At 46.0% G+C, this 70206-nt stretch overlaps 5 protein-coding genes, 1 long non-coding RNA gene and 1 other non-coding gene across 11 annotated transcripts; 5 read left to right on the forward strand and 2 right to left on the reverse strand.

Annotated features, from left to right (window-relative positions):
* Positions 1–1132: 1132 nt before the first annotated feature.
* On the reverse strand, positions 1133–2733 carry LOC135626185 (NAC domain-containing protein 35-like). Its single transcript, XM_065131309.1, has 3 exons — positions 2345–2733; positions 1999–2267; positions 1133–1711 (listed from the first exon to the last, which is right to left on the reverse strand). The coding sequence occupies exons 1-3, from the start codon at positions 2547–2549 to the stop codon at positions 1286–1288; spliced, it is 900 nt and encodes a 299-aa protein (XP_064987381.1). The 5' UTR covers positions 2550–2733; the 3' UTR covers positions 1133–1285.
* A 14525-nt stretch (positions 2734–17258) lies between these two features.
* On the forward strand, positions 17259–19037 carry LOC135626827 (probable methyltransferase At1g29790). The gene has a single exon (XM_065132475.1). The coding sequence runs from the start codon at positions 17564–17566 to the stop codon at positions 18875–18877; it is 1314 nt and encodes a 437-aa protein (XP_064988547.1). The 5' UTR covers positions 17259–17563; the 3' UTR covers positions 18878–19037.
* A 364-nt stretch (positions 19038–19401) lies between these two features.
* LOC135627426 (uncharacterized) lies at positions 19402–20072 on the forward strand. Its single transcript, XR_010492601.1, has 2 exons — positions 19402–19686; positions 19807–20072. It is a non-coding gene; the product is annotated as an uncharacterized LOC135627426 (long non-coding RNA).
* A 9168-nt stretch (positions 20073–29240) lies between these two features.
* TRNAT-AGU (transfer RNA threonine (anticodon AGU)) lies at positions 29241–29314 on the reverse strand. The gene has a single exon. It is a non-coding gene; the product is annotated as a tRNA-Thr (tRNA).
* A 328-nt stretch (positions 29315–29642) lies between these two features.
* LOC135627911 (NAC domain-containing protein 82-like) lies at positions 29643–40130 on the forward strand. Of its 2 annotated transcripts, none has more exons than XM_065134367.1 (6): positions 29643–29803; positions 30672–31177; positions 31423–31700; positions 38588–38923; positions 39014–39430; positions 39538–40130. In XM_065134367.1, exons 2-6 carry the CDS (start codon positions 31021–31023, stop codon positions 39664–39666), a joined length of 1317 nt encoding a protein of 438 aa, XP_064990439.1. In that variant the 5' UTR covers positions 29643–29803; positions 30672–31020; the 3' UTR covers positions 39667–40130. The 2 variants fall into 2 exon arrangements, with proteins under 2 accessions (XP_064990439.1, XP_064990441.1); XM_065134369.1 differs by having other exon boundaries at positions 29650–29789.
* A 75-nt stretch (positions 40131–40205) lies between these two features.
* Positions 40206–42871, forward strand: LOC135627910 (putative clathrin assembly protein At1g03050). 2 transcript variants are annotated; one of them, XM_065134366.1, is made up of 3 exons: positions 40206–40655; positions 40741–41431; positions 41532–42871. In XM_065134366.1, the coding sequence occupies exons 2-3, from the start codon at positions 40780–40782 to the stop codon at positions 42629–42631; spliced, it is 1752 nt and encodes a 583-aa protein (XP_064990438.1). In that variant the 5' UTR covers positions 40206–40655; positions 40741–40779; the 3' UTR covers positions 42632–42871. The 2 variants fall into 2 exon arrangements, with proteins under 2 accessions (XP_064990438.1, XP_064990437.1); XM_065134365.1 differs by having other exon boundaries at positions 40209–40655; positions 40734–41431; positions 41532–42870.
* A 24510-nt stretch (positions 42872–67381) lies between these two features.
* Positions 67382–69471, forward strand: LOC135627118 (bidirectional sugar transporter SWEET1a-like). 3 transcript variants are annotated; one of them, XM_065133085.1, is made up of 6 exons: positions 67383–67517; positions 67601–67637; positions 67794–67889; positions 67974–68253; positions 68363–68467; positions 69008–69418. In XM_065133085.1, the coding sequence occupies exons 1-6, from the start codon at positions 67484–67486 to the stop codon at positions 69188–69190; spliced, it is 735 nt and encodes a 244-aa protein (XP_064989157.1). In that variant the 5' UTR covers positions 67383–67483; the 3' UTR covers positions 69191–69418. The 3 variants fall into 3 exon arrangements, with proteins under 3 accessions (XP_064989155.1, XP_064989157.1, XP_064989156.1); XM_065133084.1 differs by having other exon boundaries at positions 67387–67517; positions 68348–68467; positions 69008–69471; XM_065133083.1 differs by having other exon boundaries at positions 67382–67517; positions 67974–68467; positions 69008–69471.
* Positions 69472–70206: the final 735 nt, after the last annotated feature.

A 70206-nucleotide genomic window follows, 5' to 3' on the forward strand; every position in this document is an offset into this window, starting at 1 on the left:
GGAGAAAAAAATTAATGTAGCCCAGCCCAATTCCCAAATGGGCTCTTGCGAAGGCCCAACCCACTTGAACTCTTATTTGGAGCAGAGAGAGAAAGAAGGCAATGCTTATCCCTGTCTGCAGCCCTGTGTTTAATTTTGCCATATGGAAAGCTAAATCTTCCTTTGCAAAAGAGATCACAATCCATTTTGTTTCACTCAACACCCATTTAAGCAAGACTCCCTGAGAGACAAGAAGAATGCATCTGGCTTATGCTGTACTTTTAGTATTGATTGATCCTTGCATGACCCTCATCCATTCTTACTGTTCTCTGTTCTTTCTAGTACAGGAGTTGTATTGGTGTGACCATGCCAGCCAACGTGAGGAAGAAACAAAGTATGTGCCAGTTAAGTGGATCCAGAAGATGACATCGATGAAAGGACATTGGACCATGCAGGTGATCAATCCATTGGATGACTGCTGCTGCAAGACAGTGGACACCGCAGGGAGAAGCTGGTCCACGGGACTCACTCAGAAGACTGGGAATCTTGGTGAGTCGGACGATGACACCTGGGAATGGAAGAAGACTATGTGTGACCTGGCACCACGTGCGACGTGGGACCTCCTACCTGGACCCACCCTGCTTTGGCAAGAACTTCCCATCCCTTACATTCTCCGACCTTTGTGTCATTCTACCTTCTCTTCCGTTGTGCACAAGTAGAGTTGGCTTCATGTCTTCGAGAACAAAACGATCTCAAGCCTTCGCTGATCATTGATGATCACCGAGATGTAAATTGTGTGGTAGCACTCATGTTCATACTTCATAAAACAGGCTAGTAATGTAGCAGCTTGACATAGAGATGCATGTCCGAAGTGGACCTTATAATGATGTGCGACATGACTTTTAGTTTTAACTACCCTATGGACACATGCAGGGCTCCAAAAGAATGGACCATATAGTCTTCGATTTGTCTCTTGGTTGATATCGTAATGTGGATTCTGTGAAGAGACATTGTTGTAAACTCTCAGACAGATTAGCTATTGAAGTGGATTTTGTGAAAGGATGTATCTGAAGAAAAGACAATGGCGCAGTCACATGCCTGCAGTGGTACTGAGATTCCATGCTCAGCTCCGAGGACAATTATTCTGCGAGTCTTGTAGCAATCATGGCATCATTATTTCATGGGCAGAAGTCAAACCATGGCGAGCTAGATCTGATCAAATGAAGAAGAGGAAGAAGAAGAAGAAGAAGAAGAAGAAGGAAATCCAACACACAGCGGCAGCTGATTCGAGTTACATGCCTAATAGTCACTTGAATCCAGTAGTGGATTCCCTGCCAGTCTCGTGAAGAGAGTTCCACTCCCATAGCTTGTCTGAGACAGCGGGGACTGAGATGGGCAAGGCGGTGAAGGGAAGCAGATGGGGGTTGTAGTTGACGTAGTTCTGGCTGAAACCTACCAACCTGTTGAGTTCATCGATCATCCGAGCTGAAGTGCCGTCTTCGTCGGTCGAGGTTGTAGAGCTCAGTGAATTAGCCGTCGATAGTGCGGCCGCTGACCAAGAAGAGTCTCCTCCTAATTGGAAATCCGGCCGCTGCTGATGCCAACAGCTGTTGTGCCTTCTATCCGTTCCAGTTCCTCGAGAAGACGACCAGGACGGCTTGGAAGCAAGTGGGAGACGGTGGCGGCCTTCAACTCCAGCTCTTTTGTAGACACGGCAAATTGAGATCTCAGCCTGAGAAGGAATAAGATCGGTCGATTCGGTGGCCAAAGAGAGAAATGATTAGGATCAACGATCCAAATACTAGTCTATGCAATCTAACGCTGTGCTGGGTTAGATAATGGAACAGTGCCATGAACAAAACCCTAGCTCGGTGGACTTGACTCATGTCACAAACATCAACTGAAGACTCCAAAGATTTCTTCTCCAACCCAAAATTGATCTCGGGAAATGTATTCGTATTCATGTTCATGTAGCAGGAAGCTCTCGTCCTTTATGGTGTTTGAGTGCCTCAGGATTACCTTCTTGTGCTGGTCGGTGTCGCTCCGCGGCAAGCGGTACTCGTTCATGATCCAACTGGTGCGGATGCCTTTGGGAGCTTTGCCGGAGTAGAACACCAGCGTCTTCTTCAGACCGATCGAACGATTACCCTCGTCTCGGATCAACCGGTCTGCTCCGGTGGCCTTCCAGTATCCCGACGCCGTCACCCGGTTGGGCCGGTCGCCGTTCTTGTACTTCCGATCTCTGGGGACATAGAAGAACCATTCTTTCTCTCCCATCGCGGCGAGTGCTGTCATTTCGTCGAACACCAGCGTAGATAAGCAAGATTCATCGGTACACCTGCACCTAACAAGGGAGATTCCAGACCTGGCAGCTCCCATGGGTCGTAGTTGTAGAGATCGAGGAACGTTATGAGTTCCACGTTGAAGCGTTTCCCCTCGACCTTCCGGCGGAGGTAGAACTCGATGAGCTCCTCCTCGGTTGGATGGAAGCGGAATCCAGGCATGACGACGTCGTGCTCGTGCCCGTCGCCCCCGCCGCCGTCTCCGCTCATGGCTGCTGCGACTGCCATGAAACCAGTCTTCCCGCAGTCGTCACCTGCACTTCATCCCTGTGCTCTATCCTATAAATACTTGGTCTCAAGTGAATCGTACCTTGGATTTCGTGCAAGTGGTAGGAAGACCAAAGTAGAAACCTGACCAAAGTTCGACGGCGGAAGGTGCTGTGAACCGTAAGAACCGATAGCAAGTTACTGTCACTGCTGTCGTTGCCTTCTGGCCTTCAAACCTCTACCGATCATCCACCTCTATCCCTTGAGGATATATATATATATATATATATATATATATATATAGATATATATATATATATATATATATATATATAGATATATATATATATATATATATATATATATATATCCTCAAGAGTTATGTAAAGAGAGAGAGAGAGAGAGATAAGTCTTTGGTCGAATGGAGCTATCAAATTTATTACGGAGGCCATGATAGAGCACAAATGGCTTGTGCTATACTAGCCGATATTGACAAGGTGGTCCTATGTGAAATTGCCATGATAGAGCACAAATGGCAAGAGCACAAATGGCTTGTGCTATACTAGAAACATTTATATGTGTAAAATAAAAAGAGATACTCACGCATCAAATTGAAAGAGATAGACTATATATACTAAATATCATAATAAAAAAACATAAATTTTTAGATTGAATGAGTGTCAAACATGATATATATTAATTCTATATAGCTCATTGACTCGTACACATTATTATTTAAATTTTAACGTGACTTGACTTGACAAGAGGACAAGATGTTACAAAAATCACTTTCAGTCCAACTAGGAAGTAATTATGGAAGTCTTCTACTTCATTTCCATAAGAGAATCAATGTAATAGTATTAGGCAACTTTTTATTTTAAAATGTATAATATATATATATATATATATATATATATATATATATATATATATATATTGATGAGGATAGTAATTATGATAAGACCCGGCTGATGTCAGACGACGCCTCACGCCTCGATCGACGCGACAGCACCCGGTCAAACGGATCGGATCACAGCCGGAGGCGCATTAACGCCCACTCAGGCTCGGCTCTTCACGCCACGCTAAACTAATGTCAAACGCAACCAGCCTGCCCCCTGCAAGCGGGCACCTCAGGAAACAGTAAGCCTCCCTATAAATACCCTCGCACTTTGAATGAGTGGAAGGGGGAGGAGAGAACACACCAGGGAGACAATTGACCCACGCGTGGTACGACGTCTCAGGACTGCAGACGGGGCCCGTGCCCAGCTAAGGAGCCCCCTCCAGCGGAGACGGTTGACCCCATCCCGATCGGACCGCCGTAGCCGACTCCCTCGGTGAGCCCAAGGGCCGCACCGGGAAGATCCCGCCTTCCGCACCCGAACCGAGCCACGTCGGCCCCGAGGCCACAGCTCCCAAGTTGTTTACCACAATATTTTGGCACTAGAAGGAGCGCCTGGAATGTCATGTGATCACCCGAGCGGCTCAGACGAGCCCACGGCTGACAGGTCTCACCCGACTGAAGCCCTAGGGGAACATCCCCGCACGGAGGCCATCGTGACGAACACCCTGCCACGACCTCCGAACGATACTGGCGAATATTCAACGACCCGGGTTTGTCGCTGCCCGACGGCGCTCCCGCTGACTCGACGCCCGTATCACCTGAGGCCTTTCAGGACCTCACCCGTCAAGTCCGAGCTCTGATGGACGTGGTGCAAACCATCAACCCGCTCGTTCCTCATCCGGCGCACCCACCCGTAGTCCAACCACTGCGATAAGGCGAACCGCCCGTTCGGGCCCACACAACACTTCCGGAGCCCCCCACTTCACCTTGGGTCCGACCGACCCCACTCGGGGATCCAGTGATGGCAAACCCGAGCGGTCGCTCGGAACCCGAGACACTCTCTTTGGACTCCCTGCGGGCCCAGTTGCGCTTCGTCAGTCAGCGACTCGACGAGGTGCAGAAAGAGGTTCGTAGGTCCAAGGGAGAGCTCGAGGTGGACGCATACCAAGGGTCTCCCTTCACGCCTGAGATACGGGATCAGACAGTCCCCCCGGACTTCTAGCTCCCCTCTCTGGACGCTTACGATGGCTCCATCGACCCGGCAGACCATGTAGCTGCTTTTTGCGCCCAGATAGCGCTATGCGGAACCTCTGATGTCTTGATGTACAGAGCGTTCCCTACCACTCTGAGAGGGCCGACCCACGCGTGGTATGACGCCTTAAAGACCGGAACGATCGCTTCCTTCAACCAGCTCATCAAGGACTTCGAGCTCCACTTCATGGCCTATGCATGGCCAAAGCCTTCTGCAGCACTGCTCCTCGGACTCAAACAAAGGGAGGACGAGCCCCTCTCCCATTTTGTTGATCGTTTTACCACGCAAATCCGGGGCCTGCCGGACACTCACCCCTCTCTGTTAGTGCAGGCGTTTATGATAGGCCTGCGACCTTCCAAATTCCTCTGATCCCTTGCGGAGCAACCTCCCACCACGGTGCCAGAGATGCTCCAACGCGCTAACTGGTACATCGCCGCGGAGGCCTGGGCGACCGTGAGGAGAAGGAATGGCCCCCGACCGTGGGCTCCATAACAGAGGTCAAGCACCCGCGATGGCTACCCAATGTAGTCCTTATGAAAAGAAATCCAAGCCCCGCCTCAGTCTCTTTCGAGCCAAGGTTCAGTATCTACCTGACCCCCTCTCGGCTCGTGGTTAGCCCCGGCTTGAAGTCTTCTGAGTCGACATGGCTCGGCCATAGACTACCGAGCCCACCTCAGGGCGGCTTACCCACTTGAGTTGCATCTCGCGGCCATAGATTGTCGAGCCCACCTCAGCGCGGCTTGCCTGCCTGAGCCGTGTCCCTCGGCCGTAGCCCGCCTACGCCGAGCTCCTCGGCCATAGACTGCCGAGCCCACCTCAGCGCGGCCTTCTCGCTTGAGTCGCACCCCCTCAGCCATAGACTGTCGAGTCCACCTCAGCGCGGCCCGCCCGCCTGAGCCATAGACAGTTCAAGCTGTTGGGAAATCATGGGGGCGACATCACATGCGCAGCGGAAGAACAAGAAAATAAAATCCCCGATTCCCAAAAAGATGTTCGTCGTCGTGCGAAGATAGGTGCGCAAAAATCCGCAAAACACAAAACTGCGTATAGAGATTGTGTTACCTAGGGAGATCGTATATCCCTGTTTCCTTGCAGATCCTTAGGAGAGGGTGAAGGAGGTCAAGCGTCCTCCTCTCTAGCGGTGATCCACACAGCAGGGTTGCGACGACGCTCCTCAAAACTCCAGGCCTGCTCTAAGGTGGAGAGGGAGAGGAGAATAGGAAAGGCAAGCAAAGACTCTAGCCTATGAGGCTGTGAATCCCTCTTATTTATAGAGATCCCGTGTCAAACCCTAATGGGTCCTTCCCTAGTGGGTATTGGATCTGCATCCAATAAGACAAGGGCTCCGTCGGATATCTCATATCCGAACCTCTACTCATCGCAATGCCTACCATATGTGTGTGACCCTCTAGGCCCAATATCGAGCTGGCCGTGAGTCATACCTGTCAGAACTCCTTCTAACTCAGTGAATTATTATCTCTGTAATAATTCACTCGACTCATCGACTACGGACGTACTAGGCCACTACGCCGTAGTCCCCAGACGATACGGGGGAATCCAATCCATTGGACCTGTTTGTCCTCATTTACCATGTACCTATAGTCCCTCATCCATCTAATATCCCAGAGACCGTATATCGAGCATGGTGCTGTCAGACCCATACGGTTTCTACTCGAGTCTCGTTCTAATCGGATTATCCCGGAGAACTCTTTCTCTCTCAACCCGAATGACCCTGGCCAGGGATTTGTTTGAGCAAGAACACATAGGATATTCCTCTCATGACGCCGAGAGTGGATGATCCTCTATTGACACTCAATAGCCCTCGTAAGGTCGACTACCACTCCCAATGACCAGCTGTACTAGATCTGGGGACAACCAAACCTATAAGTCTGGTATCAAAGAGTGGAGCACTCATACAGGACATCGTTGGTGTCTCAAGTCTAAGGACCAGATACACCACTAGGACTACGGAATCACTGTCTGACAATAAGGCATCATCAACCATCCAGCATTCCGTAAGCGGATCAATTAGTGAACTCATTCTCCAATGAGCACCTGTACTGTATCCCTAGTGTCCCTACACGAGCAGCTATGAGACCAGCTGCATCCATTATATGGACGGGTATACAACACACTAGTCTATCCGGTTATCACGATGTCCCTCTCGAGTAACCTATGACCGGGATTATTTAGGATATGTGTTTAAAGGTGAATCGATCTCATTATCGTGATCTCATCACGATCCGATTCCCATTGCACAAATCCAAGGACATCACAATATATATATATATGCATTTATGCAATAGTTATAAAGTGATATACGCCAAAATATAATAAGCAAAAAGATTCTGTATCAAGTCACACGTGCTATCACTCACGTGATTGGCTTGCTGGGCACCTATGACTAGCAATCTCCCACTTGACCTAAAGCCAATCACCTATGTGTCTGATCCCCATCAGACTCCTGTGACGCTCAAAGACAATCTGAGACAACGGCTTTGTCAGTGGATCTGCAATGTTATCTTCGGATGAAACTCTTTCCACTACTACATCTCCTCGGGTTACGATCTCTCTTATAAGCTGGAACCTCCTCAGAACACTTCTGATGAGACCCGGGTTCCCTTATTTGAGTAATCACCCCATAGTTGTCGCAATATAAGGAAGTCGACTTGTCGCTATCTGTATCGACTCCCAAATCTGTGATGAACTTCTTCACCCAGACTCCCTCCTTTGCTGCATCTAATGCAGCAATGTACTCCGCCTCTGTGGTCGAGTTAGTAGTGGTATTTTGTTTGGAACTCTTCCAGCACACTGCTCCTCCATTCAAGGTGTACACATACCCTAAATTCGACTTGCTATCATCGACATCAGACTGAAAACTTGAGTCAGTGAAGCCTTCAACCTTAAGGCTATTACCTCCATATACTAGCAAAAGATCCTTAGTCCTTCTCAAGTACATAAGGATACACTTTACTGCTTTCCAGTGCTCCAAGCCTGGATCCGCCTGATACCTGCTCGTGACACTCAGAGCATGCGCTATATCAGGCCTAGTACATAGCATGGCATACATGATAGACCCTATTGCTGAGGCATAAGGTATCATATTTATGTTTGCCCTTTGGAATTTTCTATGCCAAACCTTTTGACAATGGTTTCTATGTACCTGGACTGGGACAAGCCAAGCATCCTCTTGGATCTATCTCTATAGATTCTAATCCCCAAGATATAGGATGCTTCCCCTAAGTCCTTTATGGAGAAGTGTCTAGATAACCAAGTCTTTACTGTGGATAGCATTCCTACGTCATTCCTAATGATGAGGATGTCATCCACATATAACACCAAAAAGGTGATAGCACTCCCACTTACCTTCCTGTACACACAAGGCTCATCTTCATTCTTAACGAAGTCATAAGATCTGATTGACTCATCAAATCTTATGTTCCAACTTCGGGAAGCTTGCTTTAGTCCATAAATGGATATAAGCAACCTACACACCTTATCTGGGCAGTTCTTGGACACGAACCCCTCAGGTTGCATCATATACACTTCCTCCTCGAGGTTCCCATTGAGGAATGCAGTTTTCACATCCATCTGCCAGATCTCATAATCATAGTGTGCTGCAATAGCCAATAGAATTCTGATGGATTTTAGCATTGCTACGGGTGAGAAGGTTTCGTCGTAATCAACACATTGCCTTTGACGATACCCTTTAGCCACTAGCCTTGCTTTATAGGTCTCTACCTTTCCATCTACTCCGATCTTTTTCTTAAAGATCCACTTGCAACCGATGGGTACAATACCTTCGGGCGCATCAACTAGGTTCCAAACCTTATTGGAGTACATAGAATCCATCTCAGAATTCATGGCTTCTTGCCACTTCCCGGAGTCTATACTCATAATAGCCTCCTCGTAGGTCTGAGGATCAATATCCTCAGCATCCTCTCCTCTAATATGTCCCACATATCTTTCAGGAGGATGAGATACTCTATCAGACCTGCGTAAAGTTGAAACTTGTGTATTAGATACCTGAACAGACTCGGGCTGTAGAGTGATGCTTGAGCTTGGTTCTCTAACTTCGCTCAACTCTATCATTCTCCCACTGTCTCCGCCAAGAATGTGTTCCTTCTTAAGGAACACTGCTCTCTTAGCTACAAAGACCTTTTTGTCCTCGGGATGATAGAAGTAATACCCACAAGTTTCCTTGGGGTATCCCACAAATATGCATCGCTCTATCCTTGATTCTAACTTATCGGGGTTGTGTCTTTTAACGTGGGCAGGGCAGCCCCAAATCTTAACAACCTTAAGATCAGGCTTCTTCCCTTTCCATATCTCATATGGTGTAGACACTACCGACTTAGTTGGAACTCTGATCAGAAGGTAAGCTGCGGTTTCTAGGGCATATCCCCAGAATGAGATGGGTAGGTCAGCGAAACTCATCATGGACCGTACTATATCTAATAAAGTATGATTTCTCCTTTCAGAGACACCATTGAGCTGAGGTGTGTAAGGAGGTGTCCATTGGGATAATATCCCATGGTCCTTGAGGAACTGAGTAAACTCTGTACTTAAGTACTCACCTCCTCGATCTGATCGAAGAGTTTTGATACTCTTTCCAGTCTGGTTCTCCACCTCATTCTTATACTCTCTGAATTTCTCAAAGGCCTCGGACTTGTACTTCATTAAGTACACATATCCATACCTTGAGAAATCATCAGTAAATGTAATGAAGTAGGAGTAACCTCCAATGGCATGAGTTGACATGGGTCCACATACATCACTATGTATGAGTTCCAACAACTCAATGGCTCTCTCTCCAGTTCCACTAAATGGAGAGTTGGCCAATTTTCCACGAATGCAAGGCTCACAAGTTGCATAAGACATATAGCCGAATGGATCTAGATATCCATCATTTAGTAACTTTTGAATCCTTCTTTCATGGATGTGACCTAGCCTACAATGCCACAGGTATGCACTATTCACTTCATCTCGTTTCCTTTTGGACTCATTTACATTCATGATATGTGGAGTGGTGTCTAACATAAATAAACCATTATGCAATGTTCCTTTCGTGATGATCTTATCATCTAATAATTTTGAACAACCATTGTTCTCAAAAACAAATTTATATCCACTAACTGTTAAACATGAAATGGAGATAATGTTTTTGATAATAGAAGGAACAAAATAACATGCATCTAATGCAATAAAAGCTCCACTAGGCAGATGTAAGGCGACCTCGCCAACAGCTACTACAGCAACTTTTGCTCCATTACCCATCTTGAGGTTCATCTCGTCTCTTTTTAGTCTCCTAGGCCTTGCCAGAACTTGCAACGAATTGCATATATGATAAGCACTACCGGTATCCAATACCCATGTGTTATCATAAGAGTCTGACAAATGGAGACTGATCATGAATGTACCTGAAGCTTCATCAAGCTTTTGTTTCGCCCTTTCTGCAAGGTACTCTTTGCAGTTTCTCTTCTACTGCCCATCTTTATCACAGTGGAAGCACTGGCCTTTGTCCTTTGTTGGGTCTTTCTTAGCAACCTTTGCTTTACCTTGTTTGCCCTTGCCCTTTCCCTTCTTAAGGGACCTTTCTGCTTTCCTTTTCTTTCTGGTCTCACCAGTGTAGAGAACTGGCTTCTCTTTCTTAATAGTACTCTCTGCCTCCCTCAACATATTGAGGAGCTCTGGGAGAGTCACCTCAAGCTTGTTCATATTAAAATTCATTATGAACTATGAAAAGGAATCTGGTAGGGACTGAAGCATAATGTCCACACACAAGTTATCCTCTAGGACCATTCCTAGACCTGTGAGTTTCTCTATCCACTCAATCATCTTTAGGACATGGTTCTGAACCGGTGTCCCCTCAGTCATCCTAGCGCGGAAAAGGCTCTTGGATGTCTCATATCGTTGAGTCCTTCCCTGTTCCTCAAACAATTTGCGGACATGTAGGAGAATGGATCTGGCATCCATCTTTTCATGTTGTCTCTGTAATTCTGGAGTCATAGAGCCCAACATATAGCACTGAGCAAGAGTGGAGTCATCAATGTACTTCACGTAGCGAGCGATCTCATCCTCACTTGCCCCTTCTTCGGGCGTAGGCATCACTATATCAAGGACGTACACGATTTTCTCCGCTGTGAGAACAATTCTCAAGTTACGGAGCCAATCCGTATAATTTGGACCAGTGAGGCGGTTGACATCAAGTATGCCACGTAAGGGATTTGAAAGCGACATTTTCTAAAAATAAAGATGTAGCAGAAATGAATAACATGCAGATTTTGCAAGAAATAAACTATCAAGATATGGACTTCTATCTTAATATGCTCCCACTATTTTACTATCGAGTCACGCGACACCCTCAGCACGTAAAACGGAAGTCTCCGGCAGACTTCTAGTGGGGATCAGGATCCAATCAGCGTCTTAGTGTAACCTCGAGGGACTCGACCAATCACACTAAGCCTAAAAGGTAGGCAACTCTTGCCGATCACAACTCCTTGTGATTCCCGTCCTGTTCGGCCTCCGAATCACCATGGCCTCGAGGGACTCGACCAACCATGATGCTCGGTTAAGTCAACACCTTCGTTACAAGATGAGTCTGATTTGATAATATACCCTCGAGGGACTCGACCAAGCATACCATGCCCTCAGGTCACCGGTGACATCTCTATGTCGTAAGCAAGATAGCGAATCACGATATAGGTGAGTCTCGAGGGACTCGACCAACTCAACCTACACCGAGAATCGGTTCCTACTCATAACGATGGAAGGCCACGTTGGTCAATCTAATTGCCTCACGTTTACCGACTTAATATTATCGAGAGATGTTTCTATAATTTGGTCTCCTAATATGACATGTCACACATATACATATTTAATATATATCTACATCGCATGCAAATATATATACATATCTAGTATGTGTATAAGCAATCACACCAGATGATCATGGACCACAACCTAATATGATTAGGCCCGAGCCAGTAGGCCTAATCACTCACATCAAGATCTATGTGTGCAACGGTGCATCTCCATGCCCTGTGATCGTCCATCTCGTCCTCGTCGGTTTCGTCGACATCTTGATGCATCTCCATGCATCACGATCGTCCGTCTCGTGGGTCCCGCTATCGCATCCACGCTCCCGCTGCGCCTCCTCATGTGATTACAACTTAATCATAGGCACGCAGGCCCGACAATAAATGAGAAATATAATGGAGGTTCGCAGACCTCAATAATAATAATCACAAGTACACACATCACACGGTCCATGATCATCCGTCCACACATCATACATTACATGTATAAATAATCATCATCATGTAGGACTACTAGATAATAATAAAAATAATAATCAACTAAACCTTTTAATTAATTAATATTTTCTGAAATCAGGGACATGTAGGGAATTTCTCAATTCCTAAGGGTATTTTCGTAATTTGGACAAAAGACAGAAACTGGAATTTCTCAAATTCCGAGGGGCAAAACTATCTTTTTTCAGAAAACCCTAATGCCCTCTTACTGCTGCCGCCGCCGCCACCCTGCTGGCGGCGGCCTGTGGGGCGGGGCGAGGGCGCTGCCCTCGCCTGCAAGCGGCACGCCCGCTGGCAGCACTGCCGCTGCAGGTGGGCTCCCCCTTCGGGCGTCGCTGCCTCCGCAGGCGGTGCTGTCCCGCCGGGAGGCCGCCCCTGTGGGGGGGTTTCGCCCGCGGGAGCAGCGGCGGCAAGCGCCGCTGCCCTGCGGCGCCTCTGCCCGTGGGCTGCCAGCCCCGCCAACAGCAAGCCTACTGCAAGCAGACCGCCGGCCGTTTGCTGCAGGCACAGCGCTTGCGCATGCGCCGGCGCTGTGCTACTTGGCTGCGGTTGCCGCTGCCACTGCAGGTGGCTACAGGCATGCAGATCGAGGGCAGCAACAGTTGCTGCCCTTCCTCACTTTTGCGTCAACGAAAAAATCCGCAAAACACAAAACTGCGTATAGAGATTGTGTTACCTAGGGAGATCGTATATCCCTGTTTCCTTGCAGATCCTTAGGAGAGGGTGAAGGAGGTCAAGCGTCCTCCTCTCTAGCGGTGATCCACACAGCAGGGTTGCGACGACGCTCCTCAAAACTCCAGGCCTGCTCTGAGGTGGAGAGGGAGAGGAGAATAGGAAAGGCAAGCAAAGACTCTAGCCTATGAGGCTGTGAATCCCTCATATTTATAGAGATCCCGTGTCAAACCCTAATGGGTCCTTCCCTAGTGGGTATTGGATCTGCATCCAATAAGACAAGGGCTCCGTCGGATATCTCATATCCGAACCTCTACTCATCGCAATGCCTACCATATGTGTGTGACCCTCTAGACCCAATATCGAGCTGGCCGTGAGTCATACCTGTCAGAACTCCTTCTAACTCAGTGAATTATTATCTCTGTAATAATTCACTCGACTCATTGACTACGGACATACTAGGCCACTACGCCGTAGTCCCCAGACGATACAGGGGAATCCAATCCATTGGACCTGTCTGTCCTCAGTTACCATGTACCTATAGTCCATCATCCATCTAATATCCCAGAGACCGTATATCGAGCATGGTGCTGTCAGACCCATACAGTTTCTACTCGAGTCTCGCTCTAATCGGATTATCCCGGAGAACTCTTTCTCTCTCAACCCGAATGACCCTGGCCAGGGATTTGTCTGAGCAAGAACACATAGGATATTCCTCTCATGACGCCGAGAGTGGATGATCCTCTATTGACACTCAATAGCCCTCGTAAGGTCGACTACCACTCCCAATGACCAGCTGTACTAGATCTGGGGACAGCCAAACCTATAAGTCTGGTATCAAAGAGTGGAGCACTCATACAGGACATCCTTGGCGTCTCAAGTCTAAGGACCAGATACACCACTAGGACTACGGAATCACTGTCTGACAATAAGGCATCATCAACCATCCAGCATTCCGTAAGCGGATCAATCAGTGAACTCATTCTCCAATGAGCACCGGTAATGTATCCCTAGTGTCCCTACACGAGCAGCTATGAGACCAGCTGAATCCATCATATGGACGGGTATACAGCACACCAGTCTATCCGGTTATCACGATGTCCCTCTCGAGTAACCTATGACCGGGATTATTTAGGATATGTGTTTAAAGGTGAATCGATCTCATTATCGTGATCTCATCACGATCCGATTCCCATTGCACAAATCCAAGGACATCACAATATATATATATATGCATTTATGCAATAGTTATAAAGTGATATACGCCAAAATATAATAAGCAAAAAAGATTCTGTATCAAGTCACACGTGCCATCACTCACGTGATTGGCTTGCTGGGCACCTATGACTAGCACCTGCGTCGTGCTACTCGGCCGCATGTTGCTCGAGACCACCCCTGCACGACCTGCCCGCCTGCGTCGTGCTACTCGGCCGCATGATGCCCCGAGACCACACCTGCGCGGCCTGGCCGCCTGTGTTGTGCTCCTCGAATCATGCCCCCGAGACACACTTGTGCGGCCAACCCACCTGCGTCGTGCTCCTCGGCTTCATGCTCCCGAGACACACCTGCGCGGCCAGCCCGCTTGCGTCGTGCTCCTCGGATCATGCCCCCGGCTTCATTCCCCCGAGACACACCTGCGTGGCTAGCCCGCCTGCGTCGTGCTCCTCGGATCATCTCCTCAGCTACACGCTCCTCGAGACACACCTGCGTTGCCAGCCCGCCTGCGTCGTGCTCCTCGGATCATGTCCTCGGCTACACGTCCCCCGAGACCGCGCCTGTGTGGCCAGCCCGTCTGAAAGCTGAAGCCATGCCTCGGACTCCCGTTACAATGACCGACGCATAGCTTCTTTCCGGGGGGGAATATGATGAGGATAGTAATTATGATAAGACCCGGCTGACATCAGACGACGTCTCACGCCTCGATCGGCGCGACAGCACCCGGTCAAACGGACCGGATCACAGCCCGAGACGCATTAACGCCCACTCAGGCTCGCCTCTTCACGCCACGCTAAACCAATGTCAGACGCAACCAACCTGCCCTCTGCAAGCGGGCACCTCAGGAAACAGTAAGCCTCCCTATAAATACCCTCGCACTCTGAACGAGTGGAATGGGGAGGAGAGAATACACCAGGGAGACACCTCAAACTCTTCTTCTTTCTACCCCCTCCATCTACCGACTTGATCGTCGGAGGGGTCAGGTCGAGCCTCCCGACCCGACCTGTGTGCAGGACTGCAAACGGGGCGCATGCCCAGCTAAGGAGCCCCCTCCGGCGGAGACGGTTGACCTCGTCCCGATCGGACCGCCGTAGTCGACTCCCTCGGTGAGCTCGAGGGTCGCATTGGGAAGATCCCGCCTTCTGAACCTGAACCGAGCCACGTCGTCCCGGAGGCCATGGCTCCCAGGTTGTTTACCACAACATATATATATATATATATATATATATATATATATATATATCAGTAATTAGATATATCCTAATATAACTTAATAGAGATGATTAATTATGGATCCAATGAGAAGCAATAATACCTGCAGAGTAGTACTTGGAACCGACAACACATGCGGCTTCATTATCCTAACACTCTATTCTTGGTCAGTGATGGACAACCGTTGACTTTAATATGATTTAGACTATTTGTATATAGTCAACTCTGTACAAGAAGTATGAGATCTGATCTAAACTATAGGAGTCAGATTTGGGATTCCAAATCACTTTGCTCATTTATCTAAACAAATTGCAGTTCAAACTACTGTTCTCTGAACAAACATAAAATAGTGATTATTGATCAAACTCATGGTTGTTAAACCATGAGTTTAGTAAAATTATAGGTTTAATAAATAATATTTCCTTCTCTTTCATTTTTACAATAAACAAAGGCTTACATACTCTCAAAATATTTAAATATATTTCATAGTAAAAAGTTCCAGAACTATTGTTCATTTAATTTGAACTGTGAGCAATTGTATAAAGGCATTTTAGTATTTTTAAGATTCTAAGTTCTATTATTCACGTTATTGTATTATATCATTGGCTTAGCTTAAACATTATAAATCTATTTTTTCATCGATCAAATCCAACGATGAATTCTCTTACTAAAAATTATATTTGATAGGAAATATACTATTAGTTAATCATCATTCGTTACATAATCATAACATGAAATCATCATTTATCCACTTATCCGTTTACGTGAACAAGAGTCCAAGATAAGCGATTCGAAATCTCCCCCAATTAAACATATGAATAATAGGTTAAGAGGAGACTTTTAGGGATAGTTAGAGGAAGCTTCCCCATATAATACTCTATGAAATATTTTATCTCTTTGTGTTCATGTATAAAAGTTCATTGTCACTATGTTGAGAATGAGCTTATTTCTTTTGACTATTTACATATACATTTATATATCTCGGATTATTAATTTGGACATTAAAGGAATTGAGTTGAAAAACCTCTTTCGACCTCGATCTTCATCCAGGAGGATATTGGAAGCTCGATATTTTCATTTCAAATACACCTTGAATAACCATGTGTATACAGGTTTGACCCATGTCGAATTGATCAAGATATCAACGATAATTTTTCTTTAAAAAAATTATTTTCATTTAGTTGGAGTCTTAAGGTGGGTTCTTCGTATCCTTTTATTATACTTCATTTTTAATTTCAATGTCTTCACCATTCCATGATGAATCTTCTCCGAGATGAGATGTTATGATGTCTATCTATTTTTGTTAAAGGCTTTCTTTCCCTAAAAGTATATATCATAAATGAGTTCCATTTACCTATTTGCAAGTGTAATCCTCCTTTGGTAAAGCATTCAAGTTTGTTTCCTGTGTTCAAGAATTTGTCCCAATATCATCTTAATACTTTTCCTTGCTAATTTTCTATTTCCCTTGTTTGATCATCTATCACTAATCCTCTTCCTGCTGTCTGTGATTTCTGTGAAACATCGATTCATCACCTACATTGGAGATGTGAAGGTGAGATTTCCATGGATAATACATCATACATCAAATTATTTTCTCTTGTGTAATAATTTCTGGATAGCAGTACTTGATTTGATTCAAACATCATTTTGATGCAACTATGATGTTTATGTTGTTGAGATGCTAATCTTTCGATAATCTATACTCGTATCGATGTTAAAGGTCAAAATTCACGTTGATGCATGTGGTTTGACCATTGAACAATGAACTTAAAATCCAAACTTGTTTTGTATACCTAAGCGTGATCTCGAAATTGGTATAGATTATTTATTTATTTATTCATTGCCAATCTAATCAAAGAATAATTTAATGAGATGTAAATGGACTCAATATATCTAAATACCTAAAAAAACATGTGCAATCGTAAGTATTTATTGTGCATTGACAAATAACACAGTATTTATTGCAATAATGCAACACTGACTAAGATCTATCTACGTCAAATCCATGGCGTCCTGCGTATCTTAGGATCCAGCGTCTCCAAAATGCAGCAAACAGGAAAAGGACGAATTCACGCGATCACACGAAGTCAAGTTGCCTGCTGCCAAATTGTGGGGCCTTGTTTTTGGAGCAAGTGCAAGACAGCATCCCTGTACTGTATCTTGGCTGACTTTATGTAACAATGAAGTGAGCGGTGCCTGCTGTCGCCGCTGCTGTTGCTCACCGATCCGCCTCGGGCGGCCCAACCGCCGGATTGCAGTGCTCGAGGGAGGTGGTAAAGGCGGTGAAAGGGATTCATGCGTCTCCTATACTTATTGAACTCGACGACGTAACCAGGTCCTCGAGGCAACGACTCCTCCCTTAAGATCTCCGTCTTCTCCCTCCTCGTCACCAGCTTTGCCAGCACTTTCTGTCGAACACTTTGCGGCCAGATGCAATAGAAAGTCTCACTCTTTTGAGAAGAATTGATTGTTTATTCCGCCATATAACGCTGTTTAGAGGAGATCATCTTCATTCTTACAGACTAACGAGATGGGCAGCAAAGAGGAGTACTTGCGAAAGCCAAGCCAGAGCCAGAGTCCGATGCGGTTGAAGCTAAAGATCCTCCTGCTATTGCTCTCAACCAATCTCCTCTCCATCTACATCTTCTATGGCTCCGCCGACCACCATAGGTGGCTACCGTCCTCCGTCCACCACTGGGACTTCGCTGGGCTCCTCCGCGAGTTGAACGCCACCCAGAGTAAGCTCTCAGCCAGCCAGGCCCAGGTGGTGCTGCTCAACCAGCGGCTCGCCAGCACCAAGTCCTTGCTCGAGAGGCTCCTCGCCGACGTCGGCCAAGCCCACCGCGACGAGGCGCCGGAGCAAGGCCTGGAAGGGTGGGCGCACCAGCTCGGCGGGGAGCTGAAGCTCGCCGTGGGGCCGCACAAGCTCCCCTTGGGCTACACTCCCAACCTCGGCTCCCACGAGATGTACCCGACGCTTGGCACGGCTTGCCGGCGCTTCCAGGAGGAGTTGGTCCAGTTCATGAGCTACGACGTCGGGGGCGAGTGCCCGTCCGACGAGGTGTTCGCGCAGCGGTTGATGCTCAAGGGTTGCGAGCCTCTTCCCCGGCGCCGGTGCCACCCCAAGTCTCCCGCCGGCTACGTCGAGCCCACGCCGTTCCCGGAGAGCCTCTGGTCGATCCCGCCCGACACCAGCATCGCCTGGGATGCGTACACCTGCAAGAACTACACATGTTTAGTCAACAGGAGCAAGCAGAAGGGGTCCTACGACTGCAAGGACTGCTTCAACCTGGGTGGCCGGGAGAAGAACCGGTGGGTCTACAACGACGGGGAGCTCAACTACGGGATCGACGAGGTCCTGAGCATCAAGCGCGGCGCCATCCGCATCGGGCTAGACATAGGCGGCGGCACCGGCTCGTTCGCGGCGAGGATGAGGGAGCGCAACGTGACCATCGTCACCAGCACCATGAACTTCAACGGACCCTTCAACAACTTCATCGCCTCCCGCGGCCTCGTCCCGCTGCACATCAGCGTCGCTCACCGGCTGCCCTTCTATGACAGCACGCTCGACATCGTCCACTCCATGCATGTGCTCAGCAACTGGATCCCTGACGTCATGCTCGAGTTCGCTCTCTTCGACATCTACCGGGTGCTGCGGCCCGGCGGCCTCTTCTGGCTAGATCACTTCTTCTGCCACGGCAAGCAGCTCAACTCCACGTACGTGCCCATGTTCCAGCGCATCGGGTTCAGGCGGCTCCGGTGGCACGCAGGCCGGAAGCTCGATCGAGGCTTCGAAAAGGACGAGTGGTACGTCTCTGCACTTCTGGGGAAGCCCTTGACATAGCCTAACACCAAAGCAGGTCCATCGAGGAGACATTGAAATTATCAGCCGTAGCATGTGGTGTTATGAGTGTAATTGTTTCGTCTATTGTGACACTACTGATAAAAGAGTGAAGAAAGATCAGCTTCGGACGAACTCTACAGGAATAAACTCAGCAATCTTTTCTGTCCGTAAACAACTTACGATATGTCAAAGAAATCCTCTCTTCGATGAACATAATGCATTTAAATCAAGTTATAAATGCACTTAAAAGATGTGTTGCAGATGCAGATTTAGTTTTGGATCCCACCGACAAAAAAGACGAAGAAATAGGATCGTACACTACGTAGTTCGGCGACCACTTCCCCAAAACGATACCTCTCTTGTTTTTGTGGACCCTCACGCTACTGTGGGGGGTGGGTCCCACGAACATTGGTTGGTTGAGGGGAGTTCATGTGTAGAAGCAGGACAGAGCCGTCATTTCATCAAATATGGAGGTCACGGGTGCAACCCGGTAAACACAACCGTCGTCACCCTGAAATCAAACACGGTGAACCAACCCATCTCATTTCATATAAACACCTCCTCCGCCCACTTTCTCCGTCGCATCGACCTTCCCTCCGCGCGCCTCTTCTTTTCCTCCGCTCCCCGTTGAACCCACTGAAAACCCTAATCTGCATCCGCCGTCGGGGAACTCGACCTGTGTCCCTTTCGTTTGATGCGGTGCGCGCGATGGATGTGGGTGGGGCGCGCATCCACTCGTCGCATAGTCAAGGAGGTTTTCCGAGACTTCAGAGGCAGAAGAGCCGGCTTGAGCATGGCGCTGACAACTGGTCCATCTTCCCTCTCTCTCTCTTCTATTCGATCTGATTTCTTGGAAGTTTCTGCTGGTCTTGGGTTTGTTTTCCTGCTTCCGGATCCCCTTTGTTATGTTCTTGCTGGTGGTGTTGCAGATTTCCAGAGGTTCGACCAGCAGTGCGTTACGGGCGAGTTGAGCCCTCCATTTCTTTGCCTGCTTCTCTTTCATTAGGGTTGCGCGTTTTTGTGCATACCTCTTCGTTTCTATCATGTTCCACATAACACGATACATTAAGATTTCAGGTCGGGTATAAATCTCAACGTGTGTCCTGTGGATAATAGGATTCTGGATTCGATCCTTTTGGATATACGCATGATATATGACAATCAGCTACAATAAGTTAATTCTGTTATGTTTTCATTATGGGCAAAGTATGAGATGATTTTATAGTTGAATGCAAGTCAACATTTCACTGAATAAGCCATGTAAAATTTGTTGGGCTTGCTCATCTCCTTTTAACTTAACCATAATTCATATTAAGAGAGGTATAGTGATTATGAAAATAAGCATAAAAAGGCAACAACGAGGGTAGCAGGTACATCTTGACAGCAACAAAAAAAAAAAGAGAAAAAGACATAAATCTAAGGAGAAAGAAAGAGAAAAAAACAAGGACAATACAGAGAAATTATTCTCAATCATCTAGCAATGTTCTCATCTCGGGTTAGATCAAATCTATAGTAGATTCTTACTGTGATTACTTGGAGAGACTTGGGGAGAATTTAGTGATGTGATCCTTGTATCCTAGTTATTTTCTTATGATTGTTGCTAGGGTTTTGGGCAAGAGATTAATATTTATATATTCATTATTCTTATAGTGGATTATCGTTAGTTTGCCCCGTGGTTTTTACCCTTCACATTAGAGGGGTTTTCCACGTATATCTTGGTGTTATATTTGATTATGATTTTATTTAATTCCGCTGTGTGTTATAACCTGCTAGTATTTGTTCATATGCAAAAGTTTATTTTACTTTATATCCCATAAATTGGTATTAGGGCAAGGTTGTGGTGATTTAATTTTTGTATTTGAACATGAAGGCCAGTAGTGTTTCTCGCATGATTAGTTTGAAGGGAAACAATTGGATGATATGAAAACCAAGAATGAAATATTTCTTGTATTACAAAGATTTATATGGACCTTTGCAAGGGGATAGTGCAAAACCTATAACTAGAGTAGAAGAGGTTAGATCGAAAAACAATTAGGTTTATTTGACAATAGCTTGATGATAGTGTCTTTCACCATGTTTCTATTGAAATTTCTGCATATTCGCTTTGAAAAAAGTTGGAAAGTCTCTATGAAAGAAAAACAGTAGGCAACAAAGCTTTTTTTATCAGAAAACTTGTGAACCTAAAATATAGAGAGGGTGCTTCTATTGCCGACATTTAAATGAAATGTAGAGTATCATTAGTCAATTATCCTCTATGAAAATGTCTCTTGATGTTGAGTTGCATGCATTGTTACTTCTCAGTTCATTACCAGAAAGTTGGGAGACACTAGTGATTTCCCTCAGTAATTTTGCACCAGATGGTGTTGTGACTATGAGTCAAGTAACAAGTAGTTTGTTGAATGAGAAGTTGAGAAGAAATAATTTAGCAACATCTCAGAATGATTTATAAGCATTTATATCAGAGAACAGAGGAAGGTCAAAGTCTAGAAGCATCCTTCTGATGATATTTTTTTTTTGTGTCAGGATCTTGAGTGGGTGATTGACACAGGTGCTTCTTATCATGCTACACTACGGAGGAAGTTTTTTGCTACCTATAGGTCTGAAAATTTTGGTGTTATCAAGATGGGCAACTATGGCATAGTAGATATCATTGGCATAAGTGATATCCATTTAAAGACCAACCTTGGCTGCAAGTTGGTGCTTATGGATGTGAGGCATGTGGTTGACTTGAGGCTAAATTTAATTTCAGTTGGAAGGCTAAATGATGAAGATTATGATAGCAGATTTCACAGTGAACAATGAAAGCTTAGTAATGTTTCTCTTATTGTGGCTAGTGGAAAGAAATATATACTTTATACAGATTGCAGGTCAAAGTTTGTGGTGAATAGTTAAATGCTACAGAGAAACACTTCAGTATTAAGTTGTGGCATAGGCGACTACGACACATGAGCGAGAAGGGGCTACAAGCTCTTTCCAAGAGAGAGGTATTGCCAGATCTCGGAGGTATATATCTAAACACTTGTATTGATTGTTTGACTGGTAAATAACACAGAGTTTCATTTGCTAGTCCTGCTTTGTCTAAAAAAATACATGCCTTAGACCGTGTTTATACAGATGTATGTGGTTTTTGAGGACAAAAACTCCTGGTGGATCTGTTGATGTTCCTGGTATTAGTGGTGTACTTTATTTTGTCACTTTTATAGATGATTTTTCCAAGAAAGTTTGGGCCTATGCTTTGAAGACCAAAGATCAAGTTATTAATATCTTCAAAAAGTTTCATACAAGAGTTAAAAGGGAGACAGAAAGATAATTGAAATGTATAAGATTAGATAATAGTGGTGAGTACACAGGATTATTTAATGATTATTGTAGGTCACATGAAATCCAATATGAGATGACAGTTTCTGGTACACCTCAGCATAATGCTATTGTAGAGAGGCTGAACTGCATCATTATGTAAAAGATCAGATGTATACTTTTACAGGCCAAGCTACCCAAAGAGTTTTGGGATGAGGTTTTGAGGATTGTAGTTGATGTGATCAACTTATCACCATGTTCAGCCTTATATGGTGATGTTGCAGAGCATATAAGATCAGGGAAAGATGTTTCCTACGAGCATTTGAGAGTGTTTGGTTGTTGTGCATTTACACATGTTCTAAACAATGAGAGTTCCAAGCTGGATGGTAAGACTAAAGAATATATTTTTCTTGGTTACTCACATGATCATTTTGGTTACAGGCTTTGGGATCCAGAAAAGCAGAAGGTGTTAAGAAGCAAAGATGTAGTCTTCTATGAGGATCAAACCTTTGTGGATTTAAAGAAGAAGACACAAACCAAGACTTCTGCAGAAGGATTAGCAGATTATGACCCAGTTACTCCTCCAGTATATCAGGGTGATAGGGGAGATGTATAGGAAAATGGTATAGAGCCTAATGTTAATCTACCTACAGGACATGTTGAGCAAGAAGAAGTTAGAGAGCAACTTCCCATAGAACCTCAATTAAGAAGATCTTCTAGATAACGTCAACCTTCCAAAAGATTCTCTATAGATGAGTATGTGATGCTTACCGATGCAAGTGAACCAGAGAGTTGCTAAGAGCAGAAAGAGAAGTTGTTAGTTACTATGCAGGAAGAGATGAATGCTCTTCAGAAGAACCACACTTATGATTTGGTACTGCTACCAAATGGAATGAAGGCATTGAAGAACAAGTAGGTTTTTAAGTTAAAGATTCAAGAATATTGTTCACAACCAAAGTACAAAGCTAGATTGGTTGTGAAAGGCTTTGGTAAAAAAAAGGTATTAACTTTGAAGAGATTTTTTCTCCTATTGTTAAAATGTCTTCTATTTGTATTGCTCTTAGTATTGCTGCTAGTTAGGATTGGAGGTTGAACAGTTAGATGTGAAGATAGCTTTCCTTCATGGTGATTTAGAGGAGGAAATTTATATGGAGCAACTAGAAGGCTTCAAAGTCAAAGGTAAAGATAATTTTGTTGGTAAGTTGAAGAAGAGCTTGTATGGGCTAAAGCAAGCTCCAAAACAATGATACAAAAAGTTTGATTCATTTATGACAAAAAATAGATACAAAAGAACGGTTTTAGATTATTGTGTGTACATTAAATGGTTTGGTGAGAATTTTATTATTCTCTTACTTTATGTTAATGACATGTTTATTCTTGGGAAAGATATGTCTATAATTGACAGGTTGAAGAAGGAAATGAGTGAGTTTTTTGCAATAAAGAACATGGGGCCAACAAAGCAAATACTGTGTATGCAGATTTCCCGTGACAAGAAAAATAAGAAGATTTGGTTGTCACAGGAGAAATACATCAAGAAGGTATTGGAAAGATTCAGTATGAGTAATGCAAAACCAGTTGGTTCTCCACTTGCAAGTCACTTCAAATTATGCTCAGAACAGAGTCCATCAAGTGATGAAGAGAAGGAGAAAATGCAAAAGGTTCCTTATGCTTCAGCAGTTGGAATTTTAATATATGCAATGATATGTATGATGTCGGACATCGCATATGCAATTGGTGTTACTAGCATATTTCTTGCAAATCCACTAGGCAGTAGTGAAGTGGATTTTTAGATATCTCAGAGGGAGCTCTAAAGTTTGTTTAAACTTTGGAGGTGGACCACATGTGTTGACAGGTTACACAGATGTAGATATGACAAGAGATATAGATACGAGGAAGTCCACTTCAGGTTATGTACTTACTTTTGCAGGGGGAGCTGTGTCATGACAATCCAAGTTGCAAAGGTATATTGCTCTCTCAACTACAGAAGCAGAATATATTGCTGTTACAGAGATATGCAAAGAAATATTATGGATGAAAGAATTCTTACAAGAATTAGGGCTGAAATAGGAAAATTATGTGGTGCATAGTGACATTCAGAGTGTCATCTATTTGTGTAAGAACCCAATGTTTCATTCCAAGTCAAAGCATATAGATGTCAGATACCACTATATTTGAAATGTATTTGAATAGAAGCAGTTGCAGCTTCAGAAAATTCACACAGATGACAAAGTGCAGATATGTTGACAAATACTTTACCAAAAGAAAGACATGAGATATGCCGACAGCTGGTCAACATAGCTTCACACTGAGGAGTCTTCGGACAGCCTCCCTTATAGGCTGAAAGGGAAGGTTGTTGGGTTGACAGCCCGCATTCAGTCCAAGGTGGGCTTTATCAACTCACAGCTCACCCCCTCTTAACCTAACCCTAATTCATATTAAGGGGGTGGGGTGGGGGGTGGTGGCTACAAAAATAAGTATAAAAGGGCAGCAACGAGGGCAACATGGTACATCTTGGTAGCAGCAAAAATGAGGAGAAAAAGACAGAAATCGAAGGAGAAAGAAAGGGAAGAAAACAAGGACAACGCAGAGAGACTATTCTCAATCATCTAGTAGTATTCTCATCTCAAGTTAGATCAAATCTACAGTAGATTCTTACTGTGATTACTTGGGGAGAATTAGAGAAAATTTAGAATTTTGTGCACAGTGACATGATCCTTGTATTCCAGTTATTCTCTTATGATTGTTGCTAGGGTTTTGGGCAAGGAAATTGATATTTGTATATTCATTATTCTTATAGTGAATTATTTCTAGTTTGTTATGTGGTTTTTACCCTTCACATTGGATGGAAAAGTTTTCCACGTATATCTTGGTGTTCTATTTGATTGTGATTTCATTTAATTCCACTACGTGTTAGTATATACAAAAGTTAATATTTATTCATATATAAAAGTTTATTTCACTTTATATCGCATCAAAATTAATATGCAATCTTGCATGTTAAACGTAAGCCAAATAATTTTCCAAATCGATATTCCACTCACTGTCGATTGCATATGGTGTATGGTGTACGGATTTGGATTCAGGTTTGGACCCTTGCGTATTTGTCGAACTTCAACTCTTAATCTAAAATTTCCTACTATGATGTGTCAAAACCTTTTCTGATTTGAAGTGTTTGTAATTAGTATAATTTTGTATGACGATGTGTTTTCCTTTCTGATTTTGAAAAATAAAAATTTCAAGATGTATATCTGTGCTTTTCATTTTGCATGTAAACTATTTCAAGCTTGACCAACAAATTTATGATCTCAAGAACTGGATCATGATGGATGTGTGACCTATGAGAGATTCAGGGTTCTCTTCCTTGGTGAATAATATGCCTTCTCTCATTATGAACACCAAGCTTTATTTTTGATGTAGAGAAAAAAAAAAGTTTGTTTTTCTTCTATTTAGGAACTAAAAAATACATGTATACCAAATTTCTACAGTGTTAGTGTGAAAATGAACTTAGACCTTGTATGTCATTTAACAAAATTCGCAGCTTACATTCATGGGATTTTTGTAGAATTGGCAAACATTGCATTTCCTCTACTACATGCAGTAGAGTTTTCTCAGAGGTCTTTGAGTTTTATCTTACCATGTTTATAAATATTAGCTTGTAATTCTTGTTTGCCACAGTTTCAAAAATTAAATGAAGGCTTATGCCTTCTAAATATATTGTCAGTCACTTACCATGGAGAGTCCTGAATATTATTCCTGAGAATAAGGTTGTTTTGCAAGAAACACATCTTATGTTTTTGTGGGCATCCGAATGGGACTTGGGAAGTTAAGCTTCCTGCTGAGGAAGTTTCCCGGTACCTCCCATACAACTTTTCCACGGATGCAATTGCAAAAGAGGACTGGCTTACACTTATTGCATCCCACTGTCATGCATGGTTGCTCTCAGTTTCCTTCTATTTTGCAGCATGCTATGGCTTTGATACGGAGACCAGGTAACATCTGTATGGTTGGATCTATTGATGCATGAAGGATGCACATATAGATGTGTGACATGATTGATGTTTTAGTTAGTTTTGATATATTGATGCATTCCTTTACTAAATATTCGAAAACTTGATTGTTAAGTTGGTGGCTATGGTTCTAAAATTTGTGTTAAAGATCAGCTCATCACATGAAATGTTTGTACTTTGTGTCAGTCCATGTGATGTGTGTGTTTTATGTTGCTGTCTGTGTCAGCATGCATCAGTGTGACCATATTTGTTTTTTTTTAGATTTCTTAAGGCTCGTGGATATAGGGGAATGTTAAAAGCTCTGTCTCCAATGCATAAGATGAACTTGCATAAATCAATGAAGTCTAATTTGTTTTTGATGCACTTTAAATGCAGAACTCAAAATTCAGCCTTTATTAAAATTTGTCAGGTTTCAAGTCTCAATGTTGTATTCTTTAGTCATGCAATATGAATTATCAGTAGTAGTTATAAGTTATAACCTTTTGTTCATGCACTTTCAAGCAGTGGTTTGTTATAGTTAAAACTATGTCTTTTTTTTTAAATACTATAAAGTCATTAAAATTATGTTTGTTATAGTTAAAATTATGTCTTTTTTAAATCCTATGAAGTCATTAAATATTTTATTCTCAACGAGGTAAATTGTATGTTACTGAAGACATAAACATACACAGTTATATACTAATATTTCAACTTTATTCTCAACGAGGTAAATTGTATGTCAAATGCGTTGTTTCACATGCTTGAGTATGTCAGAAGACTTGAGTCATGATTATTTTAATATTATTTGATGAACAATTTTTGTTTACGAATTATTTATCATTTCTGATAATTCTTTAGAAGAAATAGAAGGCTAAATAGTAAAGAGTTCTTAGGTTGAGCTTCTAGATAGACATTCTAACTCAATATATTACGGCGGTCTCCTGTTATTAGGCTTGGCTTTCTTTGTCAAGTCTATTTAGAGTATCTTTGATTGAGCCAATTTCCTCGTAAGCTAAAATAAAAGAGGAAGCACAGCGGTACCAACTTTGATGTCTTTAGCATTAATCATGCTCAATAATGAAAGGCAAATTAGTAATTGATCGGTTTTTCTTAGCAAAATTGATGGAATAAACTGAATTTAGGTGTAAACATAAATTCAGTCATAAATCTCCCAAGGATATATGGGGTATGTACCTCTGCTTTATGCCCATATCAAATGATTTGGCACAAAATGGGCAAATTTTTTATGCATGTGGCGGAGTAGAGAATTATTTTGTCAAGGAATAAGTTCTACATATTTCTGAGACTGCATGATAAGTTTGTCTACATATTTAATGTAATGAAAATATCTTTTGAAAAAAATAAATAAATTTGAGAAATGAGACCCATATCAAAGAAATGACAGCAACACACGCATCATTCAGGTCAGAGGCAGCCCCCTAAAAGAGGATGACAGTGAGCGGAAGAACGCCGGCGGAGGCGAGGACGAGGAAAGCACGTGTGGTGCATTTGGGAGGTCGTATTGCGAGTGCCTACAATACTTTCAATCACAAGAGAGTCAGTATGGCCTGAAACAACGTGGTCTGTCATGGGTCTTGTGTTAGATACCGGCCTCGCAAACACCAGAAAAAACAATGGCGCAAGCATCCGTCAGCAGCATCACGCTGTGTCCGATCTTTAGAGACTACGATTGGTTAGGTTCCTTTGTTCAGTACATTGTTGTCCGCGAACCAGGATCTCTTTCCTGTTAGTAGTAATCTCTTTCATTTCGATCGTGGTGTATCTGCTATTCTGAATCTTGTGCTGATGGCAACAATAGATCAGAAGCATAAGATGCTCAAGACTAGTGACCTACATGATACAACAAGTACATTGAAACGAGAGTATAATAACAGTGCAAGAAGGATGACACCACTAGAATTTAAAGAGCTTCTTCCATGCTCTTAGGAACTTCCCTTTCTTCTCCTTCTTGGAGCACTTCTGCTCCTCCTCGTTGAAGTCCTTATCACCACCGTCTTCATCAGCGGTGTCATGGATCCTCCAGTAGAGCTCTCTAACCGAGGAGGACTTCCTCATGGAGAACGTCCTCCTCATAGCTGCCCGAGGGGCGGCGGAGGAGCTATCGGCAGCCCGCAACCTGTGCGAAGCAGAGGAACGGGTCCTGCTGAGTGCCACCCTGGGCCCTTGCACACCCCCCTCCTGCTGACACGAGAAGTGGTCATGGAGCATGGCTTCGGTTTCTTTTTGTTGAGTCCCTTTTGCAGGACCCGAGGGCTCAGCGGCTGCTTCAGGGTGGGGAGAACATCCACTCATAGTGCTCGCTCTGTTTCACAAACGGGCTAAAACCAGGATGGAGATGATCGTAGGCGGCTGACCGAGTGGCTTTAAACTGTGGCGGAAGAAGGTAAAAACATTGAAAATTAACAAGATACGGTAGTCATAGATCTGGACGCTGCAGGTAGTGGCGGAAGTATCTGGATGCACCAAGATATTATATTGAGAAACGCGAGAGAGAGAGAGAGAGAGAGAGAGAGAGGCAACACCCCTGGTGATCGTCACTAGGGGAGGAAGAGGAGAAGCCACGGTAGGAAAAGTTCGCTGTGGTCATGCACCAAAGGAGAGGAGGAGAGGTCAAAAGGTCCTCCTTCGCGGCCGCTGTGGACAACAGGGGAGTTGGCGAGTCTGCCTAGCTTGGCGCGTCGAGAAAAGGCGGAGGAGATGATGGTTGCGGAGAGAGGGGAACGCGCATCTCTCTTCTAGTTCATGGCCTCCCTTCGGTAGGCATCGATACTGGTGGTGTGGCGGAGTCGTCGCGGCGAGGAAGAAGGTGGCCCCTCCCCCCTCCCTCGTCGTGCGGCGGGCTGTTCACCATGTTCAACGCCAAATTCTGCATAGGGTACATGTATCACAACCGTCTATCTGATCAGATATTTTAATCTTGTCCGTTCATTTATTTGTAAAACATAATTGATAACTAATATTGAATAATTCTTCTTCTTATAATAACAAAATGTTTAAGTATTTTATCATTTATGCTCTATTTTTCTCTGATTAATTATTAAAAATGACAAGTCCTCGAATGCTTTCATTGAGATTCGAACTCAAGACCTCCCGCTTACTAAACGGGTGCTCTAACCAACTGAGCTATGAAAGCTGACGGTAATTTTATGACTTTTTCTTTATGAACCTGAAGTTATCATCGCTCGCACGCCACGAAGCTGTAACGGGTGGTATGCAGAACTCCCCTGACATCTACGACTTACATCGAGCTCACTCACCTTACGGTTGCCGTGTTGTAAGTGGAGACGGCGTCAAGTGAGTGGCTAATCTCACCTCCGGGTCACGTTCAAATCGATTTGAATTGGATTAGGTCAGACCTGAACCACTCGGTTCGCCATCGACAGACGATTCTTGGTGGATTCTGTTGACTAACACCCTCGGCAATCCCTATTCTAATTGGCCAATAGTGAGACAAGGAGTGCGCAGGAAGCTTCCACCAAATCACACGCGTCGGCGCCGGGTACCACCGATTAACCCTCCACTTCCTCCCCCCTTCCCCTCCTGCTTCCATTATACCCCTTTGTTCGAGAGCGGCGCTTTGCTCTTCGCGTCCATCGGATCCCTCAGGCGTAAGTTTGTCCCGGTGAATCTCTTATCCTGCTATTGCCCTTTTATTCTTCGATCGATCGATCGATCTTCGTTCCATCTTTGATTTGTGCTGTTTCTCGCACTTCCTTAGTGGATATCTAGGGTTTTTTTCTTTGTCCAGCTAATGCGATCGTTGTCTTTTGCGTTGATTGGATCTATTTTTTCCTGCAAAAGTTTTGCGTGTATGTGGATCTATGATCGAGGTGGATGGTTGTGAGGCTTTCTTACTGTGCGTGTATGTGGATCTTTGATCGAAGTGGATGATCTACCAATCCCGTAGATCGAAGTCAACGACTTGATGATTTAGAATTCCTTACCGTGGTCTTGTTATGATACCTGTTTCTGCCATCAATTGCTCAGATCTATAATCTAATGGGTGTAGTATTCTTCCCACTTGTGTCTAATTGTCTATGGAACGTCGCCTGTAGATCTCCTTGGATATAAATGGTTATGACCTGTTGCTTGACTTTACTCCCGGATGTTAGAACAACTATATGCATGGTCGCTTTTATTTCTTTTTTCCCATTCCCTTTTTGGAATTCAGATTTTATGCTTTCTAAATATGGTATTTGACTAGATTTCTATGACTACGAGCTAGGTTCTTGCGATCTAGTGATGTGGATGTGAACTTCAATTTCTTTTTGTGTTTTCAATCTCCTGTTGCAAGCATCTCGTTGCTTTGAGCATGATTTTTTGCTCCTTTCTTGTATTATAAGATCTTGTTTTCTGGTTCTGTGTTGTTTCACCTGATATTAATGTCATGTCTACAATCATACCAAATGAGTTTGGCCTTTGCCGTGTTACTTACTGCTAACTTAGTAAAATGTATGTCTGGTTTGGTAACATTAAGTTTCTTCTTACAGGATTCTGCTTGCACAACAAATGTCTTTTGACATCAGAAAGGACTGTTCCTGGTTTCTTTGCTGTGACTTTTGGTTCATATGTCGTAGTCGGTTGTGGTGTTCTTATCGAGTATCATTTCGGCACTGGACTTGATAAATATTAGGAGGTTTTGGCTTGGAACTGGACTTTAATCTATACACAAAGGATTTACATAATTTTTGGTTGAAGCTTTCTTGTTCCAAGTTTACGGAGATTATCACTGCTATCAAATCCAGGATAGTATTGATAAGTGCATATATCTTCTTTTGCTGCTGGACTAAATCACATTTCAAATTTCATTTTAGCATAGACAGGAAACTCTTCATCTTGATGGCTATGACCTCGCTTCCACCGGGCTTTCGTTTTCACCCAACTGATGTTGAACTTGTTTCGTTCTACTTGAAGAGAAAAGTAATGGGGAAGCCTTTCAGGTTTGAAGCTATTGCTGAAGTCGAATTGTACAAATTTGCCCCTTGGGATCTTCGAGGTACCCCATCTTCTCTACTATTACTTTCATACCTGATCTGTCTTGATAGACAGATACCATTTCAGTTCAAATAATTTTTGTAATTGAAGATGCCTAAAATTTCATCATGTTATTATTTATTTATGATCGTCAATGAACACCTAGTCAGCCACCTTTATTTCTTCTTTCCTGATGCAGTACTTTTTTTCTCTTTTTTTTTTCCTAAGTCAGCAGTTTTTCTTATCTGGTTAAATTTATCTGTGCAGAAAAATCGCAATTGCGTAGTAAAGATCTCGAATGGTATTTCTTCTGCCCTCGAGATAAAAAATATCCTAGTGGCTCTAGGTCAAATCGGGCAACTGATATTGGTTACTGGAAGGCTACTGGAAAGGATAGGCCTATCATTCATAACACTAGTACAGTTGGGATGAAGAAGACTCTAATTTTCCATGAAGGGAAGCCTCGAAAAGGCAGTAGGACTGATTGGGTGATGTATGAGTACAGACTAGAGAACAGAGAAATGGCTGATGCTGGATTGGTGCAGGTTAGGCTTATTTCTTATACTTATGAAATGAATCTAGTTATGATTTTTTAATCATTTTTGTGTTCTCAGCAGATAATATAATATGCATCTAGTGTTTATATAGTTACCGACTAACATTTGCTTTGCTTTTGTTCAAACTTACATTTTCTTGCTCTCTCAGTATTTTGTATCAATTGTCGTACATAAAAGGAGCTGGTTAGTTTGACACACACACCAACACAAGGACTACAAATTATTAATTTACATACTCTTACTCGTCGTAAGTAAAGAGGTTTCAATGACTTGAACATTGGTCATCCAAGTCAAAATTGAGCAACCTTTAATGTGGTGCCAAGTCTAGCCACTATTAATTGTCAAATGTCCATAACATATATTCATGTTTATGTACTTTGTCTAAATAGTCTTGTGATCTACTATCTTATGAGCATTTTATTTTCCGGAAGCAACAAGAGTTACCGGGTAAAAGTAAATGCCAAATAGGAGTACCTGCATTCTAAACTTAATCAGTGCAAGCGGAACATGGTTGTACTGATGCAGTCAATTAGTCAGCCATGCTCTGTTGTCACGAACGGTCATCGTGCACCCGCAACAACTCCGTTTAACGAACCATTTATCGCTCTCATCTACATGTACAGTTGCTTGGCAGCATGTTTTGTCTTGGTTTTAAGTTATTTTGCTTGTAAAAAAGTAAGTACGAATAAGTTGCAGCGCTACAGTGCGATCGCTCACTGAACCGAGCAAAACAGTCCCAAAACAACTCTGTTTTCGTGTGCCACGGGCTGTTTTCTGTAGTCCGTTGCTGCACGCGGAACGTTAGCCATCTCAGCACCCTGGAATCACTCGGGTGGCACCATAGGGGATGGGGCTTCGGTATAGTGTCGGGCGTTAAACACTCTTTCGCAAGTTCGCACGTTACCTTGACGGGAACTTGTTGTCGTGCCCGGCACTCTGTGAGCAGCTGTTTGTGGACTTGCAGTTGTTCGTTCAACCTTCTAAAGTCCTTGTTTTTCCCCTCCCTCTTTTCTCTTGTGCACGCAAGGTGCTCGCTGAATTGCTTGTAAAGCTTCCCCTTTTCGCAAGACGTCGGGACTTGTCCGTCGCTCGTTCTTTGAACTAATCAACTTTCTTTGTTACAGGTCCTTCGGGACCTGCGAGAGGTTGCAAGTGGGCTGATCTTTGCGAACGCAAATCGCAAAGGCGAAACGAGACTTAAGCAACGCAAGCTAAGTTCGTGTCTTTGCCGCAAGGGTGCCTCATGCCTTAGGCAATTCTAGCTAAGGCCGTGACATTGTGGTATCAGAGCGGGCAAGCACTTCGAGCGAGCAGCGAAGGAACTTCGCAACTTCGCCATGGCAAAGCATCGTGGCGAATCAAGCAAGACGGGGCAAGTCGGACCCTTGCCCCAAGCAGCCGCAGGTGGGCTGCAAGTGCACATTCGCTCGTATGCTGTTGGAACCACTCAGGAGGAGCGCGACAGCGAACATGATGAGCGAGAAGTTGGCTACTCTCCCGAGCGAAGGAGGCGCAATCTGGAGCGTTAATCGGGAAAAAGAGTCATAAGGAGAGACTCACAACGGCGGAAACCCGCTTGGATGTTCTCGAAGCGAGCTTGGAGGAACTCTACCATGGCCAACGAAGGCTTGTTGGGGTAGCGTAAGAAGAAGCGGAGTCCAGGATCGACAAGGTTGAGGCCCTAGTCGACCGATTGTCAGATGACACAAAAGACTCCGTGAAACACCTGCAAGAAGTTGTGGTGGAACTCACTTCGAGGGTGATCATGCTTACAAGGGCACTAAATGCGAGAGGAAGCAACACTCGCGTTGCGCCGCCACAAAACTTGAGGGCACCCGAGCCTCATGGTTATGGAGGGGCCAGAGATGCAAAAGAGCTCGAGAATTTCCTTTTCGATATGGAACAATACTTTCGAGCTACGAGGCCTAATTCTGAAGAAACCAAAGTTTTTATAACGACCATGTATATGAACGGAGATGTAAAACTTTGGTGGCGAACCCGTTGGGAGGAGATCCAACAAGGTCGGTGTCGAGTTGACACATGGGAGGACTTGAAGCGGGAGTTGAGAACTCAGTTCCTACCGAAGAACATCGAGTTCGTCGCAAGAAGGAAATTGAGACAACTCCGCCAAAATGCTTCCATTCGAGACTACGTGAAGCAATTTTCTGCGCGAATGCTGGACATCCAGGACATGTCCGAGAAGGATAAGCTGTTCAGCTTCCTCGATGGTTTGAAGCCATGGACGCAACAAGAACTATATCGAAGGAATGTCGCCGATTTGATCAGGGCAATTGCTGTCGCAGAAAGGTTCACCGACTTCGTTTCCTCTGAAGACCCGGGAAGAAGGAAACAATCTTCAAGCAATCGCCCTCCAAAATATTCTCGAGGGAAGGAGCTCGGGGGCGAATAAAAGAAGAAGAGTTCTTCCCACAAAGGGCCAAGCCCGAAAGACAAGGCCCCGAAACCTGGCGGATGTTTCTTATGCGAAGGGCCGCACATGGTGAGGGAGTGCCCATAAAAACAAGCACTCAATGCTTTAACAGTTTCCATCCATCCCCTCAAATCGGACAAGGGCAAGACTGTCGCTCTTAGTTCGAGTAGTTCTGAATCCAGCAGCGACGACGAGGAGTCGCAAGGACCCCGGATGGGAGCAATGCATTTGTTGAACGCCATGCGGGGTCAAGTGGGGGAGAACACGAAGACAAAGCTACAAAAAACAGTCTTGGAGGTGGTCTGATAAATGTGAAATTGCATTCCAAGATCTGAAGGTTGTCGTTTTGGAAGAACCGGTGCTCAAATTGCCGGACAATAGGGAGCCCTTTGAAGTCCATACAGATGCTTCAGACTTCGCTATTGGGAGAGTACTCATGTAGGAGGGTCATCCGGTGGCCTACGAGAGCCGCAAGCTCAACGAGACCGAGCAGCGGTATCCAGTGCATGAGAAGGAGATGACAGCGGTGATCCATTGTCTACGAGTTTGGCGACACTACCTTCTCGGATCGTGATTTGTGCTAAGGATAGACAACATCGCTCTGAGCTATTTCCTAACTCAGAAGAAACTTTTCCCAAAGCAAGCACGATGGCAAGACTTCCTGGCTGAATTTGATATGGCAATGGAGTACAAGCCTGGAAAGACAAATGTCGTGGCCGATGCATTGAGTCGGAAAGTGGAGCGTGTGAATGCCGTACAATTAGAGGGCAGAGGCCAAGCAAGTCAGTTGCATTCCAACTTCCTTTCCAGGATCAAGGATGGATTGTATAGTGATCCCCAGGCAGTTATCCTGATGCAGCTCATCAAAGAAGGCAAGGCACGATGATTTTGGGTCCATGAGGGACTTGTTTACACAAAAGGGAATAGGGTTTATGTTCCTCGAGTGGATAATTTAAGGTGTGAACTCTTAAGAGAGTGTCATGATTCCCTTTGGGCTGGACACCCAGGCATTCACAGAATGTTGGCTCTCGTGGAGAGGGTCTTCTACTAGCCGATGATGGGGATTGATGTGGAGGAATATGTTCGAACGTGCCTTACTTGCCAACAAGACAAGGCGGAGCAACGGAAGCCGGTAGGACTGTTGGAGCCGTTGCCCGTACCAAAAAGATCGTGGGAGAGCATTTCATTGGATTTCATATCAAGCTTGCCACTAGTAGGGAGACTCGGATCGATACTCGTGGTGGTCGATCGATTTTCAAAGTATGCAACTTTCATTGTTGCTCCCCTACACTGTTCAGTAGAGGAAGTGACTAAGCTGATGATGAAGGATGTGGTGAAGTATTGGGGAGCCCCACATAATATCATCAGTGATCGAGACGCTCAGTTCCTGGGACGATTTTGGATCGAGCTATTCAAATTGTTGGGGTCCAAGTTATGCTTCTCCATAAGTCTCCACCCCCAGACGGATGGCTTGCCCAATTCTCCTACAACTTGTAGCGGAGCTCTGCGTCCAACAAGAGCCCCTTCGAGATCATTACAGGACAACAACCGTCAACTCCTCACACCATGGCAATCGGGTATACTGAGAGTAGTCCGTCAGCCTATCACTTCGCAAAGGAGTGACATCGAAATGCAGATATTGCGCGGGCTTACTTGGAGAAGGCGACAAAAAGGATGAAGAAGTGGGCAGACTTGGGAAGGCGACCGCAAGAGTTCAAGGTCGGCGATTTGGTGTTGGTAAAGCTCCAACCAGCATCACTCCAATTCTTTAGTAACAAAGTATATAAAGGATTAGTGCGAAAGTATGAAGGGCCCTTCCTAATTATCAGCAGGGTAGGCAACATCTCTTACAAGTTGCAACTGCCGGCGTGGTTCAAAAATCACAATGTTCTTCACGCTAGCAACCTAAAAGCCTACCACTCGGATCCGTAAGATGCTTCCCGAAGTGTTCCAACTCGGCTACCCCTCACCAGAGTTTCCTACGAGAAACGAGTTGAAACCATTTTAGCAGATCGCAAGATAAAGCTACCCAATGGAGCTGAGCAGATCGAGTACTTGGTGAAGTGGCGAAAGCTTCCTCGAACTGAAGCAAGTTGGGAGCCCGAAGACGCCCTGCGACATGAAGAAAAAATTATCAACAACTACCAACAAGCGTCAACGAGGGCGTCGACAGTTTAAGTGGGGGAGAATGTCACGAACGGTCGTCGCGCACCCGCAACAACTCCGTTCAACGATTCGTCACTCTCATCTACATGTACAGTTGCTTGGCAGCATGTTTTGTCTTGGTTTTGAGTCATTTTGCTTGTAAAAATATAAGTTCGAACAAGTTGCAGCGCTACAGTGCGACCGCTCACCGAACCGAGCAAAACAGTCCCAAAACAACCCAAAACAGCTTCGCTTTCACGTGCCACTGACTGTTTTCTGCAGCCCGTTGCTGCACGCGAAACGTCAGCCATCTTAGCACCCTGGAACCACCCAGGTGGCACCATGGGGGATGGGGCTTCGGTATAGTGTCGGGCGTTGAACACGCGAAACGTCAGCCATCTTTTGCAAGTTCGCATGTTACCTTGACGGAAACTTGTTGTCGCGCCCGGCACTCGGTGAGCAATTGTTTGTGAACTTGCAGCTGTTCGTTCAACCTTCTAAAGTCCTTGTTTTCCCTCTCTCCCTCTTTTTTCTTGTGCACGCAAGGTGCTCGCTGAATTGCTTGTAAAGCTTCCCCTTTTCGTGAGACGTCGGGACTTGTCCGTCGCTCGTTCTTCGAACTAATCAACTTTCTCTTTTACAGGTCCTTTGGGACCTGCGAGAGGTTGCAAGTGGGTTGATCTTTGCGGACGCAAATCTCAAGGGCGAAGCGTGACTTAGGCAACGCAAGCTAAGTTCGCGTTTTTGCCGCAAGGGTGCCTCACGCCCTAGGCAATTCTAGCTAAGGCTGTGACACTGTGTTAGAGTTGATATGAGTTTTAGACGAATTAATCTAAATTTTAGTCTTATTTTGGTCATTTTTATACGTTTCCTGTCTCTAGGTTGTTTTCATACAATTTATGTTATTTTCGGTTTAATGGCCTCCGGTTTTGTTGTAGTCTTGCTATTTCATTTTGGATTGATTTCTTTTCTTATTTTGGTTTTGGTATAATTTCTGTTTATACTTGATGGACATTTTTTTTCACTTTTGGAAGAATTCAAAAACCGAGAAATCCAAAAATTGTATAAGAGGAATTCATGCATTAGAAAGATTTAACATGCCTAATTCTCTTCTAATTAAATCAAATTGTTCTTTATTCAATGGTTTTGTAAAAAATCAGCTAATTGATATTTTGTATCAATAAATTCTATAGATATATTATGATTATTAACATGATCTCTAATAAAATGATTTCTAATGTCAATATGTTTAGTTTTAGAGTGTTGAATGATATTCCTTGTTAAACATATTACACTAGTGTTATCAAATTTTATAGAAATATTTTTCAAATAAATTGCGTAGTTTTCTAAAATATTTTTTATCCAAATAACTTGTGCATAATATGCACCTACTACTATATATTCAACTTCAACTATAGATAATGCAACAGAATTTTGTTTCTTGGAAGACCAAGAAACAAGTGCATGACCTAAGAGTTGATATATTCCATATGTGTTTTTTCTATCTATTCTACATTTAACAAAATCAGCATCGGCATAAGCAATTAATTAAAATTTTTTTGATTTTGGATATCATAATCTTAGATTAGGAGTTCCTTACTTGAGTTTTATTTTTAAATCGAGATTGTTTCCTTCATTCCTTCTTCTTGCAATTCACCAAAGAAGAGATTTGATTCATGGATTTTTGGCATACTTGATCTTTTATGTGATTGTCATGTCCTTGAATCCTTCCTCCTTACGAAAGTAAAAATTTATTCATTGACTTTTGGTATACTTGATATTTTATGAGATGATCATTTCCATATGAATCCTTCCTCTTTCTATTTACAAAAGTAGAACTTTGATTCATGGACTTTCGGAACTTATGACTTGATTCTTTTCTTCATGTGATGAATGAATTCTTCCTTTCTTCTTCTTCTTCTTCTTCTTCTTCTTCTTCTTCTTCCTTTTACAAAGGGGAGAAAGAAACTAGCTAGCGTCTTAAGAAAAGCAAAATAATTGGGCATCTGCTCATCGTGGTAGTGAATTAATTTTTGAGAATAAGGTTTCTGATGGCTGTGATTTTTCTAGGTTGGTTAGCCACTTCTCCATGTCCAGTAATGCCCATGCCTGTATTTCTCCTCCCTTTTCATTTGTCTCCTCCGCCACTCTATCTATCTCTTTTAAACAACCCTATCTCTATCATAATCTGTGCAAACAAAATTCTAATGCAGAATAACATTCTATTAATAATTCTGTTATACTTATTTTACATTTTTTTATCAAGTATTAAACTCATCTTTCTCATTTTACATCACAGGACACATTTGTACTCTGCAAGATCTTCCAAAAAAGTGGTGCAGGTCCTAAAATCGGGGAGCAATATGGTGCACCCTTTAATGAAGAGGATTGGGAGGATGAAGCATCTACTGAGAATCCTTTTCCTCTTCCTTGTGTGTCTTGCCCAAGTCAGTTACCATTAGATAATCAGACAATACAATTGGAACCTGTTAGTCAGCAACCTGCGGCTTCTAGTCACATTGAGGTGTCTTCTGATCCTGATCTTCTTGTTGCTGATGGAATATTTCAGGAGGAGCTTGCAGAGGTTTTTAATAGCTCTCCGCGCGTAGAGAATGCTAATGCCACAGCATTCATGGTTTGATTTTCTTTTTTTTTTTTGCAACTTTTGATGCAAATGCATGATTAAATACGTTGTTTGTGATCATCTTTATCGGCTTCCTTGCAGATGCCTGATTCAGCCATTCTTGACATGAATGTTAATGAAACCTCTGCACTGGATGCTGAAGGAATGTATAATGAATTAGAAAACCTCTCAGATCAGGCAATCATTTCTGGCAGTACCAATCACCCTGAAAACATTTCCAGTGAAACTGCCTTGTATCCTATGCTTTCAGAACTTGATAGTGAACAGTATGTGGAGCTGAATGATATTCTTTTTACTGGGATTAGTAACCTCCCTGATACCATCATGCCAAATGATCCATTTGCTTGGAATCCATCAGCTCATTTTCCCAATTTTCAGGATCCGACTCACATACCTGATCCAATCTCATACTTAAATAAAGAAGCTATCACTGCTATATATGATCCTCTTCAAGCAGGACCTTGTATCACGGGGGAACAACCTTCATTGAATATGCAGGTGTGTATTTAGTTTATACTTTTTGTTGCTGCTGTCAATGAAATTGTTTTCTTATCAGTTCTGGTTGTGGTTCTGATTAGTGTCATTTACATTTATTTATCCATCAGATTGAAGATTGTTGGGAAATTATATCTCATCTGAATGCACCTGTTTCTGAACATGAACACTATCATCCTTTGCAAGAATTCCTCCATACAGCGTCTGTAGCCCATTCTGGTGATCTGTCTCAACCATAGAAAATCATATCTTGTCAAAGTCACGTGCCTATAGTTGCCGAGATAGCTTACGTAGAAAAGGAAAGAAAAGAGTGTTCCGTGTTCTGCCTATAAGAGATGATCATTACAATATTTCTGTGTGTTTCTAGATGCATTTGAACACTTGGACAGAGAAGGAACTGGTTGCTTGCCTCTGCAGAAACTGACCTAGGACACCTTCGGAATCCGGTGGAAGTTGATCCATGCCATTGTGGATTCAGTTCTTTGCAATCTATTTGTTTGTGATGGTCGTGTATTCCTTCAAGATGTCACTTCATGATCTTCTTATGGTGATCGACCGGAGTGTCGCTCACTGCATTTGTTGTATGTATCAGGCCTCTGCACTTGCAAGACGCAGGCCTTGGAAACGAGGCCTTGAACTGAAGTGTATCACTGCTAGGTTCTGTTATTTAATGATAAAAAGACGTCTCTAACTTTTGAATCAATGCTTTATCTTCCTGCCTACGGTATCTGAGTTCGCTGTTATGGTTGCATGGATGTACTAAATTTTCGTTTCGTCTTGAAAGTTTAGCATCGAGCAATGTATTTTTCAGTTACTATATGCTGCAGGTAGAAGCAATTTAGATCTTTCCCGCATGGCGTTCCGACGCCTGCATCCGCAAAGGCGACTTTGCCGTCCTCCCAAGTCAGACAATTGGGCCGTCGTCCTCCTTCCGGTGTTCGATCAAATGCCAATTGACTGGTGGCCCGACACAACGACCCGTCAAAGACCAAAAGATAATTAAAGACGTACCAAGCAACGGTCCTCCCCGTCCCCGATCCCGGCTCCTACTTTGGTGCGGCTTCCACGGCTCACAGCTCTCATACAAATCCTTAGTAATGGCTACCGCGATGAAGAGCCCGAGGCAGAAGAAGGGAGGCGAGATCAGCCAACTCAAGCCAATCTCTCTCCCTCATCTCTGCTGATCTCGTCTCCTCCCTTCTCCCAGGCGTCTCCCAGCCCCGGCAAAGTACGCAAATCTCATCTCTCATCTCTGCTTATCTATAGATATATATTTGATTTGATTTGATTTGTTCGACCTACGTAGTCTGTAGGTTACAAGTGGTGGGAACATATCCAGGGAGAAGCTACAAATGGCGCCGAGCACCATCCGCAAGGCACTAGGGGCGGTGAAGGACCAGACGAGCATCGGGTTGGCGAAAGTGAGCAACAGCACCATGTTGTCGGAATTGGACGTGGCCATCGTGAAGGCGACGCGGCACGACGAGTTCCCGGCGGAGGAGAAGCACATCCGCGAGATCCTGAGCCTGACGTGCTACTCCCGGGCGTACGTGGGCGCGTGCGTGTCGTCGCTGTCGCGGCGGCTGGGCAAGACCCAGAGCTGGACGGTGGCCCTCAAGACCCTCATCCTCATCCACCGCCTGCTCACGGAGGGCGACCCCGCCTACGAGCAGGAGATCTTCTTCGCCACGCGCCGCGGCACGCGGATGCTCAACATGTCCGACTTCAGGGACAACTCCGGCGCCGACGCCTGGGACTTCTCCTCCTTCGTGAGGACCTACGCGCTCTACTTGGACGAGCGGCTGGACTACAGGATGCACGGCCGCCGCAAGCGCCGCGGCAGCAGGAGCAACATCAACGACGATGAGGAGGAGGAGGCGGCTGCCGCTGCGGCGACATCATCCAAGGCCACGCCGGTGAGGGAGATGACGACCGACCGTATCTTTGCCCGGACGCGGCACCTGCAGCACATGCTGGAGCGGTTCCTCGCTTGTCGACCTACAGGTGATGGCATCTTAATCACACAGGCCGATCGATGAAGGGAGAATTGAATCGAGTCGTATATGCATATCGTGTGAGTGTTAAGCGGAATACATGCATACAGGTGCAGCGAAGCACGACCGCATCGTGGCCGTAGCTCTTTACCCCCTGGTGAAAGAGAGCTTCCAAATCTACTACGACCTTACCGAGATCATGAACATCTTCATCGACCGCTTCATGGACCTCGAGGTCCCCGAGTGCGTCTGCATCCACGAAATTTTCTCCCGCCTCGCCAAGCAGTTCGACGAGCTCGACCTCTTCTACGGCTGGTCCAAGTCCGCCGGCGTCTGCCGCTCCTCCGAGTACCCCGAGGTCGAGCGCATCAGCCCCAAAAAGCTGGACGTCATGGACGAGTTCATCCGCGACAAGGCCGCCCTCGCCCACGCTAAGGAGCAGCGCAGCCTCGAGGCGGAGCGCGACCCCCCCGACCACGAGGACGCGCCGCCCGAGGACGACGAACCCGAGTACGAGATGAACAGCATCAAAACTTTACCCGCACCGGAGGCCGACGCGGAGGCTACGCAGCAGGAGCAAGCGGTCGCGGAGGTCAAGGTAGACAAGGAGGAGGAAAAGGAAGAAGAGGAGGAGGTGGACTTGTTGAACCTGAAGGAAGACGCGATGACCGGGGAAGAACACGGGAATATGCTGGCGCTGGCATTGTTCGACCAGCACATGTCATCCGACGCAGCGCCTAAATGCGAGGCGTTCCCGAACGGCGACTCGTCCAACTGGGAGATGGCGTTGGTGGAAACGGCGAGCAACCTATCGGGCCAGAAGGCCTCGCTCGGCGGTGGCTTCGACATGATGTTGCTCGACGGAATGTACACCAAGGCGCAGGCCACCGCGGGGTACGGATACGCTAGCAGCGGGAGCGCGAGTAGCGTGGTGGTCCACGCGCCGCCAGCGAAGCCGATGCTGGCTTTGCCTGCGCCGGCGGTGGATGGTGCGACATACGGCGGCGGGGGCGACCCCTTCGCGGCCTCGTTGATGGTGCCGCCGCCGTCTTATGTTCAGATGTCGGACATGGAGAAGAAGCAGCATCTGCTGACGGAGGAGCAGCGGGTGTGGCAGCAGTATGCGAAGGATGGGATGCAAGGGCAGCTTGCGTTGGCCAAGCTGCAGCAGCAGCAGTATCAGTATCATCCCGGCGCTCGTATGTACTGAGGGAAACAAGTGTCTTGAGCGTGCTTGTGACAATGGCCTGTATGATTTTGTCGATGCATGTTGAGGTGTTGGTGTGATTGGTGTTGTCTTAGAATATTTAGTAACTTGGTAATGGTTACGAGACAACATTTTATAATCGGCCATAATAGTTTTAAAATAAATTATGAACAAATTTATAGGTTTACAAACATCAATATAGGCAACAAATTTATAGGTCATAATAGTGTTTCATCTCTTTTACTCGTTTAGTTTCTTTCCATCTACTTCATATCACTTTAGTATGTATATAATTGAACTCTTTCGATTCCTAGATTATATATTTGATTTGGAGTTAAAAGTAATCCCATTGTGATAGGGGCAAAAATGGCGATGTGACACGTCATGACAGCATCCCCCTGAGCGACACACTGTCCGAGGCTCGCCATACCTTGCAGTAGCTCAGCCTCCCACGCAACCCCAGTGGCAATGTCAGGTAACATCAAACCTCCTCTATAAATACCCCTAAGTCCTAAGTAAAAGGGGGAGGAACTCACTCAGACACAGAACACTCAGAGGCTCTTCTTCTGCCTCATCCACAATCCCCTCCACATCTTCTTCTAACTTGATCGTCGGAGGGGTCGGGTCGAGCACCCCGACCCGACCTTTGTGCAGGTGCGAAGCCTTCGGAGATCACCGCCTTCGGAGACCTAGCGGGCTCGAGGAGCGCCCCCACGGAGACCACCGCCTTCCGGACCCGGACCAAGCCACGACGGCCCCAAGGCCACGGCCGAACAGTTACTGACCGTAACATTTTGGCGCTAGAAGGAGGGCCTGGAATGATGGTACGTTAGCCTTCTCCTTGGTTGCTCCGCTGTAGCCGACCTGCACCAGCAGCAGCGACTTATGGGGCCGGTCTCGGCTCCTCGGCCCCGCGCGCCTCGGCTCCTCGGCCCCGCGCGCCTCGGCCCCTCGGCCAAGCGCGCGGCTCGGCCTCACACGCGCGGCCAACCCGCCCGCGTCGGCCTCACGCGCGCGACCAGCCCGCGCGTCTCAGCCGCTCGGCCACGCGCGCGGCTCGGCCCCACGCGCCTCGACCCCTCGGCCCCGCGCGCCTGGGCCCCTCGGTCCCACGCGCGCGGCCAACCCGCGCGCCCCACGCGCGCGGCCAAACCACCCGCGTCCCACGCGCGCGGCCAAACCGCCCGCGTCCCACGCGCGCGGCCAAACCGCCCGCGTCCCATGCGCGCGGCCAGCACGACCGCGCCGAGCGTCTCGGCCACTCGGCCCCACGCGCGCGGCCAACCCGCGCGCCTGAGCCCCTCGGTCCCACGCACGCGACCAGCCTGCCGGCGCCGAACACCTCGGCCACAGCCTACCCGAGACCTCCTCGGCCATGGCACGCCCGAGAGCTCCTCGGCCACGGCTTGCCCGAGACTTCCTCTACGCGGCCTAAGTAGCTCCTCGGCCACAGCATGCATAAGGAGAGATATGGCGTCGCTTGAGAGACTTTGCTCAGGCGCAGCCTCGCTGCCTCGGCCACTCGGCCTCGTGCGCAGCCAATAGGCAACCTCGCTGCCTCGGCCACTCGGCCTCGTGCGCAGCCGGCACGCAGCATCGCTGCCTCGGCCACTCGGCCTCGTGCGCAGCCAACACGCTGCCTCGGCCACTCGGCCTCATGCGCAGCAAGCACTACGCTGCCTCGGCTCCTCAGCCTCATGCGCAGCCAACACGCTGCCTCGGCCACTCGGCCTCATGCGCAGCAAGCACTACGCTGCCTCGGCTCCTCAGCCTCATGCGCAGCCAGCACGCTGCCTCGGCCACTCGGCCTCATGCGCAGCCAACACGCTGCTGCCGCGGCCTCATGCGCAGCCAACACGCTGCTGCCGCGGCCTCATGCGCAGCAAGCACTACGCTGCCTCGGCTCCTCAGCCTCATGCGCAGCCAACACGCTGCCTCGGCCACTCGGCCTCATGCGCAGCAAGCAACACGCTGCCTCGGCCACTCGGCCTCATGCGCAGCAAGCACTACGCTGCCTCGGCTCCTCAGCCTCATGCGCAGCAGGCAACACGCTGCCTCGGCTCCTCGGCCTCACGCGCAGCCAGCAAGCAGCCTCGCTGCCTCGGCCACTCGGCCTCATGCGCAGCAAACACGCTGCTGCCGCGGCCTCATGCGCAGCCAACACGCTGCCTCGGCCACTCGGCCTCATGCGCAGCAAGCACTACGCTGCCTCGGCTCCTCAGCCTCATGCGCAGCAGGCAACACGCTGCCTCGGCTCCTCGGCCTCACGCGCAGCCAGCAAGCAGCCTCGCTGCCTCGGCCACTCGGCCTCATGCGCAGCCAGCACGCTGCCTTACCGCCTTGCTGCCTCGCTGCCTCGGCTCTTAGGCCTCATGTGCAGCCTCGGCCCCTCGGCCCTCGGCCACTCGGCCTCATGCGCAGCAAGCAGCCTCGCTGCCTCGGCCACTCGGCCTCATGCGCAGCAAACACGCTGCTGCCGCGGCCTCATGCGCAGCCAACGCGCTGCTGCCGCGGCCTCATGCGCAGCCAACACGCTGCCTCGGCCACTCGGCCTCATGCGCAGCAAGCACTACGCTGCCTCGGCTCCTCAGCCTCATGCGCAGCAGGCAACACGCTGCCTCGGCTCCTCGGCCTCACGCGCAGCCAGCAAGCAGCCTCGCTGCCGCGGCCACTCGGCCTCGTGCGCAGCCAGCAAGCTGCCTCGCTGCCTCGGTCACTCGGCCTCATGCGCAGCAAGTAGCACGCTGCCTCGGCTCTTAGGCCTCATGTGCAGCCTCGGCCCCTCGGCCCTCGGCCACTCGGCCTCATGCGCAGCAAGCAGCCTCGCTGCCGCGGCCACTCGGCCTCGTGCGTAGCCAGCAAGCTGCCTCGCTGCCTCGGTCACTCGGCCTCATGCGCAGCCAGCACACTGCCTTGCTGCCTCGCTGCCTCAGCCACTCAGCCCCATGCGCAGCAAGCGGCCCGCTGCCTCGGCCCCTCGGCCTCATGTGCAGCAAGCAGCCCGCTGCCTCGGCTCCTCGGCCTCATGTGCGACCAACCTGCCTGCGCCGAGCCACTCGGCCATATTCACTGCCGAGTCTGTCTCAGGGCGGCTTACCGACCAGGGTCTCGCCCCTCGGTCACAGCTTGCCTGCGCCGAGCCTACCTCAGCACGGTCTGCCCGCCTGAGCAGTGCCCGCAGCCTGCCTGCGCCGAACCCACCTCGGCGCGGCCCGACCGCCTGTCGTGTTCCTCGGCCGCGTGGTGCCCGAGGCCACGTCCTCGCGTCCTGCCCGCCTGATCGTGCTACTCGGTCGCATGGCCCTTGCGACCACGCCTGCGCGGTCTGCCCGCCTGCGTCGTGCTCCTCGGTCGCGTAATGCCCGAGACCACACCTGCGCCGCCAGCCGCCTGCGTCGTGCTCCTTGGCTCCATGTTCCCGAGACAGACCAGTGCCGCCAGTACGCCCGTGTCGTGCCCCTCGGCTCCATAAACCCCGAGACACGTCTACACGGCCAGCCTGCCCGCGCCGAACTCCTCGGCCCTCTAGCTTTACACCACCCGGGACACGCCTGCGCGGTCACCCCGCTTGTGTTGTGCTCCTCGGCCCTCGGCTCTACGCCATCCCGGGTCCACACCAGAGCGGTCAGCCCGCCTGCGTCATACTCCTCGGTCGCGTAATGCTCGAGGCACACCAGAGCGGTCAGCCCGCCTGCGTCATACTCCTCGGTCGCGTAATGCTCGAGGCACACCAAAGCGGTCAGCCCGCCTGCGTCATCCTCCTCGGTCACTTAATGCCTGAGGCCCCCTCGGTCGCTTAATGCCCGAGGCCCCCTCGGTCGCGTAATGCCCGAGGCCTCCTCGGTCGCGTAATGCCCGAGGCCCCCTCGGTCGCTTAATGCCCGAGGCCCCCTCGGTCGCTTAATGCCCGAGGCCCCCTCGGTCGCGTAATGCCCGAGGCCCCCTCGGTCGCGTAATGCCCGAGGCCCCCTCGGTCGCTTAATGCCCGAGGCCCCCTCGGTCGCTTAATGCCCGAGGCCCCCTCGGTCGCTTAATGCCCGAGGCCCCCTCGGTCGCGTAATGCCCGAGGCGCACCAGAGAGGTCAACCCACCTGTGTCATGCTCCTCGATCGCGCCACGACCGAGGCCCCGCCTACATAAGACAAGCTTGACCTCCTGCCGCCCAAGACCGCTTCGACACCAAGAGACGCAGCTATGCCTCGGACTCCCTCCCCCGCCCGTCACGACCGATGCATAGCTCCTTTCGGGGGGGGCATATGATAGGGGCAAAAATGGCGATGTGACACGTCATGACAGCATCCCCCTGAGCGACACACTGTCCGAGGCTCGCCATACCCTGTAGCAGCTCAGCCTCCCACGCAACCCCAGTGGCAATGTCAGGTAACATCAAACCTCCTCTATAAATACCCCTAAGTCCTAAGCAAAAGGGGGAGGAACTCACTCAGACACAGAACACTCAGAGGCTCTTCTTCTGCCTCATCCACAATCCCCTCCACATCTTCTTCTAACTTGATCGTCGGAGGGGTCGGGTCGAGCACCCCGACCCGACCTTTGTGCAGGTGCGAAGCCTTCGGAGATCACCGCCTTCGGAGACCCAGCGGGCTCGAGGAGCGCCCCCACGGAGACCACCGCCTTCCGGACCCGGACCAAGCCACGACGGCCCCAAGGCCACGGCTGAACAGTTACTGACCGTAACACATTGCATCTCATCCCAAAACAAACATTAATAAAACTTAATCAGTCGTGACAGACTTATTCTCGTATGACAGGTTTTTTGGACCCATGTACCTTAAACATATCTTTCCTTGTGTCTTTCGCCTTAGTAGGTTTCTTCTTATCGGGATCAAAATTTTCCAACTTATATAGCTTAGACATATTTTGTTTTGTGCCTCTCTGTCACGGACTTAGCTGGTTTTGCTTAAGTCGTGCAGCACCCTTGCGTGTCCGTCTGCAAAGGTCAACCTCTCCGAAGCCTCCCATGGTCCATAAGGACCCACAAAAGAGAAAACGAGTTAGAGAAAACGCCTCACTCGGGATCCACAAGCAAACATTTTCGAAAACACTTCATAAACAATGCAAATTACAAACAGACTTTACAAGCTCTGAATAGTTGCACAACAAAGGGTCAAAATGGTCCATTACAGACTGAGAATCTCTCACACGTGGCCACATGATACAACCTTTATTTACAAGCCTAAAGCGACCACCAACCTAACTAAAATAGGACTATTAAGCCTTCAGCCGTCCCTCTACATGCTGTGCAGAGCATGAACATACCAAAAAACACGGATATACATAAGCATTACATCAAACATCCTATTTAGAAGTTTGTCTATGACATTCTCCCCAACTTATTCCTTCGACATCCTCGTCGAAGCCTTTGTCGACACTACAACTCCTCGCCTTTGTTGAGTCTTCAATCTTCTGCTTCAGCTACAATGCGCCTCTTGGCTCGCAGCTGCTCTCCGCTGCTATTTTTGAGTAGTCGAACCTTTGATCCGCCATGATGCTTGAACTCGCCAATGACTCTGACTCTAGTGTGCGGTTGGCTGAGTTGTGTTGATCCCTGTTGGTTTCTGCGGATCCTCCAGATGAAGGAAAAGACCATCCTTACTATGCGCCAGTCTCTAATGCCTCATTGACACAGACTTAGCTGGTTTTGCCTAAGTCGTGCGGCACCCTTGCGTGTCCGTCCGCAAAGGTCAGCCTCCCCGAAGCCTCCCATTGTCCCTTAGGACCACCAAAAGAGAGAACGGGTTAGAGAGAACGCCTCAATCGGGATCCACAAGCAAACATCTCCGAAAAACACTTCATAAACAATGCAAATTACAAACAGACTTTACAAGCTCTGAACTGTGGCACAACAAAGGGTAAAATGATCCATTACAGACCAAAAAGCTCTCGAGCGTGTCCACATGACACAACCTTTATTTACAAGCCTAAAGAGGCCACCAACCCAACTAAAATGGGACTATTAAGCCTTCGGCCGCCCCTCTACATTTTGTACAAGGCAAGAACATGCCAAGAGACACGGACATACATGAGCATTACATCAAACATCTTGTTTAGAAGTTTGTCCGTGACATTCTCCCCCACTTATCCCTTCGACGTCCTCGTCGAAGCCTTTGTGAACACTGCAACTCTTCGCCTTTGCTGAGTCTTCAATCTTCCGCTCCAGCTGCAATGCGCCTCCTGGCTCCCAGCTGCTCTCCGCTGCTATTTTTTTTTAGTAGTCGAACCTTTGATTCGCCATGCTGCTTCAACTCGCCAATGACTCTGACTCTGGTGTGGGGTTGGCTGAGTTATGTTGATCCTTGTTGATTCCTGCGGATCTCCCAGATGAAGGAAAAGACCATCCTTACTGCGCCAGTCTCTCAGAAATTCCACATGCTGCTTGAACTGGGTGGATGCTTGTTGGAGCTTTAACGAGCATCTTCTCGCAAACTTCTGAAGTTTTGGGTCCTTCCTCCACAAAATCTGCTCATTGACTCTTCTTTCAGTTAGTTGTCACATCCAAGTAGGTTCGCATCACTTCCGCTTTCGATTGCCATTTCGTTGGGAAATGAAGCGGACAATATACTCTCAGTAGCACTGATCACCATTGGTGAGGATTTGACAACTGTTGTCTTCCATTCTCTTCGAAGGGTCTTTGAACTTGTGCAGAGCTCCTCTGCTGGATAGATAAGAGAATTGGGGTACTCGGTTTCGCCCATTCTCTTAAGAGTTGAGAAGGCAAAGGTTACTTGACTTCGCCCGCCTCCTCGAGTTTGTACTTCATGCATCGAGCTGGTTACTGGCCTTCGCCTGCTCTTTGCTCACACTTTTGAAGCACTTGAAGTGTTTGTACTCCTTGCGTTGAGTTAGCTACTGTGATTCACCTTCTCAATGCCATCGAACTTCTGGAATGCAGGAAGTTTTCACCCCAACTTGGAGTAATTCTCTGATAGATGAGGTCGCCTCTGGGATTGTACCGTCTTCTCCATCAACCCTGCCGCCTACTCCACTGAGTAGCAAAGGTACAGCACCGCGTACTGCCTGCTTCGTTCCTTGGTCGTGCACTCTTGCATGACCCGAAGTCCTTCACTTACGGCTATCTTGATGAGAAACTTGTTGACACCGGTCTTACGAAGTTTCTTGGCCTCTGCCCTTCAGCCTTGTCTCGGTACTTGGATATTGCCTCTGCATTCTCCACCTCCTCGGCCCCTTTCACGACCAAGCGCTCTCCCTCCATGAGAGCAAGGGATCAATGACTTTGACGGAAGTCCCGCCTCTGCGGTACCATGGCGCTGCCATGCCCATGGCCCTACTATCCATCGCCTCGCATCTGCATCCCTTTTCTTCACGATCAGTAGATATGTCTCCGTGGCACTCCTCTGAGTCCACCTCCATTCTAATAGATGCTTGATTTTGGGTAGCTAAGTCCCTCTGGACTCGTCGTCGCTTCCTCGCCCCTTTCGACCCCCTGCTTCAACACCTCTGTGTTCTCCAAGCATACTGTTTGGTCGATGGAAAGACAGATTGCAACTCCCATGCATGGCCTCTGCCATCACGTTGTAGGGTTTGCACCGATTCTGTTCTCCTTAGCTTCCTTGGTAGCAATGTCCGCTTACTCGGCCTTGTCCTCTGACTTGCCGGGCTCCCTTAAGCGAATATGAGCTCTGGAGCAGTCCAACTCTCCAGCTGCTTCGATCATACCTCTGCATGATCAAGTCCCTCCCATGGAACTCACTGATACTTGCATTCGAACTTTTCCCTTGGTGGAACACAACCCCCATATGCTGATGACCAAGGTTTTCATCCGATGCAAAATTCGATACACGCCCGGAAGACCCGCCTCTGCGGTACCATGGCCTTCACTCCTTGAACCCATAGCCCTTCTTGCCGTCGTGTTGTTCACTAAAGCGGAGCTCCCAGTAGCTCCCGATCATACCTCTATATGATCTCATCCCTCATGGGACTGTCGTGTGTATCGCATTGCCACGAACTGTTCCACCATGATCCGCTGCACCATGTCGCCTCCTGGTGACATCTCTGTTGCATTCTGATCCTTGTGGGATAAACTCGAATTGTGAACCCTCCATGTGTGGCCTCTGCCAATACATCGCAGGGTCTCCTCCACCTTCGATTTTGTTCGCTCCTTTGACAATCGACCTTCATCCACCCACTCTTGGGTCACACCTAGATGAAGCACCGCTCTAGGACAGTCCGTCGCCTAGTAGCTCCCGAAGTCCACCGACTTCACTATAAATTGTGCACCATTGCCTGGATCTTGGGCCTCTGCCCCTACCAGTACAATCTCCGCTGCACACTGCTTCCTTCATAGCAACTCGAATGACAACACTGTGGCATATTCTTCAAGAGTACCCGCCTCTGCGTCCTCTTGCCCCGTGCTAAGGCCTTCTGAACCCAACTTCGCCTCCGCAAATTGAGTCGCCTTAGTTCCTCCATCAAATGCTCCTCCGAGATAAGGTGCATGTGCCCAGAAGCTCCCTTCGTCTTTGGCACCATGCAAGATGAGTCCGCTCCGTCAGAATGAAGGACCCATGGAACAACATGATCCTACCCTTGCCTCTGCAGGGGTTCATGTCTTTGACCTTTGTCTAAGGAAAGCACTGTGCTTCTGCTCCATGTTCCAACTTCTCTGCTGGCTCCCTTCATGCAGCTTGGGTACTTCGCCAAGTTACACCCAAGTTGCTCTGCTCCTCGTTTTTGCATTGAGTCGATGGTGGCCCTCATGCCCACCATTCCACGGGTCAGCCCTCCCTTGAGTCCGATCTCTACATCGACTCCAAGTGTGCCTTCATTTAAGTTGCTTTAGGTCGCTCCCCCACTTGATCTCGCAATGCATCCACCAATGCATTCTCTTGAGCGAGATCATGCGACAACTCCTCGCTGCTTGCTCGGTCCATTGAGCTTCGTGGAGTTGTTGTTTGTGAGGTACTCCTCCTCAACATGTGAAGTCCATCTCACATGATTCTCCCTCTGGAGAGCCGAGACTTATCCCTCCTGGATAACTGTCCCGTTGGAGCAACATCTCTCTTCGTTTCGGAGACCACCATCCCCTTGGACTACTCCGATCTGCTGAACAAACTGTGCATTGTTCTGCCTCTTGCAAACGCACTTGCTAGATTGCGCCTCCACGTCAATACAGCCACCGCTGCACCCCTCAAGGCCTAGCAACATGCTGAACTCGTTGCACACTTCAGCCTCCTCCGGACGTATCCTTTGCATGCCGAAGAGAAAGTTTCAATGCTCCATGGCGCCGAGTCTCGACCGCCTTGGGATGGCCACGAACATTCCATCGTCCGCATACAAGCCCATGCATGAGTACCGAATTCTTCGAGTTAGCAATTCCCCTCACCTCTGTGAGCTTTGCACAACTCTTTCGGTCGCTGAGCAACTCATTCCACTTTGCATGGTCTCGTCCTTTGCCAAGCGCCTCGCTTGCCTTGAGCACCATCAAGTAAAGTTGTCAACGTTGAGCCGTAGCTCAAACTCAGCCATCCCAACCTTTGTGCGCTCCGCATTCTTCCAAGCTTGCCTGTTCTCGTGGTGCCTCTTGCGCGAAGGGTTGGCCATTCCTCTGAATGCCAATGTTAGATGCCCGCTCCTCTGAGCGACTCTTTTCCCTACATCTCCATGCCCGTTTTCCCTCAAACGGTCGCGCGTTGCTGACTGCCCTCCATGCAGCCCCGCTAGGTCCCCCACGTTTGCATGTCAAGTGTTTCTATGAGTGCTTGTCCCACTCTGATACCATATGACACGGACTTAGCTGGTTTTGCCTAAGTCGTGCGGCACCCTTGCGTGTCCGTCCGCAAAGGTCAGCCTCCTCGAAGCCTCCCATTGTCCCTTAGGACCACCAAAAGAGAGAACGGGTTAGAGAGAACGCCTCAATCGGGATCCACAAGCAAACATCTCCGGAAAACACTTCATAGACAATGCAAATTACAAACAGACTTTACAAGCTCTGAACAGTGGCACAACAAAGGGTAAAATGGTCCATTATAGATCGAAAAGCTCTCGAGCGTGTCCACATGACACAACCTTTATTTACAAGCCTAAAGAGGCCACTAACCCAACTAAAATGAGACTATTAAGCCTTCGGCCGCCCCTCTACATTCTGTACAAGGCAAGAACATGCCAAGAGACACGGACATACATGAGCATTACATCAAACATCTTGTTTAGAAGTTTGTCCGTGACATCATGTTGCTTGAACTAGGTGGATGCTTGTTGGAGCTTTAACGAGCATCGTCTCCCAAACTTCTGAAGTTTTGAGTCCTTCCTCCACAAAATTTGCTCATTGACTTTTCTTTCACTTAGTTGTCACATCCAAGTATGTTCGTATCACTTCCGCTTTCGATTGGCATTTCGTTGGGAAATGAAGCGGACAATCTACTCTCAGTAACATTGATCACCGTTGGTGAGGATTTGACAACTATTATCTTCCATTATCTTCGAAGGGTCTTTTGAACATATGCAGAGCTCCTCTGCTGAATAGATAAGAGAATTGGGGTACTCGGTTTCGCTCATTCTCTTAAGAGTTGAGAAGACAAAGGTTACTTGACTTCGCCCGCCTCCTCGAGGTTGTACTCCATGCATCGAGCTGGTTACTGGCCTTCGCCTACTCTTTACTCACACTTCTGAAGCACTTGAAGTGTTTGCACTCCTTGCGTTGAGTTAGTTACTGTGATTCACCTTCTCAATGCCATCGAACTTCTGGAATGCAGGAAGTTTTCACCCTAACTTGGCGTAATTATCTAATAGATTTGGTCGCCTTTGGGATTGTATTGTCTTCTCCATCAACCCTGTCGCCTACTCCCTTAAGTAGCAAAGGTACAGCACCGCGTATTGCCTACTTCGTTCCTTGGTCGTGCACTCTTGCATGACCCGAAGTCCTTCACTTTCGGCTATCTTGATGAGAAGCTCATTGACACCGGTCTTACGAAGTTCCTTGGCCTCTGCCCTTCAGCCTTGTCTCGGTACTTGGAGTTTGCCTCTGTATACTCTACCTCCTCGGTCCCTTTCACGACCAAGCACTCTCCCTCCATGAGAGTAAGGGATCAATGACTTTCACGGAAGTCCCACCTCTATAGTACCGTAGCGCTGCCATGCTCATGGCCCTTCTATCCATCGCCTCGCATCTGCATCCCTTTTCTTCACAATCAGTAGATATGTCTCTATGACACTCTTCCGAGTCCATCTCCATTCTAACTAATGCTTGATTTTGGGTAGCTAAGTCCCTCTGGACTCTTCGTCGCTTCCTCACCCCTTTCGACCCCTTGCTTCAACACCTCTATGTTCTCCAAGCAGCTCCCTTTGGTCGATGGAAAGACAGACTGCAACTCTCATGCATGGCCTCTGCCATCACGTTGTAGGATTTGCACCGATTATGTTCTTCTTAGTTTCCTTGGTAGCAACGTTCGCTTACTCGGCCTTGTCCTTTGACTTGCCGGGCTCCCTTAAGTGAATATGGGCTCTGGAGCAGTCCAACTCTCTAATTGCTTCGATCATACCTCTGCATGATCAAGTCCCTTCCATGGGACTCACTGGTACTTGCATTCGAACTTTTCCCTTGGTAGAACACAGCCCCTATATGCTGATGACCAAGGCTTTCATCCGATGCAAAATTCGATGCACGCACGGAAGACCCTGTTAGTTTGGCAAGTCCCATAGTCTCATATCAGGAAAATCAAGTTTGGTATCTCCTGTTTAACCTATAAATAAGGGCTTGAGCTTTGAAGTCAGATGCACCACAAGTGGCACCACAAGAAAAACCTAAGTGTTTGCTTTGGGTTTAAGTCCACACTCAGTTAAATAGTTTGGGCTTATACTTTGGGTTTTCTCTTGTTTAGTAGTTTGGGTGTTTTATAGCCTAGGAACATCTTCCTAAGGCATTTGTAATTGTCCCTTTTATAGTAGTGATTTGCTCCTCTTTCGTCCGTGGATGTAGGTCAAAGTTAATTGACCGAACCACGTAAATCCGGTGTTCTTGTCGCTTTTATCTTTCCGCTTTATTATCTTTGTTGGATTGCCAAAATTATCCTTTGGTAAATTTCCTGGGGCTAGCTCTAACAAACTGGTATCAAAGCCTGGTTTCGGGATCTTTAGGCAACGATGACAATAACAAAGATCATTGTCGAGAAATTCGACAGAAATGTCAACTTCGGCATGTGGCAACTCAAGATGGAGGCCATTCTGGTTCAAGACGGAGTTGATTTGGCACTATAGGGAGCTGAGAACATTCCAGATGATACATCAAAGGAAGATCTTGCAGCAATGGATAAGAAGGCTCAATCAACCATCATTCTAAATCTCTCTGGCGAGGTTTTATGGGAGGTAGCTACGGAGATTACAGCTAAGAGTATGTGGGACAAGCTTAAAGCCTTGTATATGAAGAGGACAGTGGAGAATCGTCTCTACTTGAAGCAGAGTCTGTATATGCTTCGGATGACTGAAGGTACATCTATACTCTCACATATTAATAAATTTGATTCTTTGGTTATGGATTTGGTGAATATAGATGCAAAACTTGATGACGAGGATAAGGCCCTATTACTCTTATGTTCTCTTCCCCAATCTTTTAAGCATTTCCGTGATACTTTGATTTATGGAAAAGAAACAGTTTTGTATCAAGAAATTAAATCTGCACTGAAATCTAAGGAGCAGATAGACAGAAATATCACTGGGGAAAGTAGAGGGAATCAAGCTGAAGGTCTGGTTATTAGGGGGAGAATAGATAAAAGAGAATTTGACAGTAGTAGATCTAAATCTAGACATAGAAATTTGGAATGCAGATATTGTCATAAAATGAGGCACATTAAAACTGATTGCTTTAAATTTAAAAATAAATTAAAGCAAAAAGAAAAACTTATTGAGAAAACTACTGAGTCCGCTGAAGCTAGTGTAGCATCTGATGAGAATGTTGAAAATATTTTCTTTGCTACTGATGACAGGATGATGTCTAAAAATGAATGGATTTTAGATTCGGGTTGTTCTTATCACATGTGTCCCAATAGGGATTTGTTTTCCACATATGAATCTTGTAATGGTGGAATTGTTTTGATGGGCAATAATGCAGCATGTGATGTTGTTGGTAGAGGAACAATCCGAATTAAAATGCATGATGGTATTGTGAGGACGCTCACTAATGTTAGACATATTCCTGATTTAAAAAAGAATCTCATCTCTTTAGGCACCCTAGAGGCCCTTGGGTGTAAATACACAGCTGAAAGTAGAGTTATGAAAGTTTCTAGAAGTGCTCTTGTTGTTATGAAAGCTTGTAGGTCTGGTAGCTTATATATTCTGCAGGGAACTACTGTCACAGGCTCGGTTGCAGTCTCGTCATCATCATTGTCTGATTCTAACATCACCAAATTATAACATATGCGTTTGGGTCATATGAGTGAAAAATGTTTGAGCATATTGAGCAAAAGGGGTTACTTTATGGACAGAGTACTAGGCCATTGGATTTTTGTGAACACTGCATTTTTGGAAAGCAGAAAAGAGTCAGCTTCAATTCTCCGGCAGTTCATAAAACAAAAGGTACTTTTGACTATATTCATACAAACATTTGGGATCCAGCTCATGTTCAGTCTAAGGGTGGTGCTAGGTATATGTTGACTTTCATTGATGATTATTCTAGGAAAGTTTGGGTTTATTTTCTAAAGCATAAAAATGATGTTTTTCTAACCTTTAAACAATGGAAGGCTTTGATCGAGAAACAAACATGTAAACAGATTAAGCGGCTTCGAACAGATAATGGCATGGAATTTTGTGAAGGTGACTTTAATGAATTTTACAAAAATGAAGAAATCGTTCGGCATCGCACTGTTAGGATAACGCCTCAGCAAAATGGTTTGGCCGAACATATGAACAGAACACTCTTGGAGAGAGCAAGGTGTATGATCTCAAATGTAGGGTTGATAAAGGACTTTTGGGTAGAGGCAATTAATATGGCCTGTTACGTTGTCAACCACGCTCCTTCAGCAGCACTTAACTTTAAAACTCCGGAGGAAGTTTGGTCAGGTACTCCTGCTGATTACTCTAATTTAAAATTTTTTGGGTGTCCAGCATACATACATTTAAATGAAGGAAAATTAGAGCCTCGAGCGAAAAAGTACATTTTCCTTGGGTATACTTCTAGGGTGAAAGGATACAGATTATGGTGTTCTAATCCCAAATCCCCAAAATTTGTAATCAGTAGAGATGTTACTTTTGATGAATTATCTATGTTATCTTCTAAAGAGGATTCTACTAGTTGTACAAATGATAGTGCGCAGAAGCAGGTGGAGCTTGAGATTGGTAGTTTAGATTCTTTTAAGTTGAACTCTTCTACTCAAAGAATGCCAGTAGATGGTCCCAAGTCTACTGACGCAGATGATTAAAAGGAAGAGCAATATTCCATAGCGAAGGATAGACCACGGAGAAATATTCGACCACCACAAAGATATGCAAATTTGGTTGCATATGCTTTGTTTGTTGCAGAAGAAACAAGTGAAGTTGGTGAGCCTACTTCCTACTCAGATGCAGTTTCTTATGATAATTCCGCTAAGTGGTTGATTGCGATGAATGAAGAAATAGAATCTCTCTATCAGAATAGAACTTGGGATCTTGTGAAGCCGCCTTCGGGTAAGAAAATTGTTGGATGCAAATGGGTTACCATTGCTGAGGGGAAAGTCCTTGTTCAGAAAAGTTATACGAAAGACAATCCAGCTGATATGCTTACGAAGCCTCTTCCGGTTTACAAGTTCAAGCAGTGCTTGGACTTAGTTGCTGTTCATTATTAGTGATTGCCCGTTGGGGCTTTTATGAAGAAGGTGAAGCAAGTTTTGTTGGGACATGCCAAGGTGGAGATTTATTAGTTTGGCAAGTCCCATAGTCCCACATCGGGAAAATCAAGTTTGGTATCTCCTGTTTAACCTATAAATAAGGGTCTGGGCTTTGAAGTCAGATGCACCACAAGTGGCACCACAAGAGGCACCACAAGAAAAACCTAAGTGTTTGCTTTGGGTTTAAGTCCACACTCAGTTAAATAGTTTGGGCTTATACTTTGGGTTTTTTCTTGTTTAGTAGTTTGGGTGTTTTATGGCCTAGGAACATCTTTCTAAGGCATTTGTAATTGTCCCTTTTATAGTAGTGATTTGCTCATCTTTCGTCCGTGGATGTAGGTCAAAGTTAATTGACCGAACCACGTAAATCTGGTGTTTTTGTCGCTTTTATCTTTCCGCTTTATTATCTTTGTTGGGTTGCCATGCCAAAATTATCCTTTGGTAAATTTCCTAGGGCTAGCTCTAACAAACCCGCCTCTGTGGTACCATGGCCTTCACTCCTTGAATCCATAGCCCTTCTTGTCGTCGTGTTGTTTATTAAAGTGGAGCTTCTAGTAGCTCCCAATCATACCTCTATATGATCTAGTCTCTTACGGGACTATATCGTGTGTATCGCATTGCCACGAACTGTTCCACCATGATCCACTGTACCATGTCGCCTCCTGGTGACATCTCTATTGCATTCAGATCCTTGTGGGATGAACTCAAATTGTGATCCCTTCATATGTGGCCTCTGCCAATACATCGCAGGGTCTCTTTTACATTCGATTTTGTTCGCTCCTTTGGCAATCGATATTCATTCACCGACTCTTGGGTCACACCTAGATGAAGCACCGCTCTAGGACAGTCTATCACCTAGTAGCTCCCGAAGTCCACCGACTTCGCTGAAAATGGTGCACCATTGTCTGGATCCTAGGCCTCTGCCCCTACCAGCACAATCTCCACTACGCACTACTTCCTGCCTAGTAACTTAACTAGCAACATTGTGTTATATTCTTCAAGAGTACCTGCCTCCGTGTCCTCTTGCCCCGTGCTTGGCCTTCTGAACCCAACTTCGCCTCCATAAGTTGAGTCGCCTTAGTTCCTCTATCAAATGCTTCCCCGAGATAAAGTGTATGTGCCTAGAAGCTCCCTTCGTCTTTGGCACCATGCAAGATGAGTCCGCTCCGTCAGAATAAAGGACCCATGGAACAACATGATCCTGCTTTTGCCTCTGCAAGAATTCATGTCCTTGACCTCTGTCCAAGGAAAGCACTATGCCTCTGCTCCATGTTTCATCTTCTATGCTGGCTTCCTTCATGCAGCTTGGGTACTTCGCCAAGTTACACCCAAGTTGCTCTGCTCCTCGTTTTGCATTGAGTTGATGGTGGCCCTCGTGCCCACCATTCCACGGGTCAGCCCTCCCTTGAGTTCGATCTTCATATCGACTCTAAGTGTGCCTTCATTTGTATTGCTTTGGGTCGCTCCCCCACTTGATCTCGCAATGCATCTACTAATGCATTCTCTCAAGCGAGATCATACGATGACTCCTCGCTGCTTTCTCAGTCCATTGAGCTTCGTGGAGTTGTTGTTTGTTGAGGTACTCCTCCTCAACATGTGAGGTCCGTCCCACATGATTCCTCCTTTGGAGAGCCGGGACTTATCCCTCCTGGATAACTGTCCCGTTGGAGCAACATCTCTCTTTGTTTCGGAGACCACCATCCCCTTGGACCACTTCGATTTGCTAAACAAACTATGCATTGTTTTGCCTACTGCAAACGCACTTGCTAGATTATGACTCTACGTCAATACAGCTCCCACTGCACCACTCAAGGCCTAGCAACATGCTGAACTCGTTGCACACTTCAGCCTCCTACGGACGTATCCTTCACATGCCGAAGAGAAAGTTTCAATGCTCCATGGCGCCGAGTTTCGATCGCTTTGGGATGGCCGCGAACATTCCATCGTCCGCATACAAGCTCATGCATAAGTATCAAATTCTTCGAGTTAGTAATTCCCCTCACCTCTGTGAGCTTTGCACAACTCTTTCGGTCGTTGAGCAACTCATTCCACCTTGCATGGTCTCATTCTTTACCAAGCGCCTCGCTTGCCTTAAGCACCATCAAGTATAGTTGTCAACGTCGAGCCGCAACTCAAACTCAGCCATCCCAACCTTTATGCACTCCACATTCTTCCAAGCTTGCCTGTTCTCATGGTGCCTCTTGTGCGAAGGGTTGGTCATTCCTCTGAATGCCAATCTCAGATACCCGCTCCTCCGAGCGACTCCTTTTCCCTACATCTCCATGCTCGTTTTCCCCTAAACGGTCGCGCGTGTGCTGACTGCCCTCAACGCAGCCCCGCTAGGTCCCCCACGTTTGCATGCTAAGTGTTTCTATAAGTGCTTGTCCCGCTCTAATACCATCTGTCACAAACTTAGCTGGTTTTGCCTAAGTCGTGCGGCACCCTTGCGTGTCCGTCCGCAAAGGTTAGCCTCCCTGAAGCCTCCCATGATCCCTAAGGACCCACAAAAGAGAAAATGGGTTAGAGAAATGCCTCACTCGAGATCCACAAGCAAACATTTCCGAAAACATTTCATAGACAATGCAAATTATAAACATACTTTACAAGCTCTTAACAGTTGCACAATAAAGGGTCAAAATGGTCCATTATAAGCCGAGAATCTTTCACACGTGTCCACATGACACAACCTTTATTTACAAGCCTAAAGTGGCCACCAACCTAACTAAAATGAGACTATTAAGTCTTCAGTCGTCCCTCTATATGTTGTGCAGAGCATGAACATACCAAAAGACACGGACATACATAAGCATTACATCAAACATCCTGTTTAGAAGTTTGTTTGTGATATCACGTCACGCACCTCGGACACATTTTGTCTTATACTATCACGGATTTCTTATTACGTGAGTCTGGTTTTTCTGACTCATGTGCCTTAGGCACATTTTTTTTTATGCCTCTCGTTATGACGAGTTTCTTCTTACGCGGATCAGGTTTTCTCGATTCATATGCCTCGAGCATATTTTGTCTTGTGCCTCCTGCCGTGACGAGTTTATTCTTACATGAGTCTAGTTTTCCCCAACTCATACGCCTTAGACATATTTTATCTTGTGTCTTCCACTATAACAAGTTTATTATTACGAGGGTCAAATTTTTCGATTGACGTGCATCAGACATATTTTATCTTGTACCTCATATTGTGGTGAATTTCTTCTTAGTGGGTTAGGTTTTATCGACTCTCATGCCTCATGTATATTTTGTCTTATGATTTTTGTCATAATGGGTTTCTTATTACGTAGGTCAGGTTTTTATTAACTCACGTGCCTCAAATATATTTTGTCTTATCCTATCGTAGCGGATTTCTACTTACACGAGCTAAGTTTTCCTATGTCATACACTTTGAGTGTATTTTGCATTATGCATCCCATTGTAGTGGATCTCTTTCTTGCTTTTCTAAGTGGTCTTTGCACATTAATCACTTCTGTACTTTCTAAGGTGGTCTTTGTACATTAGTCACTTTTACGCTTTCAAAGGTGGTCCTCATTTATTTATCACTTTTACGTTTTCTGATGTGCCCTTTTCTCTTTGACTTATAGCATCACTATTATGTCAAAGCCCTTCTTAATCACGTATGGGAGACGATTGACTCTGTTATTCATCAGTAGTCCCTCATGATTGATAATCTCCACGATAAGGTGGAGGGGTTGAAGAGGAAAAGGGGAGAATCAGCACTTGTTGCTGAGGTAAATGCTCAAAGAGTTTAACTGGCAAGGCAACTAGAAGAGGCCAAGCAGTATCTTGATAAGAGCTAGGTGGGTTTGATGAGGGCATACAACTTTGAGCTTGTCGAGTAAGTTGCAAAGTTTTTGGAGGAGGCAATTATTATCTTATCTTATGAGGTGTTGCAAGGTTTTTGGAGGAGGCACTTAATCCCTGTGTCTTTTACTTGCTGCAACATCAAGCTTGTCTTATTTTGGATAGAAAGGCTCGTCTAACTTGGTGGTATTTTCAAGTAATAATTTTTTTTTTCTCAACTTGCAACACCTATACCCTAAAGATATATTTTTTAAACTTGCGCCAAAGACATGGCCTAACTAAGGCTGGATGATCGAGGCATAGTCACCCCAACCTAATCTCGAGATATGCCTTAAAGATAGAATCTCTTTGAGTTTACAATGTGTCATGTCCTTGGAGGCACCATTCATTTTGTTGTCACAAGGTGAAAGGTTCCATCTTGAATGACCTTGATGACTCGATATGAGACTTTTCAATTTGGTGCTAACTTATTGTAGGGTCTAGTTAGGTCGTTGATTTAAACTTTTCGAAGCACTAAGTCTTGTCTAGGGTGCTTCAATCAGTGGCTCCATCAGCTCAGGACATGGGATGTGATAAATTGGAAAATGATTACAAAGCTTGATCAAAATTTATTGACATGATCACTATTTATACAGGTTAGAGGAGAAGATTTCTCTTAATAGATCAGCAAGATTTCCTACTGCAGTTGGAAAAATCTTATTTGCTATCATACCCCTACAAGATTGAGCTTCTATTAAGGACGTTGAACTTGGAATGACGTAATGAAAATAATTTATGGGCGAGAGGATTCTTGAGTGAGTTTGCTAGTTGATCAGTCGTATATACATGAGAAAAACATAGTAGATGTCTGACCACTTGATCTCACATAAAGTGAAAGTCGATGACAATGTGTTTCATGCATGAGTGGAACATTAGATTGATGCATAGGGAGGTGGATCCAACATTATCACAATATATTATAAGAGTAAGGGTGGAGTTGATGTCAGGTTCCTTAAGTAGATTTATGACCCAATTGAGTAAAATCTTTACCAAGAGCTTTGAGTCCATTGATGACATCCGTAAACCGGGTGTACATGTCTCCGATGGACTCACTTGGTTTCACTCGGAAAAGTTCGTAAGAGTACACAAGGATGTTGATTTTGGACTCTTTCACTCGGCTAGTGCCTTCATGAGTGACCTCAAGAGTTCTCCAAATATCAAAAGCCGAATCACACATTGAAACACGATTAAATTCGTTTTTGTCTAGTGCACAAAACAAGGCATTCATAGCCTTTGCATTTAAAGCAAAAACATTCTTCTCTGATTCATCCCATTCGCTCATCGGAAGAGAAGATTTTTGAAATCCATTCTCAACAATAGACCAAAGCTCAAAGTCCATAGAAATGAGGAAGATCCTCATGCGAGTCTTCCAATATGTGTAATCCGACCCATTAAACAAAGGTGGTCGTGCAATAGAATGGCCCTCTTGCATGCCGGAGTAAGCCATCTCTCTTAGGTATTAAACCAAATATGAGAGATAACCTCGCTCTAATACCATTTGTTAGGATCGGAGCGGCACTAAGAGGGGGGGGTGAATTAGTGCAGCGGATTAAAACTTCGATTTTAGAAAAATCTTTCGTACGATAAGAACGGAACTTGAAAATTTTAACTTGAAAGCGTATTCTTAAAGCTGCGCAGCAAGGGTAATAAGGAACTAAAGCAGTAAGAAGATTTGCAGTAATGTAAATGACAATAATAAAATGCAAACCAGAGATTACGCCGATTTTAGAGTGGTTCGGTCAAATGACCTACTCCACTTGCGATGCCCCTCTTCGATGAGGCTCCCACCTTCCACTAGCAAATCTCTTGAAATGGAAGGGTAAACACCCCTCTTACAACCCTTTACAAGCAGTTCAACCTCTTACAAATTTTCAATAAGAAAGAAGGAGGAGAACTCTCTAGCAAATTGAAAACAAGACTTGCTAAGACTTTCTAAGACTTTTCTCTCAATCAAAAAGCTTCTCAAAAGTTGTTATCTCAGCTGAGATTTGAGGGGTATTTATAGGCCTCAAGAGGATTCAAATTTGGGCTCCAAAATTTGAATTCTCTTAGGGTTCCCGGTGCTGGAGGTGCCACCGCCCAGCCAAGCGGTGCCACCGCCCAGCGCTCGGGTGCTGGACGGTGCAACCGCCCAGCCAAGGAGGTGTCACCGCCCAGCTCTCGGGTGCTGGGCGGTGCCACCGCCTGGCTCTTCGATTTCACTGGTTTGGCTTAATTTTAGCCCAAACCAAATCTTACTTTGGGCCCAGTTGGCCCCTAACCAGGATATAGGATTATCTCTTAATCCTAATCCTAATTACAAGTGAACTACATAACACAAAAACATCCTAAGCAAGTTTTCAACCGCGAACGTCGAGTCTTGTTCCGGCGAGCTTTCCGACGAATTCCTTCCGACGGACTCCCTGCAAGCTCCCAATCTTTGTGATGACTTTAACGAGTAGCCGAGCCTTCTCGGTGATCTCCGCGAGCCTCCGACGATTTCTTCGGGGAACTTCCGACACGTTCCCGATTTCTTCTCGGTTGGTTCCGGCAGCATCTCCGATGATTCTTCGGTCTCTTAAACGTCCATCGAGCTCGACTCCGGTATCCTTGCTTTATGTTTTCTGGTTATCGTAGTTAATCCTGCACACTTAACTCAATAATATGGATTAGATCAATTAACCCACCAATTGATTATATCATCAAAATCCGAGATTCAACATTATCATTAAAGTTTCCTACCCAATCAATATCGACAAAGGCATAGAGATATAGTGGGGAGTGTTTGTGAAGAAAGAGTCAATGATTTAGGATTCCTTTAAGATATCGTAAGATTCATTTGATTGCAGACAAATGCATAGTAGATGGTTGATGCATGAATTATGATTATTTGTTGACTATAAATGAGATGTCTGGATGGGTAAAAACTAAGTACTGTAAGGAGTCATGTACTTATCGGTATTGAGTAGGGTCTATGGTAGGACTTTCATCATATAATTTGAGTGATTCACTAGTTGAGAGGGGAGTTGTAGCCTCTTTCGTATCCCACATGTTCGTTTTTGATAATAAATCTTGGATATATTTTCTTTGTGATGGGAAGAGTCCTGAAGATGTATATGTTGCATCAACTCCTAGAAAGTAGTTAAGGTTCCTAGATTTTTTAGAAAGAATCGATCTGCTAATTGTTGGAGGATGAGTCGATATTAACATAACTATAGCTTGTGGGTCGGATGAGCAATTGGAGTAGAAGATGGAGTCGTCGCAAAGCAATTAAGGTTCTTTGTCGGGAGGTTGCAGGACAAGGTGAGGAGCGATTACTATCGTCGGACACCAAGAAGAGAGGTTACTCTAGGCAAGAAGCTTTGATACCATGATAAATTGGAACGTGATTTCAAAGCTTGATTAAACTTCATCACAACGTGATAGGTTAACACCACCACCCTTAGTCTATTTAATATCGGTCGGTCTATAATAACGTTGTATACCAAGGGGATATCCACCATCATGAATTTAGCCGATATTATTTTGGAGCATGCCTCATCTCTGAACGTGACATGGAAGTTCACGGTCCTAAGAGATAAGATAGAGGCTAGTGAATCCCGTTAGCGAAGAAATCATAGGGGTAAGGTCATTAGTTTACAATACTAGTTTTTTGAAAGCATCAAAATAAAAGATATCGAAATAGTTACTTATGTCAATCATGACCTTTTTCACTCATGTATTGATCACTCACGTAGAAACTATTAAGGCAGCATCATAATTCAAGTTAAGGTATTCTGTCTCTTCCTCCTTAAAGGTTATCTTCAGATCGTCCTCCATCCTCGGATACATTTCAATAGTAGCTTGGCCATAAGCCTTATGAATTAATCAGTTATCTTTCCTCAAGATGAGAGGACTTTAGCCCCATCATTAATGTATGTATTATAAGTGACGAATGAGCATCTAACATACCTTGGATCTCGATCGTGATTAAGTGATGAAATCTATGAACATTCCTTCCTCCCCTTGTCTGAGTTTGAAAAGCATTATCGTCAATGTCCTCGAGCGAAAATTCCCAAGAAAGTGAAGCTTAAACTCTCTCGTGAGCTAGGTAAAAGAAATGATAAAAAAACGACTTCAAAATGGCATATCATTCTTATGCTGGGCCTCTTAGTATGGTTGAGAAGGTGCGATACATCAGTACATTCGAAATGTCATACAATGATATTTGGGCATAAAAAGCTGCATAAAAAGTTCGCTAAAATTAATTTTTTTTAGGTTTTTAGGATAAATGACGATCAATCCAAGATGAGATTGACCGATGAACTTTATCCGTGACACTCTCCTTAATCAGCATTTTGTCGATGGCTACTTGCACATGGCTTTAGTACCTCCAATCTCGGATATCTATTATGCTAGCGTGTAAAGATGACTATCGATATCACTGGATGTCATCGTTGGAAGCATCATTCCTCATGAAAACTACGTCACGAAGGATTAATGTGACCCCTCCTCCTCTGAAATTAGATTTAGAGTATAATCTATCCTTCCTTAATCATTAACGTTCTTTTGAAAATTTTTTAACCATATAGCTTATGTTTATATTTCACCTCTGTTTTGTTGTTTACTTAAATTCAAGTTAATATTTCATAGATCCATCTAATATATCATTTTATCATGAACCAATTATAATTAATACATCAAGTTGATGAATTTGGATCATACTAACTTAAAATAATTTAATATAGCAAAACCCAGTGCGACCCAATTCAATTCTTCTCTCTTACACGTAGTGCATAGAACTGCCTTGCTAACACGGCACATCTCATGTTGAGATCAAAGTTTCTAAATTGAAAGGGATTGGATATTGTGCATTCTATAGCAACCTTACGAAGGATCCATAAATAAAAGTTGATTTATATTTTAGAAAATGAGTGATGAACGAGTTTGCTATTTGGTGTGCAAATAAAATATGATAATTTACAAATGAAATACTACGTTTCACAAAAGATGATAAATACTTGGTGTGCAAATAAAAGAATGAGATGTAAGAACTTTAGAGGACAAAAACAATTTCAAATCCTGCTTAACAAGTATAAAAACAAGTCAACACACATTATGAAAATTTGTTTATCCAAAGCTCCTTTCCTACTACTGTGAAATTTGAAATGATTGATATTTCGCATCACACTTTGAGATAATACAATAGTTACATAAATCAAATAAAAAAATAAAAAAAAATTGATAAAATATATATAAGCGATGAACGATCCGATCCGATCCGTTAATAAAGATATTACGGGCGCACGAGGCCGGACCGTCGCCCTTTGTGCGTTCTCGAGAGCTGATGGGGGCAATTAATAGGAGAGATGTCATTTGCTGGTCTGGTCCTTTTCTTTGGCGGATCTTAACACATACCGTCTTCCACAGGGTGGCATAAAAGTTGCAGAGACGTATGACATCGGAGACTCGTGACCTATATTTGATTTGTTTTCCTTGGACCGCAGGGCATTTCATCCATCTTAATGATCACGGAGTTATGAAGGTAGCATTTGTCCTATCGTTTCATCATTCGCTACAGTTCTGATCATTTATTTTTGGCCTCTGTTGATGATTAGTATTCAAATGGTTCCACGGCAGCGCGTGCACTATCCATCCTACTACTTCCCAAAGGAAAACCTATTCCCACGCATCCAGAGACTGCTTCTTGTGCATGTAATGAGCTCAATACAGCTCCTCCAAGTGGTATTATTATGTGCATGCCCACGTACAAAGGGCAGAGCTGAAACCTCGCGTGTTAATTGGGATGACAAATGAAGAAGCATGAGGAAACTGTTCCTTCTTTTTTCTTTGTCGTCCTTCAAATTAATTGGAGGCTTCTTCCAGCCACCGCTAGTTCTTCCCTTCCACGTCTCATTGAGAGCTTAGTGCAACTAACTGGTATTGACCGAGTGATTGGAATGAGATTGAAGCAAGAACAGAACGGATTTGGGAGTCGCTGCCATAGCACGAGTTGCAGTAAAGAGCTAAAAGGGTGTCGACGTACGAATGATCTCAGATAAAAAGGGGCTGCTACAGGACGAGAGAGAGAGAGAGAAATAAATGTGAAACTTGCTATATATACCACTCGAAGAACACCCTTAAAGCTGCAACTTTACGGGGACAATCTTTGTCTTGGATCTCTTAAACCTGCTGTTTGGTTTCTCTTCCGAAGATGGAAGTTGTGCGCTTCGTATTTGGCATCTTCGGTGGGTGGAATCTCATCCCTGCGCTCGTTCTCCTTTGTATTTTGTTTGTGTATCCGTGTCATCTCTTTGTGATTTCTGAGCAGGTAACGCCACTGCTCTCTTCCTCTTCCTGTCTCCACTGTGAGTCCTTCCTCCCGTGGCTTCTCTCTCTCTCTCTCTCTCTCTCTCTCTCTCTCTCTCACTCTCTCTCTCTCTCTCTCTCTCTCTCTCATCTTTTTCTCTTTTGATGGTAAATTCTATGACGAAAGCCTTGTCCTGTTGATTCTGCTATATCAGCGTCACGTTTCAGCGGATCATCCGGAAGAGATCGACCGAGGATTTCTCAGGCGTTCCCTACACCATGACCCTTCTCAACTGCCTCCTCTCCGCTTGGTACGCACGCACGCATGCATTATCCGTGTCACCACAATCAAATCATACAGAGCATGCAAACATACTTACATGTTACCGGTGAAGGTACGGTTTGCCGTTTGTGTCGCCGAACAACCTCCTGGTGTCGACGATCAACGGCGCCGGCTCAGTCATAGAGGCGGTGTACGTGTTGATCTTCCTCGTATTTGCGCCGAAGAAGGAGAGGGCTCGCGTGGCGGCATTGTTCACGTTCGTGCTCTCCGTCTTCGCCGTCATTGCCCTCGTCTCCCTGCTTGCTCTCCGAGGCCAGCGCCGTAAGATCTTCTGCGGCTTCGCCGCTGCCATCTTCTCCATATGCATGTACGCCTCGCCTCTTTCCATCATGGTAAGAAGCCTGGATCATCTGCCACTGCTCGGGTTACACGAAGTTCCCGTACGTGATGGTTCCATTTGGGCATCTCAATCTAATTTACGTGCAGAGATTGGTGATCAAGACCAAAAGCGTGGAGTACATGCCGTTTCTGCTGTCCTTGTTCGTGTTCTTGTGCGGGACATCATGGTTCGTCTATGGCTTATTGGGTGGGGATCCATTCGTCACGGTACTTTTCCCGTTCATATCCTCCAAACATGACTTCTTATTCCTCACGTGGTCAACCTTTTGGGCATTTTGTAATTTTCTGAGAAAAAGTTGGGGCATCGGTGGAAATTTAGAACCGTCAGACGCTCGGTTCGGTCAACCTTCTTCTCAGATGAATGTTATCCTTTCGAGAAGTACTTAGTCTATACCATTTGCTTTCACCTGTTTGGTTTACCTGCCATTTTATTGCATGAATCGGTGAGGTCCTGTGATTTGTCACCAATAATGGAGCTGGTAAGAGAGTGGGTAGAAATTAAATATATTGGTCGTGGATTCCTTCGAGGAGTGGGTGCACGAAGCGGCCCGGGAAGGTGGCGGCGGTGGAAACTGGAAGGTTGGCCGGGGCTATCCCTACTGTCAGATCAAACGCAGCTAACACAAAGAAATGGATTGCAGTGAATCTTGCTTGTCATCCACAGCACAGTTACTACTTTTTAGGTCCGCCTATCAAGTAAGAGAATGATACTTCATGGAACGTTGATGAGGATGATGGATTGTGCAGGTGCCGAATGGGTGTGGGAGCGCGCTGGGAGCCATCCAGCTGATCCTGTATGCAATCTACAGGAATCACACCACCACCGACGGGGGCTCGGAGATGAACGGCCAGGGACACAAGCGGCTGGAGGATGACTCTCGAGCAACGGAGAAGAAGCCTGATCACCAACCGATAGCAGACAAGGTGTAGAGTGCAGAAGCAGTGGACTAGGCAACAGCTGACAGCATTGCAGTCTCTGCGAGCTATCCTTGTGCCTTCTATCTGCTGCCACGGTTCTTATCTTCTTACCTTCGTTGCCACCTGCAGCAGTTGTTCCAGGATGCCAAGTTGAGACGGAACCGACGGTGTTTTAGCTTCCTTGCGAGTTCAGATTTGGCCAATAACTGTTACAATGTGAATCTTACACTTGTTTGTGAATCTTGCGTGAGTAATAAGCAATGGTGATATAAATCTGATGTGAGTTGCTTTAAGATCCGCATCGGGACATATCAACGATACGATCTCCATCCCTTTGTGTTGTGATATGTTAAGGATGTATGGACGGGTAATCGAAGTTCTTGTTCGGCTTTGTATCCGATTTAAGTGCTATCTTAACTCATCTCAATCTAATTAAAATATACTCGAGACATGAAATTAGGGAATTCTGAACTCAGATCCTATTAACCAAGCAAAATATTAACTCGAATTTGAGTCCGATATCTATTTGCCCTCAATAGCAGCACCAACTTTAGTCTTTTGTGTCGTCACTATTTGCCAAAGCACAGGCAGAGAGCCGCTACTTTTACCCGCCGGAGATGCCTGAAGATGAACAACGCGCGGCGGCTCTGCAGACCGCAGGCCGCCATGTGCCGTCGCAAGGCCCTGCGACGCAGATCGCGCCTGGCCAGTCGCCGCTGCCCCTCGTCGGCAGCTTGCACCACCTCCTCAGCGCCTTCCCTCCAAGGCAAGGTTGGCGACCTCGCGCACGTCGACGGCCCGCTGATGCTTCTGCGCCTCGGTGTGGTCGATCTAGTCGTGGTGTCCTCCCGCGAGGGGGCGCTGAGGAGGTCATGCGCTGACGTCAACTTCGTCTCCCGCCCTGAGCTGGCCGTGCCCAAGATCGTCTGATACCGGCCAGGACGTTCATCTTCGCACCTCCTTGTCCGGCGAACTCCTTGAGTTGCTCCACCGCCATGCGACATGCTCCGGTATTTGACGTCGCGCCG

Source organism: Musa acuminata, chromosome BXJ2-11 (assembly GCF_036884655.1).
Source record: "Musa acuminata AAA Group cultivar baxijiao chromosome BXJ2-11, Cavendish_Baxijiao_AAA, whole genome shotgun sequence".
Lineage (NCBI taxonomy): Eukaryota > Viridiplantae > Streptophyta > Magnoliopsida > Zingiberales > Musaceae > Musa > Musa acuminata.

Coding starts and splice junctions, on each gene's coding strand:
- LOC135626185 (XM_065131309.1), bottom strand. CDS start 2,549: ATGGCAGTCGCAGCAGCCATGAGCGGAGACGGCGGCGGGGGCGACGGG. Junction 2,268..2,344: donor CGACCCATGGGAGCTGCCAG/GTCTGGAATCTC, acceptor ACGAAATGACAG/CACTCGCCGCGATGGGAGAG. Junction 1,712..1,998: donor ACACCGACCAGCACAAGAAG/GTAATCCTGAGG, acceptor ATTCCTTCTCAG/GCTGAGATCTCAATTTGCCG.
- LOC135627911 (XM_065134367.1), top strand. CDS start 31,021: ATGGCTATGACCTCGCTTCCACCGGGCTTTCGTTTTCACCCAACTGAT. Junction 31,178..31,422: donor TGCCCCTTGGGATCTTCGAG/GTACCCCATCTT, acceptor TTATCTGTGCAG/AAAAATCGCAATTGCGTAGT. Junction 31,701..38,587: donor CTGATGCTGGATTGGTGCAG/GTTAGGCTTATT, acceptor TTTACATCACAG/GACACATTTGTACTCTGCAA.
- LOC135626827 (XM_065132475.1), top strand. CDS start 17,564: ATGGGCAGCAAAGAGGAGTACTTGCGAAAGCCAAGCCAGAGCCAGAGT.
- LOC135627910 (XM_065134366.1), top strand. CDS start 40,780: ATGGCGCCGAGCACCATCCGCAAGGCACTAGGGGCGGTGAAGGACCAG. Junction 41,432..41,531: donor CCTCGCTTGTCGACCTACAG/GTGATGGCATCT, acceptor ACATGCATACAG/GTGCAGCGAAGCACGACCGC.
- LOC135627118 (XM_065133083.1), top strand. CDS start 67,484: ATGGAAGTTGTGCGCTTCGTATTTGGCATCTTCG. Junction 67,638..67,793: donor TTCCTCTTCCTGTCTCCACT/GTGAGTCCTTCC, acceptor CTGCTATATCAG/CGTCACGTTTCAGCGGATCA. Junction 67,890..67,973: donor AACTGCCTCCTCTCCGCTTG/GTACGCACGCAC, acceptor TTACCGGTGAAG/GTACGGTTTGCCGTTTGTGT.